Below are 72,089 nucleotides of genomic sequence, written 5' to 3'. Positions count from 1 at the left end.
ATCACGGACATACTGAAATGGTCCACCCACACAGAAAGTGTGGTGAAGGAGGCGCAACAGCGCCTCTTCAACCTCAGGAGGCTGAAGAAATGTGGCTTGTCACCGAAAACACTCACAAACTTTTACAGATGCACAATCGAGAACATCCTGTCGGGCTGTATCACCGCCTGGTACGGCAACTGCTCCGCCCACAATCGTAAGGCTCTCCAGAGGGTAGTGAGGTCTGCACAACACATCACCGGGCGCAAACTACCTGCTCTCCAGGACACCCACACCACCCAATGTCACAGGAAGGTCATAAAGATCATCAAGGACAATAACCACCCGAGCCACTGCCTGTTCACCCCTCTATCATCCAGAAGGCGAGGTCAGTACAGGTGCATCAAAGCTGGGACTGAGAGACTGAAAAACAGCTTATCTCAAGGCCATCAGACTGTTAAACAGCCATCACTAACATTGAGTGGCTCCTGCCAACATACTGACTCCAGCTCTAGCCACTTTAATAAATATAATATAATGTAACAATAATAAAAATGTGGATGTAATAAATGTATCACTAGTCACTTTAAACAATGTCACTTTATATAATGTTTACATACACTACTCATCTCATACAGTACTGTACTCTATACCACCTACTGCATCTAGCCTATGCCGCACGGCCATCGCTCATCCATATATTTATATGTACATATTCTTATTCATTCCTTTACACTTGTGTGTATACGGTAGTTGTTGTGAAATTGTTAGATTACTTGTTAGATATTACTGCACGGTCGGAACTAGAAGCACAAGCATTTAGCTACACTCGCATTAACATCTGCTAACCATCTGTATGTGACCAATAAAATTTGATTTGAATTTGATTTGGAGGTCCTGAAGAAGCATGTCCAGATAAAGTGTCCGGGGTGAAAAAGTTTAATGAAAAAAAGTAGAGCAGGAAAAAAACAAAGACGTTGGTAAATCTATTTAAGGTAAAAACCACAATGTTTGGAAGATAGCCAAGTAACAACAAACAGCACAACAGCACTGAGATAAGTCCGAAAGTTGAGGGCCAGCTCTGTTCTGCAGCAGCTCAGTTTGACCACTAGGGGGTGAAATGGTGCTGTGGTGGGGAAGAGGCTTCTGTGATACATGTATAGGTTGATTAGTTAGCAACAATACCGATGTGTGTGCAACTATGGGGCAAAACAGACAGGGTTGGCTTAGAATGTTGACAACATGTAATAAATATTTAGTGTCCAATGTTTGTTGAAAACATAAATACATTTGCACAATGAGCACTTGAATGTCTCTCAGATACATCATTACAGTTGTTGGTTAGCTAGCTAGTACATTTTTGCTATATTATCATAGACATGAAATCAGTCAAAACACCTCAAAACAAAAATGGTATCAAGAACAAGATAAAACTAGCCACTTACGACTCCCCACATGGCAGTTTCTTGTCAGTGGTGCCATCTGGCCATCCAGAATCACAACAGACTTCTGGCCCACTGAAGCTAACCCATCTATACGTGTGTGTGTGTGTGTGTGTGTGTGTGGGTGTGGGTGTGTGTGTGGGTGTGTGTGTGTGCATAAAAAAGAACAGTCACCAATAAAGTTTATAATGTATTATAAATACAGTCCACTGATTAAGTACAATACATCAAGATGTTTTCATTAAGTGTAAAAGAAGCCAAACACATCTGTGGCCCAGAAGCCTTGTCTGTAGACTATAAGAGGACTAAACAGGTGGAATTAATACATCTCCAAAGAAGTGGACCTCTGGGCTCTGAGTGGTGGTGTCACCAGAGTTTGATCTCCAACTTGGAACCAAACAGAGAAACAGATGTTGTCCTCCCGACAGAGAAGCCTGTACCCAGAACTTGTGCCCCGACCCCTTCCTTGCCTATATCAAAGCCGGTGGTAGCTGCTAGACCCAATGTGGCCTTCGTCGGCCCGGCGGTTGCAGAGACACTTTTGACCTCATATGTCTGCATCTTGGGCCCGTTCACCTCTATGCCGTCAACTGTGAACACAGAACAGAGAGACAGTCTTAAAAAGCTGAGAGAGTTATTGACCCATTCCCCATTTCCCAACCTCTATATTCCAGTATTCTAAATACAATTATTTTAGCTTGCTCCTGTCCAGTCCTGTGTGATTCATAAAACATACCTTCAGGCTGGTTTCTTGAAATCGTTCTGGTAACAGGGCTGTCAGTAGGGAGTGAGGAGAGTCACTGGGAAACAGCCAGTGTAAAAAAGAAACTGAAAGTTAAAAGTTTGCTGATTTGACACAGTTTACAATATTCAATCATGGCAAAAAATACATTTATCTATAGAGTTTTTCTGGTTTCAAATCAATTCAGTTGTGACCAGTCAACTATTTGCTGTGATATCATGACTTTGTCAGGGCCTGGAGAGATCATTGCCATGGACTATCAAAAGTTCATTAGTAAGAAGGAAGGAAGGAAGAGACCAAGGCGCAGCGTTCTTTGAGTTCCACATAATTTAATAACGAAGTGAAACTTTGAAAGGACAAAACAATAACGAATAACAACGACCGAACAGCTTCAATGTGCAAACTCCCTGCACACAAACAAAGAACAAGATCCCACACAGCAGGCGGGAAAAGGGCTGCCTAAGTATGATCTCCAATCAGAGACAACAATAGACAGCTGCCTCTGATTGGAAGCCACACTCGGCCAGAAACAAAGAAATAAAGAACATAGAATGCCCACCCAAATCACACCCTGACCAAACCAAAATAGAGACGTAAAAGGCTCTCTCAGGTCAGGGCGTGACAATAACAATAACATATGCTTCACCTCCATCTACTTTTTTCAAACACTTTGTTATATACAGTGGGGAGAACAAGTATTTGATACACTGCCGATTTTGCAGGTTTTCCTACTTACAAAGCATGTAGAGGTCTGTCATTTTTATCATAGGTACACTTCAACTGAAAAATCCAGAAAATCACATTGTATGATTTTTAAGTAATTAATTTGCATTTTATTGCATGACATAAGTATTTGATACATCAGAAAAGCAGAACTTAATATTTGGTACAGAAACCTTTGTTTGCAATTACAGAGATCATACGTTTCCTGTAGTTCTTGACCAGGTTTGCACACACTGCAGCAGGGATTTTGGCCCACTCCTCCATACAGACCTTCTCCAGATCCTTCAGGTTTCGGGGCTGTCGCTGGGCAATATGGACTTTCAGCTCCCTCCAAAGATTTTCTATTGGGTTCAGGTCTGGAGACTGGCTAGGCCACTCCAGGATCTTGAGATGCTTCTTACGGAGCCACTCCTTAGTTGCCCTGGCTGTGTGTTTCGGGTCGTTGTCATGCTGGAAGAGCCAGCCATGACCCATCTTCAATGCTCTTACTGAGGGAAGGAGGTTGTTGGCCAAGATCTCGCGATACATGGCCCCATCCATCCTCCCCTCAATATGGTGCAGTCGTCCTGTCCCCTTTGCAGAAAAGCATCCCCAAAGAATGATGTTTCCACCTCCATGCTTCACGGTTGGGATGGTGTTCTTGGGGTTGTACTCATCCTTCTTCTTCCTCCAAACACGGCGAGTGGAGTTTAGACCAAAAAGCTCTATTTTTGTCTCATCAGACCACATGACCTTCTCCCATTCCTCCTCTGGATCATCCAGATGGTCATTGGCAAACTTCAGACGGGCCTGGACATGCGCTGGCTTGAGCAGGGGGACCTTGCGTGCGCTGCAGGATTTTAATCCATGACGGCGTAGTGTGTTACTAATGGTTTTCTTTGAGACTGTGGTCCCAGCTCTCTTCAGGTCATTGACCAGGTCCTGCTGTGTAGTTCTGGGCTGATCCCTCACCTTCCTCATGATCATTGATGCCCCACGAGGTGAGATCTTGCATGGACTCCCAGACCGAGGGTGATTGACCGTCATCTTCAACTTCTTCCATTTTCTAATAATTGCGCCAACAGTTGTTGCCTTCTCACCAAGCTGCTTGCCTATTGTCCTGTAGCCCATCCCAGCCTTGTGCAGGTCTACAATTTTATCCCTGATGTCCTTACACAGCTCTCTGGTCTTGGCTATTGTGGAGAGGTTGGAGTCTGTTTGATTGAGTGTGTGGACAGGTGTCTTTTATACAGGTAACGAGTTCAAACAGGTGCAGTTAATACAGGTAATGAGTGGAGAACAGGAGGGCTTCTTAAAGAAAAAATAACAGGTCTGTGAGAGCCAGAATTCTTACTGGTTGGTAGGTGATCAAATACGTATGTCATGCAATAAAATGCTAATTAATTACTTAAAAATCATACAATGTGATTTTCTGGATTTTTGTTTTAGATTCCGTCTCTCACAGTTGAAGTGTACCTAAGATAAAAATGACAGACCTCTACATGCTTTGTAAGTAGGAAAACCTGCAAAATCAGCAGTGTATCAAATACTTGTTCTCCCCACTGTATATGTTATTAGTTATACATATTTTTTTTATTATTTATACATTTTTTATGATTGAATATGTTAAAACAATGACAAATAATGTTTTTTCAGACTCCAACGAGACATGCCCGGCAGAATCTGGAATGCTTGGTGATAAAAGTCTAGAGCCCCCGGTTTCCGCAATTCGTCAGAACAGCCCTCGTCAAAAAAGCCAAGGTATTTTAATTATGTATTGTTAATATATAGTATTATATCTGAAATATATTTGACTTTTTTTATCTAATATATTTTATTTTTAATAACCTATTTTGTATGTATTAGTTTCTTTCAGACTCCTCCCCGGCGTTCAACAGCACAGAAGACCATACACAACGAGAACACGCAGAGGATTTCGGCGCACCGGACATCCCCAATAAAACACTGAAACCGGATGATTTCAACGTTTTAAATTACATTTCAGAGGTAGACGACTTGATGTTATGCGAAGCGGCCAACCTTCTTGATTCATCCAATTCTTTTGTAGAAACACCCGAGCCTGAAATAGAACAAGCTAGGTTTCTCACAGCCTTTTCCAGGGCTCTAAAATCCAGAAAGGTTAGCCTCCACAAACGAATGGTGGCTTTACTCGAGTGGGCAATACAGTCAGGATCTATCCTTCTGGCATCGAACAATGCCACGTTTGTTAACTTCTTAGCGCTAGGGGTCAGAATTTTTATTTTCTTAAAATAACGTTCCCAAGGTAAACGGACATTTTCTCTGGCCCAGATCGTAGCGTATGCATATAATTTACAGATTAGGATAGAAAACACTCCAACGTTTCCAGAACTGTCAAAATATTGTCTGTGAGTATAACAAAGCGTATGCTGCAGACAAAAACCTGAGAAAATCTAACCCGGAAGTGATATATTTTTTTAATCTGTGTTTCCTGGACCGTCTTTCTTCCATTTAAAGGGATTCCTCCTTTCCAATGGCTTCCTCAGGCTGTGACCAGGCTTTAGACATAGTTTCAGGCTTTTATTTTGAAAAATGAGCGTGATTTTTCAAAAGTAGTCAGGTGTCCTCCGAATAGTTCCTGTGTGCGCGAGAGGAGCTCTCCATTTTCCTTTTCTCTCTTAATGAATAGGTTATGGTCCGGTTGAAATATTATCGATTATGTTTGTTAAAAACAAACTGAGGATTGATTATAAAAAACATTTGACATGTTTCTACGACCATTACGGATACTTTTTGGAATTTGTCGAACGGAACAAGGCTTTGGTTTTCTGAACATAACACGCAACCCAAATGGCATTTTTTTGTGATAAAAGTAAAGTGATCCCGCTAACGAGATTCCTAGCGCAGAGAAGTTAACTGACTTGCCTAGTTAAATAAAAGTTAAAATAAAAAATAAAAATTGGTCTGACTGAAACATGGCTCAAGTCTGATGAATTCATTGTGTTAAATGATGCCTCTTCTCCTGGTTACACTAGTGACCATATCCCCTACGCGTCCCGCAAAGGCGGAGGTGTTGACATTTACAACCGAACATTTTTATTAAAAAAATAAAGAACAGAGTTTTTGTCTTCTGAGCTTCAAGCCATGAAATCTATGCAGCCTACTCAATCACTTTTTATAGCTACCGTTTACAGGCCTCCTGGGCCATATACAGCATTCCTCACTGAGTTCCCTGAATTCCTATCGGACCTTGTAGTCATGGCAGATATTTAAATTTTTGGTGACTTCAATATTCACATGGAAACGTCCACAGACCCACTCCAAAAGGCTTTCGGCGCCATCATCGACTCAGTGGGTTTCGTCCAACAAGTCTCCGAGCATACGCATTGCCACAGTCATATCCTGGATCTAGTTTTGTCCGGTGGAATAAATATTGTGTATCTAAATGTTTTTCATTGTACCACCATTTTATTACATTTGCAATCGCAACAAATAATCTGTTCAAACCCCAAACAAGGATTATCAAAAATCATGCAATAAATTCTCAGACAACCCAGAGATTCCTAGATGCCTTTCTAGACTCCCTCCACCTACCCAAGGACGTTGCGCACAACTCACTGCTTTCCTGAAGACAAATAATGTATACGAAATGCTCCAGTCTGGTGTCAGACCAAGGCTCTACCCCCTAAAAAAAGGCTCTGCACCTGTCCTCATGCTCCTAGACCTTAGTGCTGCCTTTGACACCATCGATCACCACATTCTTTTGGAGCGATTGGAAACCCTAATTGGTCTACACGGACAAGTTCTTGCCTGTTTTAGATCTTATCTGCCGGAAAGATATCAGTTCATCTCTGTGGATGGTTTATCCTCTGACAAATCAATTGTAAGTTTCAGTGTTCCTCAAGGTTCCGTTTTAGGATCTCTATTGTTTTCACTATATATTCTACCTCTTGGTGATGTAATTCGGAAACACAATGTCAACTTTCACTGCTATGCGGAGGACACACAACTGTACATTTCGATGAAACATGGTGAAGCCCCAAAATGGCCTGTCATAGAAGCTTCTGTTTCAGACATAAGGAGGTGGATGGCGAAAGGTGTTTTACTTTTAAACTCGGACAAAACAGAGAGGCTAGTTCTAGGTCCCAAGAAACAAAGAGATCTGCTGTTTTATCTGACAATTAATCTTGATGGTTGTACAGTCCTCTCAAATAAGACTGTGAAGGACCTCGGCATTACTCTGGACCCTGATCTCTCTTTTGATGAACATATCAAGAATATTTCAAGAGGGGAGGCGCTAGTGCAAATGCGTTAGGAGTAGAAATGTTCCTTCAGATCTCCTCTCTGTGTATTTTGAAATCGTACATTTTGACTGTTTTATTTCCAGGCACTAACTAGCAGCGAAAAAGTGAAATATGGTGAAGAAAATCAACAGAACAGCGAACACAAAGTTGACAAAGGCCCAGGCCCAACAAGCATCAGCTAGTGCTATTTTGAGTACCGATGACGACAACTCTGCAGATACCCAGCAACAAGATTCTTCCACGGAAACCTGTCAACAAATGAAAGAGGCTGTAATTAAAACTATCAACGATCGAAACAGGCTCAAAACAAATTGTGAGTCTCTAAAGACAGCACAGGCCTAACTGAAGGGCCGCATGGACACAGCCGATGAGACCCTATCTGATCATGACACCCAGATCGGAGGCCTGGAATCCACCTGCGCAAAGCTTAAAAAGAAGAACGAGGTGCTCTAAGCCAAGGTTCTTGATTTAGAAGGTAGGAGTCACAGGCTGAACATCAAACTTGTGGGGATTTTGGAGGACGAAGAACAAGGGAAACCCACAGAGTTCGTGTCCAAGCTCATTCCCAAACTGCTGGGCGACGACAACTTCCCAAAGCCCCTCATCATTGACCATGCACATTGCTCTCTACAGGGGAAGCCCTCACCAGGTGCTATGGAATACAAAAGGCCAAAAGGTTCTCATCTTGCCCGACTAAACCATGGAGGTGATGGAACAATAGCGCGCATTCCGAGATGTGATACAGACCATGCGAGAAGGCGGAGGTAAATTAGAGCCTGCATTTTCCAGCCAGGCTACATGTTCGCCACAACGGCATGATAAGAGTCTTCCCCAAGCGTCAAGCAAGCTACGTAACAACTGCTTCAAAAACATTCTTCCAGATCCGATGCATCAGATTCCATCAGCCTGCCAAAACTTGATGATAGCGCCAAAAAAGAATTGAACTCAAATTTCACAACAGAAGAAATTAAATAAAAGCTTTCCCATCTGGAAACATTGTGAAGTTCTCGCTTCGCTCTTATTCAGGAGGTTCACTGATTCAACAGAAAATAACATTTTGCCGAAATCTTTGTATAAAGCCAATATTTGCCTTCTGTTAAAAAAAAGGCAGAGAGGTAACAGACCCTGCAAATTATAGACCAATAGCATTGCTTAATTTCGATTAAAAAAATGGCACCAAAGTGCTTGCTAATAGGTAGAACAAACATGTAACAACCATTATTCATCCAGATCAGACAGGCTTCATCCCCGGCAAGTTCTCTTTTTCTAATGTGTACAGGCTGCTTAACATTCTATATACAAATCATGGCAAAGGCTCCAAGGCGGCTATTATATCGTTAGATGCTCAGAAAGCGTTTGACCAAATGGAATGGTCATGCATGTTCGAAGCAGTCACTAGGTTTGGATTTGGCGATTTATTTATCATCTGGGTCAAAATGCTCTATTCCTGCCCAACCTCCTCTATTCTGACCAACAGCGACAAATCTAGTCCCTTTGAACTGCATAGATCTGTCCAGCAGGGCTGCCCACTCAGTCCTCTGCTCTTCGCTGTTGCCCTTGAACCCCTTGTGATACAAATAAGGGATGATCCTAATATCCAAGGTCTTAAAATAGGATACACAGAAAGCCGAATTTCGTAATACGCAGACAGTGTCCAGGGGGGAGGAGAGAGGAAGAGGAGAGAGAAGGGGGGAGGAGGAGTGGGGAGGAGGGGGGAGAAGAGAGGAGGTGGAGGAGAGAGGAGGAGGGGGAGGAGAGAGGAGGAGGGGGAGAAGAGAGAAGGAGGAGGAGAAGAGAGAAGGAGGAGGAGAGAGGAAGGAGAGAGGAGGAGAGAGCAGGAGGAGGATAACGTGAAGGAGAAGGAAAGGAAGAGTATTGCAGTACAGAAGGATGAATCTTTAACTCAGTGTGTTCTGAGCCTGGGGCTAACCCAGTTTCATTAGTGCATTGTGATCACAGCCTAGTTAGCAGGACCAAAACAAAACAGCAATAACAGTTGCAGAGTTGCAAAGAAAAAGCCATATCTCAGACTGGCCAATAAAAATAAAAGATTAAGATGGGCAAAAGAACACGAACACTGGACAGAGGAACTCTGCCTAGAAGGCCAGCATCCCAGAGTCGCCTCTTCACTGTTGACGTTGAAACTGGTGTTTTGCGGGTACTATTTAATGAAGCTGCCAGTTGAGGACTTGTGAGGCGTCTGTTTCTCAAACTAGACTCTAATGTACTTGTCCTCTTGCTCAGTTGTGCACCGGGGCCTCCCACTCCTCTTTCTATTCTGGTTAGAGACACTTTGCGCTGTTCTGTGAAGGGAGTAGTACACAGCGCTGTACGAGATCTTCAGTTTCTTGACAATTTCTTGCATGGAATAGCCTTCATTTCTCAGAACAAGAATAGACTGACGAGTTTCAGAAGAAAGTTCTTTGTTTCTGGCCATTCTGAGTCTGTAATCGAACCCACAAATGCTGATGCTCCAGATACTCAACTAGTCTAAAGAAGGCCAATTTTATTGCTTAATCAGGACAACACTTTTCAACTGTGCTAACATAATTGCAAAAGGGTTTTCTAATGATCAATTAGCCTTTTAAAAATTATAACCTTGGATTAGTTAACACTACGTGCCATTGGAACACAGGAGTGATGGTTGCTGATAATGGGCCTCTGTATGCCTATGTAGGTATTCCATTAAAAATCTGCCGTTTCCAGCTACAATAGTAATTTACAACATTAACAATGTATTTCTGATCAATTTTTTGTTATTTTAATGGACCAAAAATGTTATTTTCTTTCAAAAACAAGGACATTTTTAAGTGACCCCAAACTTTTGAACGGTAGTGTACATGTTTTTTTTTCTAAAAGTGTGGTGCTCAAAACCCCACCTGCCCTGAATGACGGGTTGCCACTTTCTATGATGGGACGCATTAACGCCATTAAAATGTTTTCTCTTCCCAGGTTCCTTTATCTTTGCCAGAATGTGTGTTTCTTACCTCATAATATTTGAAGACTTTGGACTCGACAATCTTGTCATTTGTCTGGGGTTACAAAAACCATCGTATTTGTAAAGCCCACTTGCAAAAGCCCAAGGAAAGTGCCGGTTTAGGCCTATCCATCTTTAAGCATTGTTACTGGGCTGCAAATGCCAAGACATTAACATACTTGTAACTGGGGTTCCCTGATAAGTTGGACGCTGTTGCCCCCCTGTGGCTAAAAATGGAAGTCAAGTTTGTAACAAATTCCCCTCTTCCAGCCTGGCTTTTCTCCAAAGCAGTGTGCCCAAACACACTGACAGGCAACAACTTTGTTTTGAGAAATTCTTTAAGACTTTTAAACCAGATTAAGCATGTTTATGAAGTGCCTGATACCTCTGTATACACCCCGATATGCTTGAATCATTATTTTTGTTCCATCTCCGTCTGATAAGGTGTTTGTTGAATGGCGGGAGAAGGGACTGGCCACAGTTGAAGACTTATACATAGAAAAGCAATTAGCATCATTCATCCAATTAAAGAATAAATTCAATCTTTCCCATTCACACTATTTACAAGTCAGGCACAATTTCAAAGGGACAATTCTAAATGTTGACACCGTCCTTGTACAACATTAATTGCATTATTTGCTACAGCGCCCTCCCAACTCAAAACACCTCATCTCACAGTTTGTCTTCTTTTTCTCCTACTACACAGAGGCCTCTACTAGTCATCTCAAGGAGACCTGGGGTAAAGGGTTAAATATTGAGATCTCAGATGATCTATGGGGAGAAGCCCTGTCAAGAAATCACTCCTGTTCCATCAATGCCAGATATCAATTGACACAATACAGTCTTGCATAGACTTCATTACACCAAAACCAAATGACATAGAATTTACCCCCAGGTCTCCCCACTGTGACAGGTGTAAAGCCTCAGAGGGTTCATTAAATCATCTGTTTTGGCTCTGCCCCCTACTTAATACTTTTTGGAGGAACATCTTTGATTGGTACTCAAAGGTATATGACAGGGCCATTGAACCTGATGCAGAACTTGCTCTCTTTGGCTGCTCAGAGTCTGTTCTAAGATCGTCCTATGAGGAACAACAGGCTCTGATGTTTGGAATGGTGGATGCAAAACAAATGATCCTCACAGAATGGAAGTCACCCACCCTCCCTTGCTTCAGTAGATGGCAAGCAGAAATGATTAACACCATTAACTTGGGAAATATTGTCCCCAGTCCACCTGATTTAATTTTATTCATCTTGTGTTATTATTTTATTTTATTATTCGTATTTTTAAACACTGCATCGTTGGGAAGGGCTCGTAAGCAAGCATTTCACGGTAAAGTCTACACGAGTTGTATTCGGCACATTTTTTTTTTTTAAATGTATTTGTTTTTATTTATTGAATTTGAAGGCACTATCCCCCATGGAGCATAGAGAGGGGTGACCAGTAGGCTAGAGTCAGAGGATCTAAGGTAGCGGGTGGGAGTGTAGATGTGTAGCGTGTCGGAGAAATAGGAGGGAGCAAAGCCATGCAGGGATGTGCAGGTGAGGAGAAGGTCTTTGAAGTTGATCCGACATTTCATTGGAAGCCAGTGGAGGTGGAGGAGTGTGGGTGTGATGTTTTCCCTGGGCTTGGTGTGGGTGAGACTGAGTTTTGGATATACTTAAGCTTGTTGACGGAGCTGGCAGGGAATCCATACAGGAGAGCATTACAATAGTCCATGCGTGAGGTACTGAAGGCATGTGTAAGGGTTTTAAACCGCTGAGTCTTTGAGAGAGTGGCGGAGTCTGCCGATGTTCTTGAGATGGAAGAAGGTAGATTTAGTGATGATTTTAATGTGGGCAAATAAAAGAGTGTGGAATTGAGGATGACCCCAGATTCACCTTCTAGTTAAATTTGTCTTTTGTTTCTGTTAGTCTTTAGTGACATGGATAGAAGTACAGTCTGCTGTCATTCTGATCTAAGAATATTACTCCTGCTTATTATGAAGAAAAAATACATCTGTTTAACTTTGTAAACTAAAGGTGTGTTTAGAATGATTTTTGTTGTATTAATGCTATTTAATCTCTCCTCAGACTAATATTATTCTGTTTGTCCTGTGGGTACCTTTGCCACTGTTCCACCCCTTGTGTATTGCGCTGTCATGGTGTATGACCTACACCTACACCACGGTCCTCCACATATGTCTGTATGTTGACTGCACTTCAGCCATGTGGGTTTGTAGCTCTTATAGTTTCCCATGGAGAACACTGTTTAATCCCTGGTAAGCCTCTGGCGAAAGTTCAGAAGGGTAGCCTTAAGGATAGATGTTTATATTTATTGAATGGTGTGAGTGGCAATTTTTACACTACCACTTTAATCAATGTAGCAGCCTTCAACATTGACATAATGAGCAAATAAAAAAATGCACAAGGCTTGGTTTCCTGGATATCGTGGAATGGCGAAACACAAAGGCCACAATAATTGCAACAAAACATGACTCCATTAATTTTTAGATCAGGCAGCAGGCTCAATCAATCGATGACGTCATTGGTTGAACTCTACCAGTGCGAAAATTCCAAAATACCGTTATGGTGCATAATTATGTCTGAAACACCTCTCATCACTCATAATTATGTAGAGAGACTGGAAAAACACCCCAAATAGTGTCTAGCGGTGAAGTTTCCCTTTAACAAAGTGAGCGGGTGCCTACCCAGGGTCCTATACACTCTCGCTGTATTAACAAGTCTCCCAAACAGGTACAGTTTTAAGCACCCGCCATCTCTCCACTCCTAATGCTGCGGCAGGGGGAGGTGTAATCCCTCTAAACAAAGACAAACCTACACAAGTATTAGGTAACTCTCTAGCCCCGTTTATACCTGGTTCTAACATGTGTCCTTTGTCTTGGATCTTGTACACATTCTGATTGTTCCCAAATTTTTAGACAGCTGTAGATGAATAAAAGACGCATTGTGATCAGATCTTACTGATCTCCTCCGGAGGTAGTCAGGGAGCCATTGTTTGAAGTGTAAACAGATCTGGATGGTCAAATCATTGACAGGTAGCACCATTGAATTGCATCAATAATTCATTTTAATTTGACAGAATATCTGTCAAACGATCTGCATAAAAGGGAGGCACCAGGAAATCTGGTCACAATGCAGACACAGTGGACGGATAAGAGACATTTTACTACCATGTGTAGATGCAACGGCTACAATGTGGGCACAATCAGAATTTGGATAAGATCAGGACAAAGGACGCATGTTTGCACCAGGTACAAACAAGGCTTCTATTGAGTCCACACTCAGGATAGAGTGAGACTTTTGGATAAAACCAAGATGACCCCTGTGTTCACTTTTTTATGTCATGCGACTTCCACTGCACCCATTTGTCACAAAGATGAGGAAAAGACATTAACAACACATTATAGGGCAACCAGCATGAATTGAATTAGGTCACAGGGTTTCCAGGAAAATACAAAGAAAAGTTCCCTCTTGCATTGTGAGAGTGATCCTGTTAATTTATGAAGTTAAATGCCTGTGAAATAAATGTTTGTTTGCAGTGAAAAACAATAGTTAAAATGTACAAATGTAGATATTAGATGTGTTTGCTTTTTAACTTTGCTAATGCAACCTACAAAACAGAAAAACTTTGAATGGATTCACTTTCAGTATTTTTATATATAGTAAATTCAGAGTTTGAATATCTGAATTTGGTGACAATTGTATGATGGCAAAAGACAACCATTGGATAACCAATGTTTATTATTATCCAAAACATTCATAATTGTTTAAAAAGTTAGCTCTCTGTACTTTTACACAAACAAGTAAGAGCCTTATAAATCTGGTGCATAATTCATTATATACCAAGTCTATATTTTCCCAGACCAGCAAATGAGCAAATCAGACCATAGAGGAATAAAATCCCCCAGAACTTCAGCTGTATCAAGCCTCACACAATTCCCAGAGCGCTGCCTTCAGAGGGAGTGACTCCCAGAATGCCTCAGCTTGTTTGTCTCATGGTTTAAGTGGTGCACACAGCGATGGAAAGATCATTAAATCACTGTTTTACCACTCAGCTTAATCCCCCCAACAAAGAGGAATATACAAAAAGGAGAGAATGGAGAAAGAGAAGTGGAGTGTGAGATTAACTAGAAACTTGATGGATGCAAACTGACATCTCAGTTTCCCAGCGTTGCTAAGGGGAGAGAGGAATCTTGATTCCATATCTCCCAGGCCGGAGAGTGGCTGGTGATCGGACGTTCCCTGTTACTCCTGCAGTGGCCAGCCGCTCTTATAGTGTCCGCTGCTGTGGCCATCTGCCGGATTACCCAGCAGGATATATTTTTATAGAGAGCATCCCATTGTTATCGCGCCTGCTAAGGTTTACATTAAGGTTGAACTCGGGTGCGCTTACAATAGCAGATGAAGTAAGCTCTGTCTTTCTAACAGCAGCCCTCCCCATCTTCTCACTGTTAGAGAGGCTGGTTCCGCCAGGTTTAAAAGGGCTGCTTTGCTGTGGCATGAAAGAGGATCTCATGCAATGCCACTGTCTATAGCTGTTTTGTTTTTATGCACCGACAATAAGTAATGCCCAGGATGAATAAAAACCCATTTGTATGTGCCAAGAGTAATTGTCTCATTCTATAGGCATCAAAAGGGCAACTTTTCTGTGTTACCATACAGGTGAACTCATTCCTGGGAAAATGTTTCTTTTCTCAGCATAGTAGGAGCGATGGCGTCCCCCTTTTTCCCTGTCCTAACGGGATTAGTCGTGCCAGTGCTCCCCCGGCTGTCACGGTACTGTCTACTTCCCATCTCTCTCCTGGGCCTCTAATGTGATTAACCCAGCCCCTGTGGTCTGCACGGTTCTGGAGGGTGGGGGGCACCTCCCTCCATGGCATATCCCTCCTCAGGCCTTACTCGCCATCATTGGCACCTTTGTAAGACGGGACGGGCTAGGGTGTACGAAAGTGAAAGGTAGCAGTGACTGAAAGAAAACTTTCTGAAAGTGTGTGAGATTCAGAATGAATGTTGGCATCTATTCAATCTGATACAGGGCCACATATACAGTAGATTATATTACATTTGTATCATGTAATCCTTACCCAGCTCTATCTGTTATTGTGATGACATATATTCTGTAGAAAATTTGAGTCCTCATTTAAAATGAATTTAGTCCACGCTTGGTCTACTACAGAATAAGGCCCAGAACTAAGAGATAGTCTTCTCCCAGATATCTATCAATCCATTTGTCAGTCATATACATTGTATAAGAGCTATGTTCAATCTTAGTAACAGCTTATAAATACCTGACAATGGAAATGCAAATAATTATACCATTGGATTTATTCAAACATCTCATCAACCACTGACAATCTGTTCAAACTATTTACATCCTGACATTTGTCGATGTCTTTCAAAAAGGGCAGTACTGAATATTAATCACAGACTTGAGTGGAGGTGATAATGATTGCTTCTAGTTCTGCCCATCATCTTGTCAAACCTCAACTTTACGTGGCTGCACCTGTTTAACACGTGTCAAACTCATTTTCGACTCGTCTGTCGCACTTCTTCCATCAGGGCATCTGTTCCTTAAAGAGAGCTGGGGCACGAGGTCTCCCAAACCACATGGCCTTTACCACTCCACTGAATAAAAAGCTTCTCCGATGAATACAAGCCTCCCCAAGGACAAAAGCAAATGGATCGTTCCACCAATTCGGTGCCTTTTGAGAAGTTAAAAAAACGTTTGATTTCACCTAATTTTAACGTTCTGTCATAAAGAGCACACATTCAACTTCCAATCTCAAGTTAAGTTAAATGGGGAAAAAAGACTAAAGTAAGTGCCTATTAAGTGCCAAATAAAGTAACAGGGTTGATCATAACAGGGTTGACGATTTCATCTTAAATCAGCCATAAATCCCCTCACGACAGGGGGAATAGAAGCTTGTTGTGTGCAACAGGGAGTGGCAATTAGACGTGACACAGAGGGACATGTGAAAATGCTGCATTTTGGCACTTTAGCAAGCCTTTATTCATATTTCAAATAAGATGTATTGAATTCTCCGTGTGGTCTATATTAAATGGCACTTTATTTAATATAACAGGCTTTTAAAATTCAATATTTGTGTACAATTTATACTTAAGATACTAAATGGATGCAAAAGGCACTCTTTTTATGGAATGACCCAAATACTTTCCATTTAGAGAAAATAGCCTTTGATGATGAAAGATATGGTTTCAGTATTTGCCTCATATCCTGGTTTGAATGTTACCTCGTTGGTGGACAGGAATTAGTTGTGTCAGTGGTCAATACTCAGAACCAATAGCGGTAGCAGTTGATTGTGGAGTACCACAAGGTAGCCTCCTAATCCCGTTGCTTCTCTGGTCAACCTTCTTTCACTGCAAAACATATCAAACCTGAAATCAAATTTCTGCTGATATCTCTAAAATGTCTACCCAATTTGTGAAGTCTACTAATGCGGTCCTACAACAGTATATCACAGACCATCTTTATGTGAATGCATTTCAAAGAAAATGTACAGTATATGCTTGTTGGTACCAGACAACATAATGATATGTAGACAGTGACTAACTTTGATAAATAAAAAATGTTGCGCATTTGACTGAGGACGTTGCTGTGTGGGCATTTTCAATCAAGACACTAGCTCGCGTACAACAGACACACATCTGTCAAGAAGCCTGTCACAAGTAAGGAGATATTCAGGTTTGTACCATCAGATATCTTACGGAATGTGGCACAAGTCCTTGTCCTGAGTGTTGCAGACCACCAGTCCACATTTTCAAACCTGTATTATAAAATGTTGTTCTGGCACTAAACTAATCTAGACCAACAGTAAACGCTTCGGACTAATCTAGAATTTGACAGTACTGTTACAGTAACACATTGCTACTGGATCTAGACTGTGGCATATGGATTGGTTTTTCTATTCATTCGTGTACTGAATTGATTTTTGAAGAGTAGTCTGGACAAAAAAAAACAAGTCCACCCCTTCGTAACAGAATGTTAATGCAGAAGAAGACAGCCCTGTCCGACCCCCCCTTCCCTCCCATGCTGTGTTTCACAGTATTTCACGAGAGTGCACAGCATTGGCCAGGCGACGGCACGGAGGATTAGGAGCCTTAATTAAGATTTTGTTACAACTCAGCGTGTGCTGTCTATATATGAGACAACGCAATGGGGACAGAGTGGGGTGGGGAGGTTCCTTAAACAGCTGCCTGTCCAAACCCCTGAGGAAGATCATCTGTGTTTCTACATCATGATGGAAACTTGGAGGGGTTTACGTTCAAATGCAGTCTGTTAACGTATGCAGTCTGTGAGTCTTGTTTATAGAGTTAAGGAGGGAGAGAGAACAAGAGAGAGCGGGAGAGAGGAAGAGTGTGTGTGTTTGTTTGTGTGTGTGTGTGTTTGTTTGTGTGTGTGTGTGTGTGTGTGTGTGTGAGGGTACGTGAGGCAAAGGCAACAGTGAGAGAAAACAATCCATATATTGTCTCTGTGAGATGCAGTGCTGTGTGGGAAGAAGGTAGCACTCCATGTATGGAGTTGGGGGTGTGTCCCAATCCCAAACTCCAACACAACACCATGTAATGGGAGCTAACACTTATAGTATTCATACGGGCTAATGAGTGTCTAAAAGCCTGTGACCGTGTTCTTAGAGGAATTTCATCGTGTGCGTAAGTGTGGGGGTGGGAGAAGACATACAGCTATGCTACCACAGTATACGCTGTATATTGGTATTGTATGAGATCTAGAGATAAAAAGCTTTCTGTTACTCATTTCAATGAGTTAAATTAGCTTTCAAAGCCATGGAATTGGTCCAGAACCACAGTATAACTTTGTACCTGTTGATACAGTAATACACATTTACATAAGGGAGACTGACTGGTTGCTATGCAAAACTGCTAAATAATTTATTGATTACATTTTTAATTAACATGATTTTTCAAAATTCACAGCAAATAACAATGCAGATCCCAAAATACTGTCTTCTCTGTTAAATGAGTGTTACACATTGTTACATACCAGAGTTATAATATGGAGATCAATCTGATATACCCACACACTTTCAATAAAATTAACAGTGTAATAATAATGCCGTTCTGGATTTACCTCCAGCATGTCCTTGCCATTATAACCCAATTTAGCCACTTGATGGCAGTCTTGAGTAGGCCTGATTCTATATCCTGATACTAGTAGCAGCATACCACCCTGCATCCCACTGCTGGCGTGCCTCTGAAGCTAAGCAGTGTTGGCCCTGGATGGGACACCAGATGCTGCTGGAAGTGGTGTTGGAGGGCCAGTAGGAGGCACTCTCTCATCTGGTGTAAAACAGGATGCCCCAGGGCAGTGATTGGGGACATTGCCCTATATAAGGTGTTGTTTTTGGATTGGAGGTTAAACAGGTGTCCTGACCTTCTGTGGTCACTAAAGATCCCATTGCACTTATTGTAAGAGTAACGGTGTTAACCCTGGTGTTCTGGCTAAATTCCCAACCTGGCCCTCATACCATCATGGCCATCTAGCTTCCAATTTGCTCATTCCTCTCTCCTGTAACTATTCCCCAGGTCATTGCTGGTAAAATAAGGTATAAATAAAAGTATATGTGGACACCCCTTCAAATTAGTGGATTTAGGTATTTAAGCCACACGGGTTGCTGACAGGTGTATAAAAATGAGCACACAGCCGTGCAATCTCCATAGACAAACATTGGCAGTAGAAAGGCCTTACTGAAGACCTCAGTGAGTTTCAATGTGGCACCGTCATAGAATGCCACCTTTCCAACAACTTAGTTCGTCAAATTTCTGCCCTGCTAGAGCTGCCCCAGTCAACTGTAAGTGCTGTTATTGTGAAGTGGAAACATCTAGGAGCAACAACGGCTCAGCGGCGAAGTGGTAGGCCACACAAGTTCAAAGACTTGTAAGACTTAACCGAATGGCGCCGAAGGAGATGGCTGCCGTTTTACTATCCCGTAACCAATTGTGCTTTTGTGTATGTTTTTTTTGCATTATTTATAACTTATTTTGTAAATAATGTTTCTGCAACCGTGTCTTATGACCAAAAAGAGCTTCTAGATATCAGGACAGCGATTACTCACCCCATACTGGTGGAATACTTTTTCGACAACGAGTAGGACGGGAAGGATTTACTTCAGATGGCCGACAAGGCCCTCATCTCCATCATTCACAGGAAAAAGAGACAGAGGTATCGAGGACGAAGATCCTGGGTGCCTTGTAAGGATCTGTCGCCGAGAGGGTAGTCTACCTTAACCATCGGTCCTATTAGCCAACGTACAATCAATCGATAATAAAATAGACGAACTACGATCACGTACATCCTACCAATGGAACATTAAAAACTGTAATGTCTTATGTTTCACTTAAACGTGGCTGAACGATGACATGAATAACATGCAGCTGGCAGTTTTAAGTTTTTCGGCAGGATAGAACAGAGGCCTCTGGTAAGACAAGGGTTGGCGGTCTATGTATATTTGTAAACAACAGCTGGTGCACGAAATTTAAGGAAGTCTCAAGGTTTTGTATCTCATGATAAGCTGTAGACCACACTATTTACCAAGAGAGTTTTCATCTGTATTTTTCGTAGCTGTCTATATACCAGCACAAACCAATGCTGGCACTAAGACCGCTCTCAATGAGCTGTATACGACCATAAGCAAACAGGAAAATGCTCATCCAGAGACGGCGCTCCTAGTGGCCCGGGGACTTTAATGCAGGGAAACTCAAAAATGTTTTACCTCATTTCTACTAGCATGTTAAATGTGCAACCAGAGGGAAAAAACTCTAGACCACCTTTACTCCACACACAGAGACGCGTACAAAGCTCTCCCTCGCCCTCCATTTGGCAAATCTGACCATAATTCTATCCTCCTGATTCCTGCTTACAAGCAAAAACTAAAGCAGGAAGCACCAGTGACTCGGTCAATAAGAAAGTGGTCAGATGATGCAGATGCTAAGCTACAGGACTGTTTAGCTAGCACAGACTGGAATATGTTCCAGGATTCTTCCGATGCCATTGAGGAGTACACCACATCAGTCACTGGCTTCATCAATAAGTGCATTGATGATGTCGTCCCCACAGTGACCGTACCTACATACCCCAACCAGAAGCCATGGATTACAGGCAACATTCACACTGAGCTAAAGGGTAAAGCTGCTGCTTTCAAGGAGCGGGACTCTAACCCAGAAGCTTATAAGAAATCCTGCTATGCCCTCCGACGAACCATCAAACAGGCAAAGTGTCAATACAGGACTAAGATTGAGTCGTACTACACCGGCTCCGAAGCTCGTCGGATGTTGCAGGGCCTGACTAAGTCTGTAATACCAACATGTTTCAAGCAGACCATCATAGTCCCTGTGCCCAAGAACACTAAGGTAACCTGGCAAAATGACTACTGACCCGTAGCACTCATGTCTGTAGCCATGAAGTGCTTTGAAAGGCTGATCAGGGCTCACATCAATACCATTATCCCAGAAACCCTAGACCCACTCCAATTTGCATACCGCCCCAACAGATCCACAGATGATGCAATCTCTATTGCACTCAACACTGCCCTTTCCCACCTGGACAAAAGGAACACCTATGTGAGAATGCTATTCATTGATTACAGCTCAGCGTTCAACACTATAGTGCCCTCAAAGCTCATCACTAAGCTAAGGACCCTGAGCCTAAACACCATCTGCAACTGGATCCTAGACTTCCTGACAAGCCGCCCCCAGGTGGTAAGGGTAGCTAACAACACATCCGCCACGCTGATCCTCAACACGGGGGCCCTCAGGGGTGCGTGCTCAGTCCCCTCCTGTACTCCCTGTTCACTCATGACTGGATGGCCAGGCACAACTCCAACACCATCATTAAGTTTGCCGATGACACAACAGTGGTAGGCCTGATCACCAACAACAATGAGATAGCCTATAGGGAGGAGGTCAGAAACCTGGCCGGGTGGTGCCAGGACAACAACCTGCCCCTCAATTTGATCAAGACAAAGGAGATGATTGTGGACTACAGGAAAAGGAGAACCGCATATGCCCCCATTCTCATCGACAGGGCTGCAGGGGAGCAGGTTGAGAGCTTCAAGTTCCTTGGTGTTCATATCACCAACAAACTATCATGGTCCAAACACACTAAGACAGTCGTGAAGAGGGCACGACAAAACCTATTCCCCTCAGGAGACTGAAAAGATTTGGCATGGGTCCTCAGATCCTCAAAACGTTCCACAGCTGCACCATCGAGAGCATCCTGACTGGTTGCATCACTACCTAGTATGGCAACTGCTCGGCCTCCGACCGCAAGGCACTACAGAGGGTAGTGCGTACGGCCCAGAACATCACTGGGGCCAAGCTTCATGCCAACCAGGACCTCTATAACAGGCGGTATCAGAGGAAGGCCCTAAAAATGTCAATGACTCCAGCCACCCTAGTAATGGACTGTTCTCTCTCCTACCACAAGGAAAGCAGTACCAGAGCGCCACGTCTAGGTCCAAAAGGCTTCTTAACAGCTTCTACCGCCAAGCCATAAGACTCCTGAACAGCTAATCAAAAGGCTACCCAGACCACTCTTTTACGCTGCTGCTACTCTCTGTTTATTATCTATGCATAGTCACTTTAACTCTACCTATATGTACATAGTACCTCAATTACATCAACTAACCGGTACCCCCTGGATATAGTCTCGTTGTTTAATTATTTGTTAGTTTTATTTTCAATTTTTTTACTTTTCTTAACTTCTAAAGCATTGTTGGTTAAAGGCTTGTATAAATAAACATTTCACTGTAAGGTCTACCTACACCAGTTGTATGTGGCGCATGTGACAAATACAATTTGATTTGAATGGGACCGCCGAGTGCTGAAGCCTGTAGCGTGTAAAAATCGTCTGTCCTCTGTTGCAACACTCTCTACCCAGTTCCAAACTGCCTCTGGAAACAATGTCAGCACAAGAACTGTTAGTCGGGAGCTTCATAAAATGGATTTCCATGACGAGAAGCCGCGCGCAAGCCTAAGATTACCATGCGCAATGCCAAGCGTCGGCTGGAGTGGTGTAAAGCTTGCCTCCATTGGACTCTGGAGCAGTGGAAACTCATTCTCTGGAGTAATGAATCACGTTTCACCATCTGGCAGTCCAACGGACGAATCTGGGTTTGGCAGATGCCAGGATGCATAGTGCCAACTGTAAAGTTTGGTGGAGGAGGAATAATGGTCTAGGGCTGTTTTTCATGGGTCGGGCTAGGCACCATAGTTCCCATAGCCCCAACGCTAACTCATAAAGTGACATTCTAGATCATTCTGTGCTTCCGACTTTGTGGCAACAGTCTGGGGAAGGCCCTTTCCTGTTTCAGCATGACAATGCCCCTGTGCACAATGCAAGGTCAATACAGAAATGTTGTCGAGATCGGTGTGGAAGAACTTGACTGGCCTGCACGGGGCCCTGACCTTTGGGATGAATTGGAACGCAGACTGCGAGCCAGACCTAATCGCCCAACATCAGTGTCCGACCTCACTAATGCTCTTGTGGCTGAATGGAAGAAACTCCCCACAGCAATGTTCCAACATCTAGTGCAAAGCCTTCCCAGAAGAGTGTAGGCTGTTATAGCAGCAAAGGGGGGGACCAACTCTATGTTAAGTCCCATGATTTTGTTATGAGATGGTTGACGAGCAGGTGTCCACATACTTTTGGTTATGTAGTGTATCGCCTTGATGTTTGTGTGACAGAACTACTAACCTGTTCATATTTTATGTAACAGTAACAATAAAATATAGAAAAGAGCAACAAACACCATTTTCAATGATAAACAGGCATTGGCAATGATGTAGGCTGATGTCCAGGATGTTGGTATGAGTCGTCGCAGCGAGTAAAATGATGTTGAAATCAGGCTCATTTTGGATTCTGAATGAAAGTTGAAAATACGTATATTAAGGATGTTCTGGACATTGAAAATATGTATTTTACAGATGTTGAAAATATGTATTTTATGGACGTTGACAATACAATTTTTGGGGGTAATTGTTTCTTTGCCCAAATTTCAACCGTACATTAACTCACTTTTACGTACTTGTCGATGAAGAAAGCATTATATCTATCACGTTTTAAGGGAAGATGCAGACGATGCAGAAGTAACAAGAGTTTATTACAACCACAGGGGCAGGCAAACAACAGGTCAAGGCAGGCAGGGGTCAGTAATCCAGCAAGGGTGTAAGGGTACAGAACGGCAGGCAGGCAGTCTCAGGGTCAGGGCAGGCAGGGGTCAAAACCGGGAAACAAAATGCTGGTAGGTTCTACGGACAAAACAAACTGGCAACAGAAACAGAGAACAGGTGGAAATACACAGGGGATAATGGGGAAGATGGGCGACACCTGGAGGAGGGTGGAGACAATACACAAAGACAGGTGAAACAGATCAGACGTGACAATATCACATTCAAAAAATGTAATTCCAATTAACCTTTTACTGCAGTGGGCCAAGCTCAGGGTCACACAGAGTGTTTCTTAGTAGTCTTAAACAAGTCTACTTTGACACAAAAGTATACACCTCAAACACATGGTTATGGGCAAATCATAAAGAAGACAGCTGTACCATGTCAGTTATAGAGTTGAAATGTGTTCAATTTTGAGTTTTGTCGCGGAAAATTGCAAGATTATATTATAATGCTTGTATTGCATTGTAATGGTTGTTTTATTCGACAGAATAGAGTATTTTGTTAACTATTGTTTGTGTGTTCCACTGAGGATGGGCCTCTATGAGATAGCACTGACAGAGGAGATTTACGATGTCTTTGGGTGATAAAACCTAAAGAGCATTCCAGAGAACATGAGCTAATGGTTCTGTTCTATGCCGTACCAGGGAGAGATGGTTCGCTTTTGGAGTAAGGGGGCCAGACACTGGTCTTTACAATGAAAACTGTTGACACAGCAGTAACTGTCTGCTATGTTTAATAGATATCTTTCATACAAATCTTAACATTTGTGAACTGTTCCTAAGATCTGTGGTTAGTCAGTGTAAGTTGAGAGGGGTGTATCTTGGCTATAAAAGATCTTTGTACTTTTCTGTTGGGACTTCTCAACAGTTCATTAGAAATAGTGAATTGTTGAAAGTCAAATGATATTGCAAAGCTTATTATTATTAAAGATGTAGTTTAAGTATAACTCTGAATGGTGTGTAGTTTGTAACTCTCCTCATTTGGTAAAACAGAAATATGCCACCACAGTTTGCATCCCAATATTACACAACCATTTGACATAGAAACACCAGATTTTCAGCAGGTTTTTAAAAATAATTGTTATTCATTTTGAAATTATGAAAAGTATTAATAACATTCCACCCATGAGGCCACTAGGTCATTTGATTGCAGGAAAGGGCTGCAATAGGAAAAGGGAGCCAACATCCGTCCCATGCACTTTCTGAGAACAGAAAAAAACAACAGAACACTTCAACTACAATAACATTCTCAGTAACGGTTACAGTAAGTCTGTAAGTCGCTCTGGACAAGTGTCTACTAAACGACCAAAATGTGAATGTAAAAATGAACACTTGCAAAGCATGCTGGATGTTATTCTAATAAGCAATGCAAGACCAAATTTGGTTGTTCCGGACAGGACCAAATCTGAACCAATCATAGACAACTACAGTATGTTTCACAAGTTTGGACAGCACAGTACAGATCAGCACAGTATAGTACAGTAGAGCGCAGTAGAGTGCAGTGCATTGCCATACAGTGCAGTACAATACAGTAGAGTACAGTACACTATAATACAGAATGTTATACTGTACACTAATGTGCTCTACTGTACTGTAATGAACTATACTCTACTTTTCTTTACTATACTTAACTGTACTGTACTCAGGGACTGCTCCAGAAATAATCAGTTGGAAGGGCATTTGATTTCCATGTTTATTTTTTTTTACGGGACATGCTTTCATGTGGACACATTTTTATGGGTTTGTGGGTTTTATAGTAAATAGGTAATTGGACTGTAAAATTGTATTACATTTTAATGTGTATCTGATGCTGTCTGGGCAAAAAGAGTGTGACATGCCATACTGTGGGCAGCAGGTAGCCTATTGGTTAAGAGCGTTGGGTCAATAACCAAAAGTTTGCAGGTTTGAATCCCTGAGCCAATTAGGTAAATACATCTGGCAATGTGCCCTTGAGCAAGGCATTTAACCCTAGTTGCTCTGGATAAAAGCATCTGCTAAAATGTAATACTATTTTTGGCCAGACAGCATCAGATACATGGGCTACACATACTGAGACAGAGGGGTGCTTTTTCTCTCGCTCTAATGCTTTATCTGAGATTGATTAGTATTTCTGTCGGCGTGTGTCTCGTTCAAATAAACTAACAATATTTAAATATTTTATTTGGATGGGCAAAGATGAACGGAAGGGAGGGCCAGGCCCCCTAAGGCCCACCCATAATCCTGGCCCTCCCTTCCGTTCATCTTTGCCCATCCAAATAAAATATTTAAATATTGTTAGTTTATTTGAACGAGACACACGCCGACAGAAATACTAATCAATCTCAGATAAAGCATTAGAGCGAGAGAAAAAGCACCCCTCTGTCTCAGTATGTGTAGCCCATGTATCTGATGCTGTCTGGCCAAAAATAGTATTACATTTTAGCAGATGCTTTTATCCAGAGCTGACTGTACTCTGCTCTACTCTACTGTGCTGTCCAAACTTCAACCAAACCTGAACCGACCATAGATGTCTAGATTTGGGCCAAGCAAGTCCGATTCAGGTGTCTGTGGGTATTTTTCTTATTTTACCTCTATTTAACCAGGTAGGCTAGTTGAGAACAAGTCCTCATTTGCAACTGCGACCTGGCCAAGATAAAGCAAAGCAGTTTGACACATACAACAACTCAGAGTTACAAATGGAATAAACAAACATACAATCAATAATACAGTAGAAAAATCTACATACAGCATGTGGAAAAGGGGTAGGATAAGAGAGGTAAGGCAATAAATAGGCCATGATGGTGAAGTAATTACAATATAGCAATTAAACACTGGAATGGTAGGATGTGCAGAAGATGAACGTGCATGTAGAGATACTGGGGTGCAAAGGAGCAAGATGAATAAATAGAGTACGGGGATGTGGTAGATTGGATGGGCTATTTACAGGTGAGCTATGCTCTGACAGCTGGTCCTTAAAGTTAGTGAGGGAGGTAAGAGTCTCCAGCTTCAGATATTTTTGCAGTTCGTTCCAGTCATTGGCAGCAGAGAACTGAAAGGAGAGGTGGCCAAAGGAAGAATTGGCTTTGGGGGTGACCAGTGACATATACCTGCTGGAGCGCGTGCTACGGTTAGGTGCTGCTATATACCTGCTGGAGCACGTGCTACGGGTAGGTGCTGCGACCAGTGAGCTGAGATAAGGCTGGGCTTTACCTAGCAGAGACTTGTAGATGACCTGGAGCCAGCAGGTTTGGCGACAAGTATGAAGCGAGGGCCTGCCAACGAGAGCATACAGGTCGCAGTGGTGGGTAGTATATGGGGCTTTGGTGACAAAACAGATGGCACTGTGATAGACTGCATCCAATTTGTTGAGTAGAGTGTTGGAGGCTATTTAGTAAATGACATCACCGAAGTCAAGGATCGGTAGGATGATCAGTTTTACGAGGGTATGTTTGGCAGCATGAGAGAAGGATGCTTTGTTGCGAAATAGGAAGCTGATTCTAGATTTAATTTTGGATTGGAGATGTTTAATGTGAGTCTGGAAGGAGAGTTTACAGTCTAACCAGACACCTAGGTATTTGTAGTTGTCCACATATTCTAAGTCAGAACCGTCCAGAGTAGTGATAATGGACGGGCGGGCAGGTGCGGGCAGCGATCGGTTGAAGAGCATGCATTTAGTTTTGCTTGCATTTAAGAGCCATTGGAGGCCACGGAAGGAGAGTTGTATGGCATTGAAGCTCGTCTGGAGGTTAGTTAACACAGTGTGCAAAGAAGGGCCAGAGGTATACAGAATGGTGTCGTCTGCGTAGAGGTGGATCAAAGAATCACCAGCAGCGAGAGCGACATCATTGATGTATACAGAGAAGAGAGTCGGCCCGAGAATGTAACCCTGTGGCACCCCTATAGAGACTGCCAGAGGTCCGGACAACAGGCCCTCCGATTTGACATACTGAACTCTATCGGAGAAGTAGTTGGTGAACCAAGCGAGGCAATCGTTTGAGAAACCAAGGCTGTTGATTCTGCCAATAAGAATGTTGTGATTGACAGAGTCGAAAGCCTTAGCCAGATCGATGAATACGGCTGCACAGTAATGTCTCTCATCGATGGCGGTTATGATATCGTTTAGGACCTTGAGCGTGGCTGAGGTGCACCCATGACCAGCTCTGAAAACATTCTGTTTGTTAACTTAGCTTTCAAAGACCTTAGAAAGGCAGTGTAGAATAGATATAGGTCTGTAGGAGTTTGGGTCTAGAGTGTCTCCCCCTTTGAAGAGGGGGATGACCGCAGCAGCTTTCCAATCTATGGGAATCTCAGACGATACGAAAGAGAGGTTGAACAGGCTAGTAATAGGGGTTGCAACAATTTTGGCAGATCATTTTAGAAAGAGAGGGTCCAGATTGTCTAGCCTGGCTGATTTGTAGAGGTCCAGATTTTGCAGCTCTTTCAGAACATCAGCTATCTGGATTTGGGTGAAGGAGAAGTGGGGGAGATTTGGGCGAGTTGCTGTGGGGAGCGCAGGGCTCTTGACCGGGGTAAGGGTAGCCAGGTGGAAAGCATGGCCAGCCGTAGAAAAATGCTTCTTGAAATGTTCAATTATTGTGGATTTATTGGTAGTGACAGTGTTTCCTAGCCTCAGTGCAGTGGGCAGCTGGGAGGAGGTGCTCTTATTCTCCATGGAATTTACCGTGTCCCAGAACTTTTTTGAGTTTGTACTACAGGATGCAAATTTCTGTTTGAAAAAGCTAGCCTTAGCTTTCCTAACTGCCTGTGTATATTGGTTCCTAACTTCCCTGAAAAGTTGCATATCACAGGGGCTAATGCAGAACGCCACAGGATGTTTTTGTGCTGGTCAAGGGCAGACAGGTCTGGAGTGAACCAAGAGTTATATATATTCCTGGTTCTACATTTTTTGAATGGAGCATGCTTATTTAAGATGGTGAGGAAGGCACTTTTAAAGAATAACCAGGCATCCTCTACTGATGGGATGAGGTCAATGTCATTCCAGGATACCCCGGCCAGGTTGATTAGAAAGGCCTGTTTGCTGAAGTGTTTTAGGGAGCGTTTGACAGTGATGAGGGGTGGTCGTTTGACCGCAGACCCATTACGGATGCAGGCAATGAGGCAGTGATCGCTGAGATCTTCTTTGAAAACAACAGAGGTGTATTTGGAGGGTGAGTTAGTTAGGATGATATCTAAGAGGGTGCCCGTGTTTTACGGATTTTGGGTTGTACCTGGTAGGTTCATTGATAATTTTTGTGAGATTGAGGGCATCAAGCTTAGATTGAAGGATGGCCGGGGTGTTAAGCATGTCCCAGTTTAGGTCACCTAGCAGCATGAGCTCAGAAGATAGATGGGGGGCAATCAATTCACATATGGTGTCCAGGGCACAGCTGGGGGCAGAGGGTGGTCTATAGCAAGCGGCAACGGTGAGAGACTTGTTTCTGGAAAGGGACATTTTTAGAAGTAGAAGCTCGAATTGTTTTGGTCCAGACCTGGATAGTAAGATACCCTGCAGAGTTCTATCTCTGCAGTAGATTGTAACACCGCCCCCTTTGGCAGTTCTATCTTGGCGGAAAATGTTATAGTTAGAAATTTCAGGGTTTTTCAGGTGGTTTTCCTAAGCCAGGATTCAGACAAGGCTAAGACATCCGGGTTGGCAGAATGTGCTAAAGCAGTGAATAAAGCAAACTTAGGGAGTAGGCTTCTAATGTTAACATGCATGAAACCAAGGCTTTACAGAAGTCAACAAATGAGAGCACCTGGGGAGTAGGAGTGGAGCTAGGCACTGCAGGTCCTGGATTAACCTCTACATCACCAGAGGAACAGAGGAGAAGTAGGATAAGGGTACGGCTAAAGGCTATAAGAACTGGCCGTCTGGAACGTTCGGAACGGAGAGTAAAGGGAGCAGGTTTCTGGGAACGATAGCATAGATTCAAGGCATAATGTACAGACAAAGGTATGGTAGGAAGAGAGTACATTGGAGGTAAACCTAGGCATTGAGTAATGATGAGAGAGATATAGTCTCTAGAGACGTTTAAACCAGGTGATGCCATTGCATATGTGGGAGGTGAAACAACATGAGCAGGGCTAGAGGCTCTACAGTGAAATAAGACAGTAATCACTAACTAGGACAGTAATGGACAAGGCATATTGATATTAGGGAGAGGCATGCGTAGCCAAGTGATCGTATGGGTCCAGAGAGTGGTTGGGCTGGCTGGGGACACGGCGATTCAGACAGTTAGGGCCGGGGCTAGCAAGCTAGCAGTTAGCAGGCCAGGGCTAGCAAGCTAGCATAAGGGCCTTAGAGGGACGTTGTGATGGGGGGGAAATCTGTTTTTGCCTCCTCGTGCGGTGACGTCGATAGACCAGTCGTGGAATTAGTAGGGTTCAAAGTAGCAGAGGGGTCCAAGTCCAATTGGCAAAATGGGTATAGTGGTCCAAGAAACTGGCCGATGGATGAGCTAACAGTCCAATATGCTCTAGATAGCTAGCAGGCCACGGTTAGCAGAATGGGCCTTCAGGGGACATCGCGGCTGAGGGGCCTGTTGGGATCCTCGGGCAGATTATTTCAGTTTTCCAGTCGTGAAGGATCGGCGGGGTTCCGTGCCCCGTACCAGCAGTAGAAGGGGTCCGGATATTGTAGCTGAGAAGTGGGCTTCAGGAGTAGCCCAGGAGCCCTAGCCGGGAGATGGGTCTAGCATGGGCTAGCTCCAGGCTAGTTGGTGCTTGCTCCGGGACGGAAACGTTAGCCAGGAGTAGTCAACCCGGGTTGTGGTTAGCTTGCTGCGATGATCCAGATGAAAGGTTCAGAGTTTGCGGTAGGAATCCGGGGCTATGGAGAGAAAAATAGGTCCGGTATGCTCTAGTTTGAAATAAGTTGTACGGACTGGCGAGAGCTTTCAGAGCTAAAAGTTAGCTGATGACCGCTAGCAGTGGTTAGCTGACTGATAGCTGATAGCTAGTTAGCTAGCTAGCTTCAGTTGAGGATTCCATGTTGAAATCAAGGCCGGTCTGGACCGGATAACGACATCTGTGGACTTGAAATCAAGGCCAGGGCGGGCGGACTGAACGTCTTTTCAACGTCCATGGACGTCGGTGTCAGAGGGTGCTCACTGGGGTGTCTCTAATCTTTTTTCTTTTTTTCACCTTTATTTAACCAGGTAGGCTAGTTGAGAACAAGTTCTCATTTGCAACTGCGACCTGGCCAAGATAAAGCATAGCAGTGTGACACAGACAACAACACAGAGTTACACATGGAGTAAACAATAAACAAGTCAATAACATAGTAGAAAAAAAAAGAAAAACAGAGAATCTATATACAATGTGTGCAAAAGGCATGAGGAGGTAGGCAATACATAGGCCATAGGAGCAAATAATTACAATTTAGCAGATTAACACTGGAGTGATAAATCATCAGATGATCATGTGCAAGTAGAGATACTGGTGTGCAAAAGAGCAGAAAAGTAAATAAATAAAAACAGTATGGGGATGAGGTAGGTAAATTGGGTGGGCTATATACCAATGGACTATGTACAGCTGCAGCGATCGGTTAGCTGCTCAGATAGCAGATGTTTAAAGTTGTTGAGGGAGATAAAAGTCTCCAACTTCAGAGATTTTTGCAATTCGTTCCAGTCGCAGGCAGCAGAGAACTGGAAGGAAAGGCGGCCAAATGAGGTTTTGGCTTTAGGGATGATCAGTGAGATACACCTGCTGGAGCGCGTGCTACGGGTGGATGTTGCCATCGTGACCAGTGAACTGAGATAAGGCGGCGGTTTACCTAGCATAGCCTTGTAGATGATGTTAGGATTTATGTTCATGCACTATAGGCTGTTAGCATATTGGTTGAAGGTGAATGTTGTTTTGTTGCACACACACACACAATACAGAGGGGGGTAGGTGTGTAAGGACTGACCACCACAGGCCATAAAAGCTGTGGACAGTCTGGAGAGGGGAGGGGTGCATCTCTCTAGACCAACCAGGAGTTTAGATTACTAGACAATACCATATTAGGAACTGTTTCAGTGTAGAATTGCGGGGGACACAGGATGGAGCTGCTCTACCCAACAACCAGATGTGGAGAAGGAAAACGCCAAGGGGCTTGGACAAGTTTGGGGGCCCACAAAGGAGGAGCAAGAGTATGAACCATGTGCACCTTGATTTCGCAGCTAGCTAGCTGCAAACCGTGTGACTATTGGCTTACGTCGATCCCGGAGCAAACTTAAATTATGCCGGAGCTAGCCAGCTGAGGAGTTCCATCAGCCATTCCTGGGCTACAGTCACCTATCCGGACCCGGGTTTTTTTTTTGTTGCTGCAGATACGGAGCCCCACCGGGCCTTCACGATTGACTGCCGACGTTATCTGCCCGAGGGAGTTATCCAACTGGCACCTCCGTCGCGACGTTACCTGAACGCTCACCTGGGGCCCGCTAATCGTTAGCTGTCTTATCGGCTGCTATCTTATTAAGTATTTCGGACAAAAAAAAAAAAAAAAAATTTTTTTTCTTGGGTCACTATATCTATTTTGCCAATTGGATTGATCCCCTCTACAAGACACGGAACCCCACTAATCTACCGACGGAAACGCACGAGGTGTCTAAAAATAGACCTCCATCCTATGCTATCTTGCTACCGATAGCCATCTACCCGGCCAGCTGTCTGGATCGCCGTGACCCAAACCAACCTCTACTCACTGGACCCTTATTGATCACTCGATTAAGCATGCCTCTCCTTAATGTAAATATGCCTTGTCCACTGCTGTTCTGGTTAGTGTTTATTGGCTTATTTCACTGTAGGGCCTCTAGCCCTGCTCACTATACCATATCCAACCTTTAATTTCCACCACCCACATATGCGATGACATCACCTGGTTTCAATGATGTTTCTAGAGACAATATCTCTCTCATCATCACTCAATACCTAGGTTTACCTCCACTGTATTCACATCCTACCATACCTTTGTCTGTACATTATTCCTTGAAGCTATTTTATCGCCCCCAGAAACGTCCTTTTACTCTCTGTTCTAGATGCTCTAGATGACCAATTCTCATAGCTTTTAGCCGTACCCTTATCCTACTCCTCCTCTGTTCCTCTGGTGATGTAGAGGTGAATCCAGGCCCTGCAGTACCTAGCTCCACTCCTATTCCCCAGGCGCTCTCTTTTGATGACTTCTGTAACCGTAATAGCCTTGGTTTCATGCATGTTAACATTAGAAGCCTCCTCCCTAAGTTTGTTTTGTTCACTGCTTTAGCTCACTCTGCCAACCCGGATGTTTTAGCCGTGTCTGAATCCTGGCTTAGAAAGACCACCAAAAATTCTGACATTTTCATCCCCAACTACAAGATTTTCAGACAAGATAGAATGGCCAAAGGGGGCGGTGTTGCAATCTACTGCAAAGATTGCCTGCAGAGTTCTGTTTTACTATCCAGGTCTGTTCCCAAACAATTTGAACTTCTACTTTTAAAAATCCACCTCTCTAAAAACAAGTCTCTCACCGTTGCCGCCTGCTATAGACCACCCTCTGCCCTCAGCTGTGCTCTGGACACCATATGTGAACTGATTGCCCCCCATCTATCTTCAGAGCTCGTGCTGCTAGGCGACCTAAATTGGAACATGCTTAACACCCCAGCCATCCTACAATCTAAGCTTGATGCCCTCAATCTCACACAAATTATCAATGAACCTACCAGGTACCACCCCAATTCCGTAAACACGGGCACCCTCATAGATATCATCCTAACCAACTTGCCCTCCAAATACACCTCTGCTGTTTTCAACCAAGATCTCAGCGATCACTGCCTCATTGCCTGCATCCGTAATGGGTCAGCGGTCAAACGACCTCCACTCATCACTATCAAACGCTCCCTGAAACACTTCAGCGAGCAGGCCTTTCTGATCGACCTGGCCGATGTATCCTGGAAGGATATTGATCTCATCCCGTCAGTAGAGGATGCCTGGATATTTTTTTTAAATGCCTTCCTCACCATCTTGAATAAGCATGCCCCATTCAAGAAATTTAGAACCAGGAACAGATATAGCCCTTGGTTCTCTCCTGACCTGACTGCCCTTAACCAACAGAAAAACATCCTATGGCGTTCTGCATTAGCATCGAACAGCCCCCGTGATATGCAACTTTTCAGGGAAGCTAGAAACCAATATACACAGGCAGTTAGAAAAGCCAAGGCTAGCTTTTTCAAGCAGAAATTTGCTTCCTGCAACACAAATTCAAAAAAGTTCTGGGACACTGTAAAGTCCATGGAGAATAAGAACACCTCCTCCCAGCTTCCAACTGCACTGAAGATAGGAAACACTGTCACCACCGACAAATCCACTATAATTGAGAATTTCAATAAGCATTTTTCTACGGCTGGCCATGCTTTCCATCTGGCTGCCCCTACCCCGGTCAACAGCACTGCCCTCCCCTCTGCTACTCGCCCAAGCCTTCCCCATTTCTCTTTCTCCCAAATACAGTCAGCTGATGTTCTGAAAGAGCTGCAAAATCTGGACCCTTACAAATCAGCCGGGCTAGATAATCTGGACCCTTTCTTTCTAAAACTATCTGCTGAAATTGTTGCCACCCCTATTACTAGCCTTTTCAACCTCTCTTTCGTGTCGTCTGAGATTCCCAAAGATTGGAAAGCAGCTGCGGTTATCCCCCTCTTCAAAGGGGGGGACACTCTTGACCCTAACAGCTACAGACCTATATCTATCCTACCCTGCCTTTCTAAGGTCTTCGAAAGCCAAGTCAACAAACAGATTACCGACCATTTCGAATCCCACCATACCTTCTCCACTATGCAATCTGGTTTCAGAGCTGGCCATGGGTGCACCTCAGCCACGCTCAAGGTCATAAACGATATCTTAACCGCCATCGATAGGAAACAATACTGTGCAGCCGTATTCATTGACCTGGCCAAGGCTTTTGACTCTGTCAATCACCACATCCTCATCGGCAGACTCGACAGCCTTGGTTTCTCTAATGATTGCCTCGCCTGGTTCACCAACTACTTCTCTGATCGAGTTCAGTGTGTCAAATCGGAGGGTCTGTTGTCCGGGCCTCTGGCAGTCTCTATGGGGGTGCCACAGGGTTCAATTCTTGGACCGACTCTCTTCTCTGTATACATCAATGATGTCGCTCTTGCTGCTGGTGATTCTCTGATCCATCTCTACGCAGACGACACTATTCTGTATACTTCTGGCCCTTCTTTTGACACTGTGTTAACAACCCTCCAGGCGAGCTTCAATGCCATACAACTCTCCTTCCGTGGCCTCCATTTGCTCTTAAATACAAGTAAAACTAAATGCATGCTCTTCAACCGATCGCTGCCTGCACCTGCCCGCCTGTCCAACATCACTACTCTGGACGGCTCTGACTTAGAATATGTGGACAACTACAAATACCTAGGTGTCTGGTTAGACTGTAAACTCTCCTTCCAGACTCACATCAAACATCTCCAATCCAAAGTTAAATCTAGAATTGGCTTCCTATTCCGCAACAAAGCATCCTTCTCTCATGCTGCCAAACATACCCTTGTAAAACTGACCATCCTACCAATCCTCGACTTCGGTGATGTCATTTACAAAATAGCCTCCAAAACCCTTTCAATAAATTGGATGCAGTCTATCACAGTGCCATCCGTTTTGTCACCAAAGCCCCATATACTACCCACCACTGCGACCTGTACACTCTCGTTGGCTGGCCCTCGCTTCATACTCGTCGTCAAACCCACTGGCTCCAGGTCATCTACAAGACCCTGCTAGGTAAAGTCCCCCCTTATCTCAGCTCGCTGGTCACCATAGCAGCACCTACCTGTAGCACGCGCTCCAGCAGGTATATCTCTCTGGTCACCCCCAAAACCAATTCTTCCTTTGGCCGCCTCTCCTTCCAGTTCTCTGCTGCCAATGACTGGAACGAACTACAAAAATCTCTGAAACTGGAAACACTTATCTCCCTCACTAGCTTTAAGCACCAGCTGTCAGAGCAGCTCATAGATTACTGCACCTGTACATAGCCCATCTATAATTTAGCCCAAACAACTACCTCTTTACCTACTGTATTTATTTATTTTGCTCCTTTGCACCCCATTATTTCTATCTCTACTTTTTTCTATCTCTACTATCTCTACTTTTTTTACTTGCTATATTGTATTTACTTCGCCACCATGGCCTTTTTATATATTTTTTTATTTATATATATATTTTGTTTGCCTTCACCTCCCTTATCTCACCTCACTTGCTCATATTGTATATAGACTTATTTTTCACTGTATTATTGACTGTATGTTTGTTTTACTCCATGTGTAACTATGTGTTGTTGTATGTGTCGAACTGCTTTGCTTTATCTTGGCCAGGTCGCAATTGTAAATGAGAACGTGTTCTCAATTTGCCTACCTGGTTAAATAAAGGTGAAATAAAATATATAAATAAATAAATAAAAAACCTCTACTATGATAGGCCAACTGGACAAGTTGAGAATAAACTTGTCATAGTATAAAACTACTATTTTGAGTACATTCCACAGTTCTCTTATCTACCCTGCGCGGAGATCCAGTGAACTCGTATATACGAAAATTGCATTTACCGTTTATCGTTTGAGTTTAATTAAAATACTTAAAATATATTCGGTGACTATGAATCACATTTTGTCCTGATGCCAGATTTGACCTGACGCAAATCTCTTTCACTATGAATCACATTTTGTCCTGATGCCAGATTTGAACTGACGCAAATCTCTTTCACTATGAATCACATTTTGTCCTGATGCCAGATTTGAACTGACACAAATCTCTTTCAATGACCTGGAGCCAGTGGGTCTGACGACGAACATGTAGCGAGGGCCAGCCGACTAGAGCATACAGGTCGCAGTGGTGGGTGGTGTAAGCTGCTTTAGTAACAAAACGGATGGCACTGTAATAAACTGCATCCAGTTTGCTGAGTAGAGTATTGGAAGCTATTTTGTAGATGACATCGCCGAAGTCGAGGATCGGTAGGATAGTTAGTTTTACTAGGGTAAGTTTGGCGGCGTGAGTGGAGGAGGCTTTGTTGCGAAATAGAAAGTCGACTCTAGATTTGATTTTGGATTGGAGATTTAGTCTACTTCCTACTCTTAGACCAATGATGTACACAAAACATAAAATATGTTTACATCCAGAAACAATATACATTTTTGTCTCAACAATTTGTTTTGCTTTTTTACTTGCGTTCAATACTGAGCAGCTCACTCCGCATAGGATTCCCGTCTCCACAGGCGCCGAGAATGCCGGAGTCAGAAACGGGGCACTCCGTCTGCCAAAACGAGTGCAATGGCGTTCTGGGTCAGCCTATTTTAAACGTCGAAAGAAAAATACCCAAATGTGTCGACAAAACACAGAAACAACGTGTTCGTTTCGACGTAGTATTACAATTTTTAACAAAAATATACACTTAACTGATGCGATTAGTGACTGGATTGGTATTTAGTTTTCTTAATTTTACAACCCCCCTCTTTAGTGCCAACATGGTAGCGGCGTAATGTCTTCTTCCTGTCAACTCCGCACGTGTGTGGGTCAACGCCACATTGTGGTCCTCGCTTTTTATTATTATAATGGAATTAAGTCAGCAAGTACCGCGCAAAAGTTTTATATGTTCATTCTCTGACTGTCATGCGTCGTACAACAAAGCATGGAAACTAGATGCTCATATTTGCAAGCACACGGGGCTGGTGAGTACAGTTTACTACTCAGCTAACCGCTAGCTAGCAACATTTTGAGACATGCCATGGACACCGGCAAGTGAATTTTGTATTCCCTGTATTTGGTCTGTAGTTAGGCGATTCCGCTGGGAAAATAGGTTATGATGTAATGCTGGGTAGTTAAAGCCTGAGTTCGTGCTTCAGCACAACTGCAGTCCCGCTACGTGGTTTGATAAAGCTGCTGGGGAAATTAAACCAGTATCAAACTGATAGACTGTGCTGTGAATGCAAGGACTGGTAGTCTCTGAGATCGACGTTGTGTTACGTTATACAGACTTCAATGACGATATAAAACAAACACCAGAGTAATACGTTTTTTTTTTAGCTCAGATGAGACAAGACTAAACCAAGCTTAGTACAAAACTAGCTGCCTATGTTTTCTTGTTCTTCAAGAATCAATGGGTATTAATTGTAATGGCAATTGAACAGAGGAAATATCCCACGTTGTGCATTTAATTCCACCACCACGCCATGATTTTTCCCCTCTACAAATGCTTCCATTTTTTTCTGTATTCTGCAGAAACCATTTGTGTGTGAACATGACGGCTGTGACAAGTCATTCTGCGACAAGTACCACCTAGCTCGGCACCAGTTGAGCCACAGTGGAGAGAGACCCTTTAGGTAGTATTTGTGTTATTTAGCCAACTAGTGCGGACATTCCAGACAAATTGTCTACAAGTGTTCTGTTTGTTGACAGATGTACAGTAGATGGATGCACAGAGGCCTTCACCACAAATTACAATTTGAAGAAACATGTTAATCGCAATCACAACCATGATAAGGAGAAACTGTATGAATATGTGGTGAGTTAATCTGACTACATTTATTGGCCTAAGTCAGCCAAGGTATAATGAAATGCAGTACTTGGCTAACAGGTGTGTAATTTGCATTGCTGCCATAATTGTTTTACTCTTCTGTGTTTACAGTGTAGCTTTGAGGGATGTGGGAAAGTGTTCAGGAAGAACAATCAGCTCAAGTCACATGAGTCCCAGCAGCACACCAAACTACCTCCCTTTCAGTGAGTAAATTAAGCTGTTTGTTATGCTAATGGTATTACCCCATGTTGTTGGTTGAAAGCAGATGTCCTGGAGCGAATGTAAATTAATTTTAAATATGAAAATTTGAGCCCTGTGAACTGAATATCCAGGAGATAGTAACCCAGTACAATACATGCCTAGCACTCCTAGCTTTGGTCTAGAGAACAACACTTCTTAGTGGTCAGTGCAAGCTTGTTATACTAATCTGCCTTTTCTCTTTCTCGCTCACTGGCTTTATAGCTGTACCTTTGAGGGCTGCGAGAAACGATTCACTTTTCCCAATAAACTACGGCTTCACGAGAAGGTGCACAGAGGTAAGATTTATCTCCTGATCCTGCAGCTGGATTGTCTGGGAGTGACACAGCCCTGTAACTGCTAAAATGTTGTTTTTCTCACAGGCTACCCCTGTGAAAAAGATGGCTGTTCTTTCATCGGAAAGACCTGGACTGAGTATACTAACCATAGGAAACACGTACACAGAGGTATGCTGTCTCGCACCTTACGATTGACACATTGCTTTCAGAATAGTATGTGTACAAAAACAATTACAATAATGTATGTCTCAAAGGTCAATGAAGGTCGCTGCAGGGTGATTGTTTGTGCCTCCAGCCCTTTTTCAGTGTAATGAATGCAACAAGGTGTTTCGCGACACCTGGTTCCTGAAGCAGCACCAGCGTGTCCACGCAGAGGAGCGCCAGGTGTTTATCTGTCCCAGGGAGGGGTGCCAGAGGTCCTTCACCACGCCATTCAACCTGCAAAGCCACATCGGCTCTTACCATGAGGAGCTACGGCCTTACACCTGCCCCCATGAAGGCTGTGGAAAGACCTTTGCCATGAAGGTATGGATACCTGACCAGAGTCTTGTTGTGTTGCTACCAGATTCACCTCACTCTTATTAGTCGAAATCAGCTTCTATATCTGAAGGTGCATTTGTATGAGAGAGTTGTCCTCAGAAATTTTCGTAACAGTCAAAATGTCAGTGATATATGGACCTATGTTCCCTCTAATAGAAAACTCTGTCTTTCGCAGCAAAGCTTACAACGCCACAATGTTGTCCACGATCCAGAAAGGAAGAAACAGGTTAGAATAGGCATGCCATGTATGCTTGAATACGTTCATTTTATTTTAACACTTGTAGTTAGTACTTAAACCTTACATTTTGTGCTGTTCCTCGCATCCTATGAAAATGGTTAATACATGTTATTGTTTATTGATTTGTAACTGTTAGTGTTTCAGCCCTGTATTAGCTAATGATCAATTTTTCATGTTTGCAGAAGAAACCCCGACCCAAGAGATCCCTGGTTTCCAGACTGAGTGGTTACAAGCCTAAGAATAACAGTCATCCAAAGCCCCATGCAGCTTTGCAATCAGAATCCATTGCAAGGGGTCAGTCAGAGCAAACGAACACTGTTGGATCAGAGCCTATTACAATGGTATCCCTTCTTCCGGACACAGTCGTTTTCAACTCTGGTTAAGAAATCAAACCGTGACCACCCGACCGGATTTTGCCATATGACAGTATTACTTTCGGTGCCAATTGGAGTAAAATTACTCGACAACCCCCCCCCCCCCCCCTCAAAAAAACATGATATTGCCCTCGCTAGTGTAGTTCACTGTGCGTAGATTTTGAATTTGTACTTGAACTCGTGAGTTTGCACGCACAACTGTTCAGTTTGATTGTATTAAGTGCTGTGAGGTCTGTGGGGAGAACTGTAGGTGATGTGTTGGGCATGGTGGGCTGTGAGGTCTGTGGGGAGAACTGTAGGTGATGTGTTGGGCATGGTGGGCTGTGAGGTCTGTGGGGAGAACTGTAGGTGATGTGTTGGGCATGGTGGGCTGTGAGGTCTGTGGGGAGAACTGTAGGTGATGTGTTGGGCATGGTGGGCTGTGAGGTCTGTGGGGAGAACTGTAGGTGATGTGTTGGGCATGGTGGGCTGTGAGGTCTGGGGAGAACTGTAGGTGTTGTGTTGGGCATGGTGGGCTGTGAGGTCTGTGGGGAGAACTGTAGGTGATGTGGTGGGCTGTGAGGTCTGGGGAGAACTGTAGGTGATGTGTTGGGCATGGTGGGCTGTGAGGTCTGTGGGGAGAACTGTAGGTGATGTGTTGGGCATGGTGGGCTGTGAGGTCTGTGGGGAGAACTGTAGGTGATGTGTTGGGCATGGTGGGCTGTGAGGTCTGTGGGGAGAACTGTAGGTGTTGTGTTGGGCATGGTGGGCTGTGAGGTCTGTGGGGAGAACTGTAGGTGATGTGGTGGGCTGTGAGGTCTGTGGGGAGAACTGTAGGTGATGTGTTGGGCATGGTGGGCTGTGAGGTCTGTGGGGAGAACTGTAGGTGATGTGTTGGGCATGGTGGGCTGGTATCAGGATGGTGCTGCGGCAACTGTTCATTTCTTTGACTTCCTTCGCAGGTGGACACAGGATGCACATGGCAGCTCTGCCATATTGGATGACTTTGGGTTTGGAAATAATTCCCATCGGCACCTCTGTTGCACTATCTGCTCCAGGGTTGTGTCCTGCTGTCAACACCATAAAAGTATGGAATGCGTTTGGGTCTTTGCGTGTCAAAAAAGATACATGTCAAATAAGATTTTAATTTGACACATCAAATAACTCAATTCTATTATTGAATGTTGTGTGCTGAATTTGCACGTGCAAGCCAAGCGCCGCCACTACTATCAGTAGCACTGTCAAAGCTGTACAAAAGAGTCTGCAAACAAGCACACGCCGGCCACGAACGATGCGTTTTCATATTGCACTGTAGAGCTTTACAGTGAAATTAGGTATCAGTCTACTCAATACCCAATATTTTTTCCCCAACGTCCTCAAGAGTTATCAGACTCCAAAACATCCATGCAGTATTGTTTTTCCTAGGGAATACTGTTCAATACACATAGTAGGTTGACAATAAGTATAGCTAAATTCAGTTGTCTCGCAATAAGAGCTACAATGCTAATGTTCTCTGGGTGTCACTGAGTAGACTGATACCCCATGCCATTGATCCACAATCCATAGGTAAGGCTGTACAGTGAAATAAGTATGCCCCCAATGCAATTCTAAAGTCTAATACATCCAGTGTGATTTCAACAGATTTGTCAAATTACCAAATTATTGTATTTTGTTTTTATATAACATTCCAACCTCGTGCATAATAATCTATTCAATTATGGCATAATTCTACAAGTTGTATTCATTTACGTCACTATCAATAACATACTTTAACTTTGAAGGCTAAGCGCGAAGTCCACTATTGTGGCTAGCTTCACAGATGTCTCGACCACCATTAACCAATAAGAACGGTTTTATAAATTAGGGTTATTTTAGATGATGACACCTAGCATGCTGAAAAATGTCGTTTTGCTATGTTTTTGGGGAAGAACATTGTTTGCGTCATCAGCTAGCTGGCTTTTTTTATGACCAGCACTGTAGGTGCGCGCGACAACTATCTTAGCATACGTATCGATGAACCGGTGACATGAAATACAAGGGTGAGTGTAATGGATGTGTAATAGCTACATACAAAATTAATGAACGTGTTAAATTATTATGTGACGTGCAGTCATGTTCAGGTCCTGATTGGTCAACAAGTTTATTTGACATGTCAATTAGTGTTATTTCACGTGTATCTTTTTTGACACGCGAAGACCCAAACAGCGTTCCATATAGAAATACAACATTAATATTTGGCTTATTCCGCATTTGCACATCTCAGGAAAGTCAACGTGGAGTCCTTGTACAGACAATAGGGCACACTCCTTTTTCTGTCCACAAGACTACATATTTATTTATGCATGTCTGAGCCTAGTTTGTTGCTAACGAGTCTTTGTTCTGCCAAAGGAAAGTTGTTGTACATATATAGAATTGAATGTATATTTTTGCAATAAAAAGAGACAAATTAAAGCCAACTAACTATTTTGCTGGTTTCAACTACAGAATAGTGAAGAGGTATCTGGTTTGTCCAGGTTGAAACATTTTGGTCTGAAATGGGAGGTTTACTGGTTGCAATACTAATGGTTACCTGTTCTCAAGTTCCAAGAGCTTGTTTGGGAGATGACGTACATGAAGATGGTAGTAGTCGTTATGCATATAATTCAATCATCTCTACAGCGTCTTTGAAACAACAGAATGGTGAATAGCATCTGTATACGATAAGTGTTTTAGATGATGTGCACCAGACAGGTAAACCAATCCCCGATAGATATCTTACCAGTGGCTGTACATGTTCCATACATCTTGTTCTGAGTGTGATTCTGACACGGTGCTTTTTATCCAGCCAATTCTGGACCTGCCGCAGTTTGTTTAGAAGATCATACTTACCAATGTCAGAGGAAAATGTGAGCTCCTTTACCTGCACAGGGCCTCGGTATGGGTAGTAGTTTTTGTTCTTATTTTAGATCCGAGGGGTATACTACAAAGCAGGTTCAATTAGTTAGCCAGCAAACTTCGATAAACAACCAGAAGTAACTGGATTTGTTGGGGTTCATTAAGAAAGCTAAACTCTATTTTCTTTTGGTTGTTGAGTCATAGGCCATGCCCATTTCAAGCTTACCTTTCCAAAAAATAAAGTTATTTCAGAACATAGCTGACTAACTCATTGAACCTGCTTTGTAGTATATACACCACTGTGTTTTATATCAAAATGTGGGTTGGACTTCGCTGTCCGTGAGACGAGAACATGCTCTCGTGTTTGTCTATAAAGCACTTCTGAATAACTACCTTCTTATTTATCATCACTCATCAATATTAGAATTATAATTCCTAAAACCAGGTCTCAATCATGGATTACACTTGAGGCCCATGCGATTTCCTCAGAGTTGGGTATGGCTGCCGTTTCCTGTTATGCTCCTTGCCTATGGAATAGCCTGCAGACTAAACTTAAACTTGAGACTTGTTGCCCATGCCCATTTTAAATATTTGTTGCCCATTTTAAATATTTATTGGAGGATTTTTATTTTTGTATCGCTTGTAACCGTTTCGGGTAATGCAAGTTCTTGTGCTGTTAGGGGAATAACCTATGTGTAAATGTAATAATCTGTTGCTGTATTTTTTTTTGTTATGTGATCGTTTTGTTTGTCTTAAGTAGTTTCTTAATCATTGTATCTAAACTGTATGTGTAAACATGTATGCGCAGGGCCCTGCTGTAAAAGAGACCTTGGTCTCCGTCTGTGTTCCTTGTTGAAATAAAGGTATAATAAAATAATTATAATATCCCTCTTATAGGAAAAAAGGCATTTAGAGAATTCAGATACAACCACTGTGTGCAAGGTAGAGATGTACACGTGTCTGGTGTAAAACAGTGGTTGTATATGCTAAATATGACACACCTGTCTTGGCTTTCTGTTTCTCACCGCGTTTGAGCTGCTCCTCGTGGATATGTTTGCCCGTCATTAGACGGGTGGATCTTTTGTTTTCGTTGAGGCACCAGTTTTAGCCCATTCTCGTCCATCAGTCCGAGGACATCAACTCGATGCATGGTAACCATGTTCTCTCCAGTCTCACTAATCACCTGCAGGTGGCGCTGGTGGATCTTCCGGCCAAGACTGCCAATGGCACGGGCTCGGGGATCCTGCTTCTTGTAAGGCACCTGCCCTTCTCCAGCTTCATCCACTGTGTTGGACAGTGGATACCATCCAAGACAACGGTGCAGTTACACATTTCCATTGTATGATAGGATCCCAGACCCAGAGGCTATTCTCCAGGAGCTGGGAGTACCACCACAGACCCCTCTAGGTGCATGGCAGAGATACCACCTCAGACAAGCACTAGACTAGGCATTATGGGCCTATTATGAGAGTGGTTTACAAACGTGAACAGGTTACTAGGCATATTGCCACAAGAAATAAGCTATGTTTACAAGCCAGAAAATGCATGGGAAGGTCCATCGACAACTCTCCTAGTTGACAAACATGGAAGTCTGGCTAGCTAACAACGTTTGACAGGGAGAATTAGCAGCCTGTACGAATACATAGAGAGAATGCACGAGACAATCAGCTTCCAGATCGAACAACAGGAACAAATACGTTGTTTTGTTTTTTAAAGTAGCTTTTATATTGTATATTATTTTAAATTCGTTTTCGCATTGCCTTACGAGAGGCATTCTTTTCCATACTGAATGAAAATGGGGTCCTGTCTCCTTAACGGTTTTTGGCGCAGCATGATGACATTGTCGCAGAATGAATGATGATCTTTCTGTATTCATTTTGTAGTTTTCTTTATTAGACGTCGTTGGAGTCACTTTCTTATTATGTTGATAGCTAAACTTGGGCTATAATTAATAATGGATAGGCCACTGGCACTGGGGTACTATAGACTAGGCTACAGCTGCTGTTTATATTAGCCTGATCATGGGCTAGACTAATAGTTATCAAATGGTTTTCTAAGCAAACCTTGTGATTCCACATCTAAGTTTGATTTTGAATAGGCCTAGTCATTTGAAGGCAATTGGTCTTTCAAACGAAAGAACAAATCTCATTGACATGGCATATATTTTAAATAAATTCCATTCATTTGGCAGACAATCGAAGATATAATGACATAAAGGAACTGAAATAAAAGCGGGGTCTTTAAAACAGACCAGTGCAAGCGTAGTGCGCGCACGGGTCAGCTTTCGCTCGCTCATCTGAACGTAACTCGGGTTGACACAGTTTGACCCGTCAATACCCTACTCTGCCAGTCTTTGTTTTGCACTTTCTTTCATAAGCACTACATTTTAGCCTTTATATTTAGCCAATTTGATGTTATATGCTCATGTTTATCAATACCCTACTATCTATTTTATATCCTTACTTTTTTTTCTCCATGTGTTATTGATTTATTTAATCATAGGAACTTGATATGTTCAGTGGGGCCTTTATTTAAAGAGTCCCTTTTATGTGTTTAATGTACTCTGCTAGAGATTAGTGAGGAAAAAAAGCCGACTGATAAACAAAGGTGCTTTTCTATAGCTCTCAGAGGAGAAGACTTTGAAAGGAGGAGGCGGTCATGTTTTTGTTTATATTGTTTTGGATGTTTGCAAACATTGTCAGCCTATTTGCTAAATTAGCCTATATTTTCTTTCTAGAATTCCACTGGGTAATGATCTGGATTGTAATTTCTGACACATACTTGAAGTCTGCAGTGATAGACTCATTGTCAACAAAGTTTTCGAGATGTTCAGTGGGCTCTGCGGTGTGGGGTTATCCCCTGCCCAGGCCTTGGTCTATAGAAATAGTAAATCGAGAGATTTTACAGTCAGATGAGCAGCAATAGATTAATTTGTTTAACGCTGCCTGGTACAAAGAGAGTCTAATCTTCGCTTTCTTCAATGGCTTTAACCTCAATGTCAGAGAGCGGAGCAACGTCTTGGAGACCCGTCTCTCGAAGGCGCACGCAGTGTCACCTGCCCAGCCACAGGTGCACCCCCTTCACTTAGGCTGCTTCTCAATGTTTTAGCTGCAGGAAATGCAAAAAAGCATAGGTCAGAGGTTGCAGGGGAGGCGGTTGCTATGTTATAGCCTGGTTTGAGGATAAGAAAGCGAGTGCTCGTTGGTGGGTCGTGAGAGAGGAGAATAGAGGCAGCGCTTGAGAAAGCTTTGGGGCTTCATTTGTTACAGAAAACACAAAAAAAGACTCAAAGTTAAAAAAGAGACCTCTGACATAGAGTGAAATGTCTCTGTCACTCAATGCTGTGTTTCTTATGTGTGTGGGGGTGGGGGGTGAGTGTGAGTGTGTAGCCTGTAGGGCAAGGGGTGTTGGAAATAAGCTACATTGCACTTTTTGTATAGTTATGAGTTCTTGTCTTGAAGGCATGTATCTGGAGGAAAAACAAAACTTAAACACTTCTCGGTTTGCATGCTCTGTTTCACAATGATAATTTGAGGCCTCAATCTCCAAAGTTGTATGTCCTTTCTACAAACCAAACCGTGCATTTGTATAGACCTCTAAGTCTGGTAACAGTGTGGAACTTATTAGGAGCCTATAAGCATTTTATGATGACGAACATAATAGGAGGCCAATTGCATATAGGCTGTTTGCAGTGCTGTGGTGTCTGGGCAGCTAAACAACATAATGATTGAGCTCAACCATTCAGCAAGCTGGGCAATGGTCAAAATGTAGAGAAACGTGGGGGTACTAACTGCCAATGTTAAAGAGAGGCCTATTTAAATATAATTCTTTAAAGGGGAATCTGAACAAAAAAAGTGCGTCGTTTGCGAGTAGCAGGTGGATGATTGTACACGGTTGACTGACTGGAAAGAAAGATGTGCTCCCCGAAAGAGCATTCATGGTGGAGAACGCGAGCTTCCTCATTTCCTAATTAGCGCACAAATTCTGGCACCCTGCGTTGCGGCGACACCCCAACAAAAAGGTAAGTTACCACAAGGGAACTTTTCTGTATCCTCTCAAAAGAGACTGTAACAATTCAACACAATGTTTCTTTTACATCTTTCTTTTGGTCTTCATCCCATTGGGCTTCTATGGGTGAGTCTGGTTTTCCCAAGGACAAACCTTCAACCATGTTTCTGCAAATATACAGAGATGCAGCCAGGCTGTGGTGCTGTCTAGCAACTGAATGAGTTGCTGATCAAATGAAACGTAGCATAACCCGCCCCCACCTCTCTCTTGCAATTTATGTCTCAATTAATTAATACATTGCAAAAACATTTGTAGGTCTCTATAGCTTAGGCTACAGTAAATGGTAATGATTGTTATATCCTTCTTGATTGGCATTTTTTATTCACTTTTCAATCGAATTATTCCCTTTGTCGACCTAATAATCCACCATTCAACGGATTAGTCTAGTTTTAGAACTAGACTATTCTCACTTGCGTCTATCAATTCCATAATCATTTATATTTTATTGTATGTTTAGTGATCAGAAGTTGAGAAGGTTTGAAGCCACATGAAACAGGTCAACAATGTCTTAATATTTATTTTTAACTATACATGTCAGTATAAAACCTATAGTCTATTATTACTGTCAAATTATTATTCTAAGTAATGATGTAGGCTAATGATTTAGAAAATAATTTATATTATGCCGTAGTCACTCTCTTGTTCTTCTGTGCTGCTATGCTACATGTAAACTATGTACTGTACCTGCAGGTACAGAACAAACACAACTAACTCATTTATTATTGATGTGTATACAGGGCTCATCTGAAAAAGAGACCGTGGTCTCAGCATGACTCCCTGTGAAAATAAAGTTAAAATAAAAATGTTAAATATATATATTGTATTGAAAGGAAACTCCAAAAAACAGTTCGTTTACATAGCTGTTATTAGGCTACGCTTGTAAGTACATTGTAACAATTATTGTTATGATGCATTGTTACATTGTACTTGTCAATAACCCTGATTAGACAGCCAACCCACTTGTAGTCTACTTCAAAAATAACAATGACAGTAGTAGGAATATTGTCTATTCTACATTTTGTCCAAATTCTGTTCTACTGTATGTACTGTTTATTTATACAGTTAGTTTAATTACACAAGAAACCTAGGATATATCAGAGATGGAATTTAAGTTCAGAAATGATTTACATTATTTGCGTGATGTTCAAACTTGGTACAAGTATTTTAATCCACTAGCCTGTCCTATGTATTCATGTAACACAATAAATTCACACAAACTGTCCTCATGTACTATATGATTTAACGTGTCTAAGGATTTACACCATACTCAACATGTTCACATGGTTATGCATTGTGATATACTTGAGCAATTTATTACAAATTAAACAGTCACTTCTTAATTAAGCAAATATAAATAAGCTTCAAACAATTGAGACAAGTTGTCTTGGGAAATGTCACAATTCATCATATACCTCAATGTTTTGTACAAAACTGACAAAACAAGTGTCCAGATGTGAATTTATGAGCCATAAAATGAACCAATTTCAGAAACTATTATTGTCACTTACCACAATAGTTATTTTGACTTTATAGTTACTCAAATGGTCCTTTTATTTAGCACCACCGCACCACAACAAAATGTAACAAGATATATGAATTTGCATTTGCATTACAGTTTATCAACTTTAAATATTCATACCACTAGATAGATGTTGAAATTTGTCTCAGCAAAACTCCTAGACTGTCAAAAACCTCCAGGGTGTTTTTTCAGAAAAAAAAAGATTATCCTGACATTGTCTATGTGCACTCTCACTTCGGTGTGTTTTCTGGGTGTTTTTAATTCAAATAAAATCAAGGCTAATGCTTCATTAGCAGTTATTTTTACATAATGATAATCATGATGTTAACGCAATTACCAGGCTCTCAGTGTACAGGGTGTGAAAGGTATAATTACCCTGTAGCATGCTGGGAAATAGTTGGAGGTGTCTTTGGGCAGGTGGTCCGGGAAAAGGGAGTCACGCACAGGGTATGCCGAGGCAGGCAATTACTGGATAAATTTCACTTTAATAAATGTTGAGCTACATTTGGAAATGCAGAAAACAGAGCTTGCTGCCTAATGGGTGCTGCACTGAATCCACTTGAACAAGGGAATGATCTGAAAGAGGGTTTGATTAACACAAGCTACATGATCCAGAGAGGGACAGACATAATGTTAGAGTGAGGGGGAGAACGCTACAGGGATAATGTGAACATTAGAGTAGGAGAGGGAGGGAGGGAGGGAGGGAGGGAGGGAGGGAAGGAAGGAGGGAGGGAAGGAGGGAGGGAGGGAGGGAGGGAGGGAGGGAAGGAGGGAGGGAGGGAGGGAAGGAAGGAGGGAGGGAGGGAAGGAGGGAGGGAAGGAGGGAGGGAGGGAAGGAAGGAGGGAGGGAAGGAGGGAGGGAGGGAAGGAGGAAGCGAGAGATATGAAGGTGAGCATAATGTTTTGTACCACCTGTTTTCACTCGTTTATAATCCCACACGCTCATATTTGACATAGACTTACATATCAATGACACACACATACAGAACCAGTCAAAAGTTTGAATGCACCTACTCATTCAAGGGTTTTTCTTTATTTTTACTATTTTCTACATTGGATAATAATAGTGAAGACATCAAACTAGGAAATAACACACATGGAATCATGTAGTAACGAAAAAAGTGTTGGAATGAGTAGGTGTGTCAACTTTTGACGGGTACTGTACATATACACATACACACGTATACACACACACAGGCGCACATGCGCGCACACACACACACACACACAAACACACAAATTAGCTAGTACATAGAAATTCCGATACAGCCACATAATTTACATTATGTACATTAAATATACAGTATAAGACAAAATTGTGTAAAACCCTTACATATATCAATGATCAACTATATTACACGTATATTCCACCCACAATACTTGTGCGTGTGTGTGTGTGCACGCACATATTATTATTGTGTATATAGAATTTCTCAACAAGCTCTCACAGTCTGATGTCAAAATTAAACGTTCATCCATCAAATTTTGAAATTGTTTTAAATGTCAAATTTAGAAGTGTTTATGGTTAGGTGTAGGCATTAACTCCCTATTCTTTAAGGTTGGGGTTAAGTTTAGGAATTAACTCCGACTGGTTAAGGTAAGGGTTAAGGTTTGGGATAGGATTAAAACAAAAATCTCAAAAACAACTTCCATTGCTGGATTCGAATTTGCTCGCCCATTCGCAATCCCTGCCACAACACCATAGCAAAGTCGAAACCTACTTGAAGGTAACAGCGCTCACTGTTGCCCCTAATGGCCAGTTTCCACGTCATCTCCCAACATCCTCAGACATGGATGGATGTCGAATACTGACTTGTATCACGGTCGACCTGGCTGGGATTTCTATAGGGATGTATGGTCTCTGAATATAAAATCTTATTATATATTATCTTATTGTAGGCCGTCATTGTAAATAAGAATTTGTTCTTAACTGACTTGCCTAGTTAAATAAAGGTTAAATACATTTTTAAAAGGATAACAATAATTTTTTCAATATTGTCCTTGCATACAAAGTAGTGTTTATACAAGTTGTATTTATTATTCCATAGTGTGTATACCATCTGTGACTGTGTGTATACCATGTGTAACTTTGTGTGTATACCATCTGTGACTGTGTATACCATGTGTAACTTTGTGTGTATACCATCTGTGACTGTGTATACCATGTGTGACTTTGTGTGTATACTATGTGTGACTTTGTGTGTATACCATGTGTGACTGTGTGTATACCATGTGTGACTTTGTGTGTATACCATGTGTAGCTTTGTGTGTATACCATGTGTGACTTTGTGTGTATACCATGTGTGACTTTGTGTGTATACCATGTGTAACTTTGTGTGTATACCATGTGTAACTTTGTGTGTATACCATGTGTGACTGTGTGTATACCATGTGTGACTTTGTGTGTATACCATGTGTAGCTTTGTGTGTATACCATGTGTAGCTTTGTGTGTATACCATGTGTGACTTTGTGTGTATACCATGTGTGACTGTGTGTATACCATGTGTGACTTTGTGTGTATACCATGTGTAGCTTTGTGTGTATACCATGTGTGACTTTGTGTGTATACCATGTGTGACTTTGTGTGTATACCATGTGTAACTTTGTGTGTATACCATGTGTAACTTTGTGTGTATACCATGTGTGACTGTGTGTATACCATGTGTGACTTTGTGTGTATACCATGTGTAGCTTTGTGTGTATACCATGTGTAGCTTTGTGTGTATACCATGTGTGACTTTGTGTGTATACCATGTGTAACTTTGTGTGTATACCATGTGTAACTTTGTGTGTATACCATGTGTAACTTTGTGTGTATACCATGTGTGACTGTGTGTATACCATGTGTGACTTTGTGTGTATACCATGTGTAGCTTTGTGTGTATACCATGTGTGACTTTGTGTGTATACCATGTGTGACTTTGTGTGTATACCATTTGTGACTTTGTGTGTATACCATGTGTAACTTTGTGTGTATACCATGTGTGACTTTGTGTGTATACCATGTGTGACTTTGTGTGTATACCATGTGTGACTTTGTGTGTATATGATAAGGGAGGAGCATTTTTTTTCATGAGCATGGCCTTATTTCTATTACAGCATGTTGGATGACTGTCATTCATATTCCATTCACCCTGTTCAATGTAACATCACTAGGTTTAGGCTACTACATGATACTCACATTTTCCATATACCCATCATGAGGTTGCTACAACCTAGCCTATAAATGAACGTTTACAATGCATGTGCACACAGGTCGAGAGAAAAATTTGAGATGACGGTGACACATGGACAGACAGTGACACATTCAATACCGCCTTGCACACTCTTGCCTGCATCTAGCTTATCTAGGGTGTAATCATTAATCCAACAATTGCAAACCAGAGCTTCTATTGGAAAAATACAGGTATTTTTATCCCCGTTTCGTTTGCTTCTGTTTAAGAAACGTTTTTCAACAGAATCGGCGGAATGAATACACCCCTGATCATGCATAAACACAGATCACTTTCATAGCAGCCACGTTGTATTCCTTCTCATCTCGATGCGCTCTCCTCCTCTCACCTTTCTCCTTTGTTTGTTGACTTCAATGAACAACACATCAGCTGTATGTGACCAGGCGAAAAAAAACTTTACAAGCCAAACCGTGTCGTAACCGCTACACACAGCCTACATCGTTGTCCCCATATTAGCTAAAGTAACGTCCTAGTCAACATAGCTAATAGAACTAATGCGTTAATAAACCCACTACAATCATGCAGTGTATATTCAGTAAGCAGTTACACCGGCAAGCCCCGGTGGCAATAAATTAATAAAACCAAAAGTTTACCTTGACTTGGAAGAGTTCCAGTGTTGTGTTGGATAGTCATAGCCACTTAGCTAACATACAGTAGCATCCCGCTGTTTGAGCTGGGTGTTTGAGTAACTAAACTAGACAGCTGCATTTGCTAGCTAAGTAAGTGAAACTGAAAGTCAAAAAAAATATTATCTCTCTCTCTCGCTCTCTCTCTCTGGACAACATGTCAGTTCATGCTGTAAGAGCTCTGATAGGTTGGAGGACATCCTCCGGAAGTTGTCATAATTACTGTGTAGGAGGAGGAGGACGGACGGAAGCAAGCTGTCCTCCGGCTACACCATGGTGCTACCCTACAGAATGCTGCTGAGGCTACTATAGACCTTCATTGCAAAACAGTGTTTTAATCAATTAGTTCGTAACGTGAATATATTTAGTATAGTTTTAACTAAAAAGGATAACTTTTCAATGTTTTAAAAAGTTTATTTTTATGAAATTCACTGAGGAGGATGGTACTCCCCTTCCTCCTCTGAGGAGCCTCCACTGGTGTATTACATGTGTGGCTTTGTGGGTATACCATGTGTGGCTTTGTGTGTATACCATGTGTGACATTGTGTGTATACCATGTGTTCTTACACGTGGGTAATGTAAAGCCTACAATGTATGGTGTGTGTGGATGGTGTGTGTGTTTGAGTGAGTAGTGTAAACGTGTAGTTTTGTGTGTGTAGGGTGCTCCTGGCTGTGAGCGGCCTGGTCTCCTCCACTCTGCTGGAGCTAAAAGCCCTGAAACGGGACGGTAATTGCCCAATTAGGCCCCTCGCTCTGTGGGCCGCAGAGCCCTACGTGCCTCCACGCGCTCACAGAGTCACATAATTGAGCTGAAAGCAAACGAACGGACGACAGACAAACAAGCTACTAGAAAATAATTACTTGGAGTGTTTCTTTTCAGTACCTGTACAGGGGATTTCATTATCGTCAATAGCCTCTAAAGCTGCTCGAAACGCTGGTAGTTGTCATTTTCATAGAGATTTGATAATGACATTAATTTGTCTTAATGGGTGGTTCTATTGTTATAAATAGTCAAATGAGCTGAAATTGTCTTGCCATGGCAGGCAGAGAGGACTTCACCGCGCTCCCGACAGACACGAGGAGATAATTTGGTGTGCTTGACAAATTTCCAATAATTTGTTATATGGAACATGAGTAATGCTAGTGCCATTAATGTTCAGTTTCCTTTAAATTCATTACTGACCCTTTTCCCTTTCATCTTTTACTGCCTCTGCCCATTTTCACACACACACACACACACACACACACACACACACACACACACACACACACACACACACACACACACACACACACACACACACACACACACACACACACACACACACACACACACACTGAAGACTTGTATACATTAGCACATACTTCTGAACAGTGAACACAAACATCAGATTGGTACATTTTATAGATTCATTTATTCACAGATTTAAATGGATAGTTTCCTCAGTTCATTTTCCGTCTACTTTCATCAGTTACAGCCATGCAGCTGAGATAGGATTGAACTACTAAGGCACCAGCAGTCTTGTAAAATAATGCAGATTTCAGTCCCAGTCAGGTTACCTCCCAAATTTTCTACAATCACCCCACTACTTATGGTAACATCATATCACTGAATCAAGGTAATTTGAGTTGTAAATATCTAAACGTTCAAACATTGACAACATCCCATTGTATTCTGTGCTTTAACCCTGTCTCTTAACTCATTCACAAAGTGACAAGCTCCTATAGTTTTGTGTCTTTTTGAAGTGACGAGTGAGAGTTTTAGAGTTGGTGATAGATCTCAGTCTACGTGATGAACAGTACCAAACAGCCATATGATGCAGAAGCATACATCTTCAATGAGCTATGAGCCTGGGGATGCCTGTTCCCCATTGGTACTATTGATAAACCCTAATATCAAATTCATATGTGAAATAACAATATATTTTATGATAGATATTCAAACATTTGCTCAATTGTGTGCTTTATTACATTGATTGATATATGCATTTTCTATTATCTTGGTGTCTGTGTGTGTCATTTGAGAGTGTATATAATATAATTTCTAAGTTATCTCAGAGAGAGTCCATAGAGGTTGGGCGCAGTGACTCAGGAGCTGATTGGTGATTCAGGGATGAAGCCATACTCCTGCTGGTGACTTATTGCGTAATGTTATCTAATAATAGTTTTTAAACAGCCCTCTTATAACCTTTCAACAAGCCTCGCAGCAGACCAGTAAATACACTATCATAGACATATGAGCTTCTAAGAATATCTCACTAGTAAGGGCATATAAGCCTGTCTCACTCCCTTGCCACTGAATAGCACAACACCACACTGAACAGCACAACACCAGACTGAACAGCGCAACACCACACTGAATAGCACAACACCACACTGAACAGCACAACACCAGACTGAACAGAACAACACCACACTGAACAGAACAACACCACTCTGAACAGCACAACACCAGACTGAACAGCACAGCACCAGACTGAACAGAACAACACCAGACTGAACAGAACAACACCACACTGAACAGCACAACACCAGACTGAACAGCACAGCACCAGACTGAACAGCACAGCACCAGACTGAACAGAACAACACCACACTGAACAGCACAACACCACACTGAACAGAACAACACCAGACTGAACAGCACAACACCAGACTGAACAGCACAACACCAGACTGAGCAGAACAACACTACACTAACCAGCACAACACCACACTGAACAGCACAACACCAGACTGAACAGCACAACATCAGACTGAACAGCACAACACCACACTGAACAGAACAACACCAGACTGAACAGCACAACACCAGACAGAACAGAACAACACCAGACTGAACAGCACAACACCAGACTGAACAGCACAACACCAGACAGAACAGCACAACACCAGACTGAACAGAACAACACCAGACTGAACAGCACAACACCACACTGAACAGCACAACACCAGACAGAACAGCACAACACCAGACAGAACAGAACAACACCACACTGAACAGCACAACACCAGACTGAACAGCACAACACCAGACTGAACAGCACAACACCACACTGAACAGAACAACACCACACTGAACAGAACAACACCACACTGAACAGCACAATACCAGACTGAACAGCACAACATCAGACTGAACAGCACAACACCCCTCTGAACAGCACAACACCACTCTGAACAGAACAACACCAGACTGAACAGAACAACACCACAATGAACAGCACAACACCACACTGAACAGCACAACACCACACTGAACAGCACAACACCAGACTGAACAGCACAACACCAGACAGAACAGAACAACACCACACTGAACAGAACAACACCACACTGAACAGAACAACACCACACTGAACAGCACAACACCAGACAGAACAGAACAACACCACACTGAACAGCACAACACCAGACTGAACAGCACAACACCAGACTGAACAGCACAACACCACACTGAACAGCACAACACCAGACTGAACAGCACAACACCAGACAGAACAGAACAACACCACACTGAACAGAACAACACCACACTGAACAGAACAACACCACACTGAACAGCACAACACCAGACTGAACAGCACAACACCAGACTGAACAGCACAACACCAGACTGAACAGCACAACACCAGACAGAACAGAACAACACCAGACTGAACAGAACAACACCACACTGAACAGAACAACACCACACTGAACAGCGCAACACCAGAAAATAGAGTTGTCAATGGAGTGTAAATGAGGGTCAATAGAGCAGGAGAGAGGAGAGAAACTTCTACTATGGATACAATACATTTTTTGTTGTGTTTTTTTTTTTTTTTTTTTTGTCTTAGTTTATGTGTGTGAATGTGGTGTGTTTCTATACATTTCTGTGCTGGCGTTGGTTTATGTGCATGCGTGTGTATTTGTGTGATGATGTGTGACACACTCCAGATGAAAAGTCTCAGAGCCTCTCAGATCCACACAACAGCCAATGAAGAATCAGTGACTTTTATTGGTGTAGAATAAAAGGATGGGATGAAAGAGTCAAAGCCTAAAAGAGAGAAAGAAGGGATTCAGAGGGAGGGGCAAAGGAGTGCAGGACAAGGGCTCTATCCATCACGGCCGTGGAGGAGAGGAGACGCATTCCACCTCTCAGAGCAGGAGGATACACTCACTCAAGCCACAATGGAGGGGGAGGCTGGGAGAGACTGGGAGGGGCGTCCATCAATACTCAACCTCACCCATGGACTCTCTGTCCACACAGTCTCAATTCAGCTCCCAGTCCAATTCACTGCCCTCTGTGGGCATGACAAATGTACATTTCTGATGCCAAAAGCATTCATACCCACAACTTAGCAAAAACAAAATCACGCTGCACTAGCTCATGGTTTACACTCTAGGTTGTTGGTTTCAGTGTCACTCATGTCTTCTCCAGGTTTTACATGTTTTTTATGTCTTCAGTCTGTTCCTGTGTTGGTGTCATTATTTTGGAGGTCTCTCTCTCTCTCTTTCTCTCTCTCTCGGCTCTCTCTCATTCTCTCTCTTTTTCTCTCTCTCCCTCTCTCTCTCTCTTTCTCTCGCTCTCTCTCTCTTTTTCTCTCTCTCTTGTTTTTCTCTCTCTCTCTCTTTCTGTCTGTCTGTCTCTCTTTCTCTCTCTCTTTTTTTCTCTCTCTCTCTATCTCTTGCTCTCTTTCTCTCTCTCTTTCTCCCCACCCCAGTCAGTCAAAGTAGGCAGTGAGGAGCAGAGGGTGATAGGATGGTTCGGAGGTGGGGGGGGGGGGGGGTAGTGGGGATTGGAGGGCGGAGGGAGCAGGTGATGGCTTTCTGGAGTGCACCCTTTCACATCTCTCTCTTTCTCTGTCTGAGCAGCGTGAAGAGGTGGGAGAGATGAGGGGCCTCCTCCTCACGCCCCCAGGGGCTGCACCTGCCAGGGGTGAGGGCAGTGAGTGTGAACTCTGACATTGTACCCTCCGGGCTTGCTCATTTGATGCCCATACACAGGTAATATACGTATACAAACGCACACTGTTACACACACATGTTGCGTCCCTATCATCCAAACAAGCACATATTTTGTGTACACTTCACACACACACATTTCACACACAACTCAGCATGCTTACTGATGTGAAATTACTAATTATCATTTGAATTGTTTGGAAATGTATACATTTTCAGAATTGTATTTAGTGTTAAGGAATTAGGACTTGTTGAGCTCTTGTTTGTTATCTAGCGCTGTTTTGTGATTTACTTTTAGTTCTGTTTTGGGTTGGTTACATTCTGTACAGATGACCTGTCTCGTGGCTGTGTATAGTTCTAAATGTAGTGCTGAGAAGTCCCGTACCTGAGAGTTCTGCTCCATAATGTAGGGTTTGGCCCTGTACTGGTTTGTGTCATCTTGGAGTGGTTCTGTTTGGGTATCTTCCAATTCATCTTATTTGTCTGTGGTCCATCATGGGAGTGGCATCCCAAAGAGTAGGTCTCATTTATTAAAGTAATCTATGCACAGGCTGTCATAACGGTTCTGGCAGCTCTTGTTATGTTTGACAAACTGGCAACAAATTAGTATTATTCAGTGTGCGGAGGTCCGTTTGGGTTCTGTCAGGACTCAGATCAGTGCGAAGGTCGGTGTCAGTGGACCCCTGGCCCGGGCTAGCTGAAAGCCAGTGTATTGGTTTCTATGGTAATGGAGGAGTAGTAACCCCCCACTCAGCAGCGTCCCGCCGCGTGTCGCCTCCTCAATAGAGCGCATCTGCAGAAAACTGGGGACCCTCTGAAATGGGCAGTGACCCGTCCCCAGCAGCCACAAAAAAAGCAACAAATTTTATACCCCAGAACCACAGAGTTGGGCTTTTTCTCAGCGCTTACGTCATAACTCAGAGACAAAAAGCTGGGACAGAGCCCTGCACTGTCAAATGCAGAGAGAGGGAGAGAGAGGACTGGAGGAGGGGGGGGGGGGGGGGGGGTGGTCACCCCGATCATTAGGGTGGGGGGAGAAGTCAGATGCAGGAATGAATGAGAGAAAAAAAATCAAACGAAAACTTAAACAAAAGCTGGCTCCAAAACACAATGACGGCCATAGAGATTTGGTAAGAAAAGGGGATATTGCTTTATGAAAATGAATCAGGGGGCTATTCTTACTCAGGTCCCCAAATGTCTTATTCATTACCCTGAAAGTGTTGATCTCGCCTTGGCAACAGCTCACTCATTACAGGACTGGGTACAGTTTTACATTTTCATCAGAATTTACACTGAATTGAGCAACTCAACCTTCACCACAGCATTTCCACACAACATATGTTCTGCTATAGCACCACTTCAGAAATAAAATTGCCAACAAAAAATATGCTCCTGCCTCTAAAATAGTACTGTTTTTACCATTATAGTGCAAAGTAACAATGCAATTCACTAAACACAGCTCATCTATTCTAAAACACTGCTCCAAAATACTTGGAAAAGTACTGAATTTAAAACAATGCTAACATTAATATTGCATTTTCTCCATCACAATATTTTCTCTTAAACTAATAAAAAATTATACTAACTGTTAAAAGGAGAATGATGGGAGAGAGGGAAAACTTCAGGGGGGTGGGAAATTAACAGGATATAAGAGATGATGGAGCCATCCAAGCAGCAATGCAATCCTGAGAGCTTAATTATACAATCCCATTATTGCAATTAAACCACTTTAGTTTGAGTAAGAAATGGAAATAAACAAGTCAATACAAATACAATAGTAATGTTGACAGTTTGCAGGCAGTGTGGCAGCTTCCCACCCTCCCCAACCCCCCTTCTATTCTCCTCCTCCCTCCCATGGCTCAGTCGTCAATCCCAGGGGGGATCCAATTAATTAAATTAAGCGAATACACAAGTACTGTGGGACTCTATCAAATAGGCTATGGTTTACTTGTTCAAGTATATCTGAAACTAGTTAGCTAGTTCACTAAGAATACATGTTTCTTCAAAATATTTAGAATTTCAACCTGTATCCTCAACTTCCAGCTTTCATCATAGGACAATGCTGTGTGATTGGAAATTGATTTCAGATAGCATCGCAATCTTTGAAAAGTGCTTGAAGTTTAACCAAATTTCTCCCTCCTTCCTATACGGTCTATTCTTCTTTTCAAGCACATCTCCCCACCCCTCCCTCCCGCTTTCTCCCGCTTTCTCTCCAAGAGCCAATGTAGCCAGCTCACAGAGAGACATGAGAGGAGCTGAAAGAGGGACGATGAGAGAGCGAGATGGCTACAATGAAGGAGGGGAAGAAAAGAATGAAGGGAGGGAACTAGGGAGGAACAGAAAAGTAAAACGATTAAAAGGAGGGAGGAGTAGCGAGAGACAGGCAGCACTCGTTTGGGTCATAACTCTGTGCACATGACTAGTTTCTGTGGGTTTCTTATGACTTTTTCTAAGGAGAGGGAAGGAAAGTGGTGGAGAAAGTGGTTTGCCATTCTTTCACATATTGTTGTTAGGGAGTGTTTGGGTGTGATAAAAGGACAGAAACAGAGAGCGGAACAAAGGGGGGGTACCTTGGCTGAAGGCACTGTCACTGACGTCCCCAACACTTTGAACAACTTGTCAATGGAGATGCTGAAGTGGCCGCATTCTAAGCATTCTGTCACACATTTGTGTACAAACCGTTGAAAGAGCTTGCTGACCTGCCCATCGCCCTTTATTGCAGTTCAAATGGCAAGGCGCATGCATTGTGTCTGGGAGTTCATTAAATTCATTGGTTTGACCTGTTATTTTAAAGCCGAAAAGTCTACTGAATCGGAAAAATCTGAGTCAGCCATACAAAATGGCCTGATGACCTCCATAGGGAAAAAGACCCCTTTGAGCAGCATGTCAAGGCTTTCATATGGGAATGAAAGCCAAAGGGGACGTTTTAAAACATATCTATACCATAACAAATGTATTCACATCAAACGGGTATTATGTACGCAGAGTGTCGTTATCAAACGTCCATTAGCTCTATACTTCAGTATAGTTTGATGGGCATTTCGTCAAAATGCCTTAAGGCCTAGTGCAGTCAAAAACTTGATTTTCCTGTGTTTTATACTGTATGCATTTCCACACTATGAGGTTGGAATAATACTGTGAACTCATGAAAATGATGATAATGCCCTTTTAGTGTAAGAGTTGTTTGAAAAGACCACCTGAAATTTCAGCCTGTTTTGGTGGGATGGAAATTTGGCCTGCTTGGTGAAATCACCAGGCCGTAAATGAGTAAATAGACCAATTAGCAAGAGCGTTCCAAACCTCTCTGCCAATAACAGTTAGTTTTCAGTTTTCCCCTCCCCACTCAGACCACTTCCAGACAGACCTAGCTAAATACTTGCTTGAGAAATTGCTCAAGTAACAAAAGTTTATTTCAAAAACAGGGGGCAGGCAAACGACAGGTCAAGGGCAGGCAGAGGTCAGTAATCCAGAGCAGAGTCCGAAAGGTACAGAACGGCAGGCAGGCTCAGGGTCAGGGCAGGCAGAGGTCAGTAATCCAGAGCAGAGTCCGAAAGGTACAGAACGGCAGGCAGGCTCAGGGTCAGGGCAGGCAGAGGTCAGTAATCCAGAGCAGAGTCCGAAAGGTACAGAACGGCAGGCAGGCTCAGGGTCAGGGCAGGCAGAGGTCAGTAATCCAGAGAAGAGTCCGAAAGGTACAGAACGGCAGGCAGGCTCAGGGTCAGGGCAGGCAGAGGTCAGTAATCCAGAGAAGAGTCCGAAAGGTACAGAACGGCAGGCAGGCTCAGGGTCAGGGCAGACAGAGGTCAGTAATCCAGAGAAGAGTCCGAAAGGTACAGAACGGCAGGCAGGCTCAGGGTCAGGGCAGACAGAGGTCAGTAAACCAGAGAAGAGTCCGAAAGGTACAGAACGGCAGGCAGGCTCAGGGTCAGGGCAGACAGAGGTTAGTAATCCAGAGAAGAGTCCGAAAGGTACAGAACGGCAGGCAGGCTCAGGGTCAGGGCAGACAGAGGTCAGTAAACCAGAGAAGAGTCCGAAAGGTACAGAACGGCAGGCAGGCTCAGGGTCAGGGCAGACAGAGGTCAGTAATCCAGAGAAGAGTCCGAAAGGTACAGAACGGCAGGCAGGCTCAGGGTCAGGGCAGACAGAGGTCAGTAATCCAGGACAGTGTCACAAGGTACGGAACGGCAGGCAGGCTCAGGGTCAGGGCAGGCAGAGGTCAATAATCCAGGACAGTGTCACAAGGTACGGAACGGCAGGCAGGCTCAGGGTCAGGGCAGACAGAGGTCAGTAATCCAGGGCAGTGTCACAAGGTACAGAACGGCAGGCAGGCTCAGGGTCAGGGCAGACAGAGGTCAGTAATCCAGGACAGTGTCACGAGGTACGGAACGGCAGGCAGGCTCAGGGTCAGGGCAGACAGAGGTCAGTAATCCAGGACAGTGTCACGAGGTACGGAACGGCAGGCAGGCTCAGGGTCAGGGCAGGCAGAGGTCAATAATCCAGGACAGTGTCACAAGGTACAGAACGGCAGGCAGGCTCAGGGTCAGGGCAGACAGAGGTCAGTAATCCAGGGTAGTGTCAAAAGGTACAGAACGGCAGGCAGGCTCAGGGTCAGGGCAGGCAGAGGTCAGTAATCCAGGGTAGTGTCACAAGATACAGAACGGCAGGCAGGCTCAGGGTCAGGGCAGACAGAGGTCAGTAATCCAGGACAGTGTCACAAAGTACAGAACGGCAGGCAGGCTCAGGGTCAGGGCAGGCAGAGGTCAGTAATCCAGGGCAGTGTCACAAGGTACAGAACGGCAGGCAGGCTCAGGGCAGACAGAGGTCAGTAATCCAGGGCAGTGTCACAAGGTACAGAACGGCAGGCAGGCTCAGGGTCAGGGCAGACAGAGGTCAGTAATCCAGGGCAGTGTCACAAGGTACAGAACGGCAGGCAGGCTCAGGGTCAGGGCAGACAGAGGTCAGTAATCCAGGACAGTGTCACGAGGTACGGAACGGCAGGCAGGCTCAGGGTCAGGGCAGACAGAGGTCAGTAATCCAGGGCAGTGTCACAAGGTACAGAACGGCAGGCAGGCTCAGGGCAGACAGAGGTCAGTAATCCAGGACAGTGTCACAAGGTACAGAACGGCAGGCAGGCTCAGGGTCAGGGCAGACAGAGGTCAGTAATCCAGGGCAGTGTCACAAGGTACAGAACGGCAGGCAGGCTCAGGGCAGGCAGAACGGTCAAAACAGGGACTAGAGCAAAAACAGGAGTACAGGAAAAATGCTGGTAGGCTTGACAAAACAAACTGGTAACAGATGTACAGAGAACACAGGTATAAATACACAGGGGATAATGGGGCAAATGGGCGACACCTGGAGGGGGGGGGGGGGGGAGAGACAAGCACAAGACAGGTGAAAGAGATCAGGGTGTGACAGTATTAAAAAGGGTCTGACCTCAGCAAGGACAAGATGCTGAATTTGTTCAATCTTCTGCGTACTTATTGGTTCCTACAGTGCACAAATTAGTTCTCTGCTATTTGACCATAGGAAAAACAGCTACTCTGTAGATACTGCAATACGGGTTTGATTTAATTGAGCACTGTTGACTATTGTTGAATACTATTATTCTCTTATATTGGTTTATGAATGCATGTAAAGCAATTTATTGATATATTCATTGATTGAGCATTATGAAATGGTATTGGGCTGTTATGATTAGTCATAATGATTTGACATGATTTTAAAAGTATTCAGTTCACCTGACTTTAGGGACATTAGCAAGTTTGGTAGGCTACTAACAACCATCAGCACCATTCATTTAGAGAGCACAGTTTTGGAGAAGCCCAGTTACTGTGACTCAACAGCCACATGGAATTTGACTATGGTAATGATTGTGACTGCAGATGTGGCGGTAATACGGTCACAATAACAGCCCTCTTCAGGTGACTTTCACTCTTGCTGTAGATTTACAACCCACCTCCTCACACTGCATCGTAAATATTTGATGATACTTCCCATACATCGCTAACTTATGGTAGGCACTAAACCCATACTTTACGTATTAATTTTTCACATTCCTTGGATGATTGCACTTTACTGTCAATCGCTCTGAATAATAGTGTCTGCTAAATGACCCAAATATAAATGTAAATGCAAGAAAATGTGTTTATCTATGTTCAAGTTCATCTTGATAACTCGTATTGCTACCAAATGGAGCAAGACACACACACACACACACACACAGACACACACACACACACACGCACACTTAAGGATTCATTAGTCCCCATGGTGTGCTGTACATATTGCACTACTCAGCTGGTAGTTGGGTTAGCAGTGTTGTCTGTTGGACTGGTGGCTCTGCTGAGCATATGAATGATAATCAGGCCTTTGTGTGCCTACCCATAGTGGTGCAGCAGGACCTGCAGTCTGTGCAGTCGCCTCAGGGGAAGATTAGGAGGGGCAGCCGGTCCTCTGTGTCACATCGACAGTCACAGCGCCCGTCCGGCTCGGCCAAACCCCACTGGGACCCTAAATCCTGTTACACTGTCAGCTAAGACCATCCCTCCTACTAGAGATGTGTGGCTGTAAAATGTGTGTACATATTAAGTACGGGGGCGGAGTGTCTCAAAACGATGAATAATTCATACTAGAATAAAAGGAGATATTGACTACATCCCCATGAACAGAGTGCCCTCTTTATTTTATCAAATGGGAGATCATTAGACTCACACACAAACCCATGAAAATATCATTTTCTGGTGGCACAACGAGTGCTGGCCAATATCATCATCATCATCATGCATTAACAATATTCAGCTGGTATCATGATTATTGTTTATTGGAATATTTGATTAATGGTTTGGCTATTTTCAGTTGTTGCTTTTTCAGTTGTAGGGTTTGTGACATCACACTATTGGATACTTATTAGTGGATTAGATTAAATGTTTATCAGATTCTTATTCTATTTGTGGTTTGACTTGAGTGAGTAATCTATTTGTTGTTGTACTTGTAGATGTTCACTGCTTTTGTTTCTAGTTTCACAATATATGTCATTGATTCATCTTATATGAATGTTAGGCTGCAGCCTACTTTATGAAATGAGGACTTCATAACAGTGTCTAGAGTATCTATGAGTATGCTGTTTCGCACAGACAGGGAGCTGCAGAGTAGCTGTTTGATTTGTTTCAGTAACAAAGTCATTATACTGGATGAGATTTCTTGCACTTCTGGCCTGCGCCTCCAGAGGGCCATGTTTTCTGAGGTCAAAGCTATTTGTCGGTCTCCAGTTGGGATTACAAATGAGGATGAGCCTCCCTAAATAGCGACCCCCAGCACCCCTATATTCCTACCCACGGGATGACAGCTATGACCGTTATTTTGAAAACGATTTCCTTTGATAATATATTTAAGCAATGAGCCGACTCTAAACGCCAACCAGCCAAGCAAATGTCACTGTTCTAATAGTGACCAGATAATTCAATGTAACCCTCCACCTGTTGAAACAGCACCAATTCCAGACCAATTTTATTGTGCCTTGTGAGATCATACCCCAACAAACTCTGAGCCTCTAATGTTTTACATTTTTGTTGCGAAAATAAGGAAATGCATTTAATGAATTAATTGTTACATTAATACAACATTATTAACCCATTTTGTAATTCAAATTTAGAATACAGCATATAATTGAAAGGGGATGTGGTGGGTCAAGGGACTGGAGCGAGATTGGCCTATTAGTTAATGGAAGACGCCTGGCATACGGCGTCCAAGAGAATGAAAGGCCTAATCCCACTCTGTTGCAGATAACAGGCTCTTGTCCGCATGAATCTGTACCTACAGCTTGTTTAAGGGTTTAATTGCTCCTAATTTGTGCGGTAAATACCTGCTATTATGGCGCGGCAAAGTTGCGACCAAATTATACCCTTAATGTAAGTCGAGTGGTATTTTCCGCGGAGCAGAGTCCCTGGTCATTTTACAGGAGATAAAACAAATAGGTTTGTATGCTGCATATGGGCGGGCTTGCTTCTAGACTGAAAAGCCATTATGTGAGCAGCTCGGTTCTGAACTGAAAAGCATGAGCGGTGAGCAGACAGGTAATTGTCACGCTTGTCAACGACCACCAGAGACACCAACATTTTACTCTGCAACGTCGCAGCCAGAAAGGTGTCCAGTGTGCTATGTGGTCATGCACACATGAGAAGTTGTGGATTTTTTTGCACCTTGCGAAATTAACAGACTCTAATATTAAGATTTAATTTATACACAGCCCATTGCAACATATTTCCTTAGCCTAAGAGTTAGTATTGTCATTCGTGAGAAAGATTCCTTGCCCATGGGAATTAGAAAGTTCTAGACATCCTGCCGTAGCGCACTTGTTGCAGAAAGCACACTAGCAACCTGGGTAGAATGCATGCATGTAAAATATAAGATTTTAGGTATAATAAATTTGGAAACTCCAGTCATAGCCCAAACTGGTGACAAAACCTTATAGGCCTATTCATGTTATGGTTTTATCCAGTTGCTATCTGATATATGTGTCACGATCGTCTTGACGTGGAAGAGAGGACCAAAACGCAGCGTGTGAAAAATACATTATTTTTAATTATAACAACGAAACAAAAACAACAAACTGACAATCGTGAAGCTATTTAAACAAATCGTGCTGACACTAAACACTACACAATGACATAGACAATTACCCACAACAGCCCAATGTTGTATGGCTGCCTTAAATATGGCTCCCAATCAGAGACAAATGAATGACAGCTGTCTCTGATTGAGAACCATTCAGGCAACCATAGACATACCTAGAAACCTACACTCAACACTAACCCATGCACTCTAACAAAACCCCCTAGACACTACAACCACCACAAGACAAAAACACAAACATCCCCCCTGTCACACCCTGACCTAACCAAAATATTACAGAAAATAAAGATAACTAAGGCCAGGGCGTGACAATATGTTTATAAGCATTATAACCAATTACCCATCTTATTTTCTCTCTCTTCCTCTGAGAAAGCACTGTTTGAATTTTGAAAGAATATTTACATTTGCGTCGTCTAAGTTTCTAATGTGAATAAAATAGGGAAGCTTTTAAGGGACAATTCAAAAACAAAAAATAAAAGAAACGCAATACGGCTGGGAGGAATATAAACGACATTTCACTGTTTACTCAAACATTAATGGTTCCCATCCCTTTGAAGGTGTCGTTTAGAAGACCTAAAGTGAAAGAAAATGTTTTCCTATTACTTAATTCAATCAGAGCGAGGCGGGGGCTTTCACGCGCACGCATTTGGCCTCTCTGTGACAGAGTCGCCTTTGTGTGCGTCTATCCGCCGCTGTCACACACTTTAATTCGAGTCTCTTTCTCTTGCATTGAAAACACTCCACAATGACATTCAATAAGGGCCGGCGAGTGAAAACCTGGTTATTTTTATATATTCTTTCCCGGACTCGGCGGGGGCCCGGGCACAGGAATTAATCACTGGTTTGAACCGCATTGCCTTCAGGCTGTGACTTGTCCTTTCTGTGTCTAGAAATGATACATTGGCCTCAAAATGGACAAGTACATTCACACGTTTTAAATTAAACACTTATTTGTTTGCAGATAATCCTACCTTTAGCAGCAATCAATAATATATATATATATATATATATATATATATATTCACTTGTATAGACATAAAGGTCCTAATATGTCCTATAGGGCTATATGTCATGTGTTCACAAATATTACGACATACTTGCAAGTTCAACATAGCGATGCCAATTAAGGAAGGTCCTCTCCAGCATAAATTAGAACAAAATGCAAACGTTTTATTGTATTTCGAGACTACGAGGCTATTGTGTGTCCTGCATCTTTTGTGTGGCATGCATATGTGCTTGGATTCCAGAAAATATTAACTTACAGCTTATTTAACGTAAACATTACAGAGCAAATACCACTCAACTCCCCAACTGTTACTCATGATTGATCAAGTTAAACGCATTCTCTGTTATGTTATGCGGAAAGTGTAGGCTTAGTTGGATAAGTGCTGATGGTGTTCCATAAATGAGTAGATTTTCTAAAAACAGACAGACCAGTAGAAATGGCTACCCCAGTACATTGGCTAAATGTTTATTTCTCAAATTATAGATATTAAAACGTAGTATAATAAATAAGAGCGAAGCTAACATGTAGAAGGGGTAGTGCCGCCTCTTGCGGCGTGGGTGGGGCTGACAAGAATAGACCACATTATGCAGTTCATTTAGTTAACAAGTGAAATAATGGGGAAGCGTGCAGTGTGAATGCCAAGAGAAAAGGCACAAAACCCTATTGAGAGCTCTTAGACGCTCACGGCGCAACCGTCACATGGCCGGACCGGGACTACAACTATTTAAAGAGCGTCAGTGTCCTTTCAGCACCACTCCGCTGTCCACCCGCCAAGCAAGCAGTTCAGAACGAAATAACGCGCTGACTGAAAAAGTTTACCAAGTACTGAGCAGCAAGTTTGCAGAGATGCCGAGGTCCTTTCTTGTGGATTCCTTGATTTTGAGGGAGGCAAATGATAAAGGGAGGGAAAACAATCCACCTTTATTTCCTTACGCTATGCACCCGTCTCACCCACTCCATGGGCTGTCCGCAGGCTCTTGCCACTCACGGAAGGCTGGCTTGCTATGCTTCTGTCCGCTATGCGTATCCCAGCTCCACCCGTCCCCACCGACCTTGCCACTCCTCAAGGCATCCTTCCCTACCTTCGGCTCCCAGTACTGCCATTCTGCACTATCGAGGCACCACACGTCCTCCACCGGCGTCAACCTCAACCACGGTCCGGGGATATATCAAGCAACCTATTCGGTTCCAGACCCACGACAGTTCCACTGCATCTCCATCGGTGAGTAAACGTATTGAATACACAAATGATACTTTTACACAGAATGAGCTTCATCAGCTGAATGAACATTTATTCCGGTGTTTTATTTAGCATTTTGGATAACTTAATTAAATGTGTATATTTCTTTGCTTTTACAGAAAACAACAACAGCCAACTTCAGAGCAGCAAGCGCATGCGCACAGCCTTTACCAGCACGCAACTTTTGGAGTTGGAGAGAGAGTTCACTTCCAACATGTACCTCTCCAGACTTCGACGCATTGAGATCGCCACATATCTAAACCTGTCAGAGAAGCAGGTCAAGATCTGGTTCCAGAACCGCAGAGTCAAACACAAGAAGGAGGGGAAGAGCGGCGCGCACAGATCCGGCTCCCACAGTTGCAAGTGCTCGTCCCTGTCATCTGCACGGTGCTCGGAGGAGGAAGAGGACATGCCCATGTCTCCTTCCTCATCAGGGAAAGATGATGATGGAGACCTGTCCGTCTCTCCCTGAACTTCCCCTGTTCTTCCCCGATCCTCAACAGAGACAATTGGTCCTCATAGCACCTGTGGAATTCTGAATGCAGCCAAAAAGTCGACTGTTCTTATCGTGTTCAGTCACCTGTACATAGGAAGAGAATAAAATATATAAACAGGGAATTTCTCTGGAATGTTGTATAATTGTATACATGTTGTTCGTTTTATATGTAGTTTTTTTCTGATAACGGTCCATTCGTTGTTGCCAATGGATTATATTACAGCTAGACAGGTCGATATTGGTTTTATGATATACCCAAATGAATAGCAACATTTGTTAGTATTATTTTTGTAAATCAATAGCTGTATTTTGTATAATGGTGAATACTGGCTAGCTTTAAGCACATTATTTGGATGGAAATGTGATGGAGAATTTTTTTCTCTCACAATGTCACATCACTAATAGCCTATCAAACTGTTATTATATCTTCAGTGTATTTGAAAATATTTATTTATTTAAAAATGTGAATACTTAAATAAAGAATATTTCTTAGTGATATACTCATGACTCTGTGTAAAATTATTTACACTTGCGCACCACTGGGAGCGCAAACACAGGCACTGGGAGCGCAAACACAGGCACTGGGAGCGCAAACACAGACACTGGGAGCGCAAACACAGACACTGGGAGCGCAAACACAGACACTAGGAGCACAAACACAGACACTGGGAGCACAAACACAGACACTGGGAACGCAAACACAGACACTAGGAGCACAAACACAGACACTGGGAGCGCAAACACAGGCACTGGGAGCGCAAACACAGACACTGGGAGCGCAAACACAGACACTGGGAGCACAAACACAGGCACTGGGAGCGCAAACACAGGCACTGGGAGCGCAAACACAGACACTGGGAGCGCAAACACAGACACTGGGAGCACAAACACAGGCACTGGGAGCGCAAACACAGACACTAGGAGCGCAAACACAGACACTGGATTCGCACAGACAGAGCCGTTGCGCACTGACTTCATTCGTACTATCAACGGCACAGCACCGTGTGGAAACGTTAACAGGATATTAACTTAAGACATCATTAATAAAATACAATGAAAACGACTCACCGTGGATATGTTAAGTTCAAAATATGTTACCAACTACTTTATGCAGAGTTGGATATGGCATTTGGGTCAGTTTACTGGTGATACTGTGCAACCTTCAGAATGCGTGTTGTGTTTGTGATGTCCATTCCACATTTATTTGTGTGTGCATGTTCACATAGCCTATACATCAAGTCTATACATTATCCTATACATTCATTTATGAATCCAAAGGAGATGGTATATATCAGATATCTCATGTGCATCATTTACGCGCACGGTCTGTTTACTTTCAAGAGTGGACAGAAGAGAAAAAGCGGACAGCTGAAACGTTTTTCTGTCCAGGGAAAATCTAGGCACTTTTCCGTAGGTAGTACTGAGTATTACGCACAAAGACACTTGGTAATGCATGCTTTTCCTTGCCACATGAAAATGGTGCAGCTCTAAATTTTAGATGCCCGTTTGAAGTCAGTTATTGTGCTAAAGTGCTTCAAAAGAACGGTTCCCCTCTCTCAAGAAAAGTGTTTCAAAAGAAAGGTTCCCCTCTCTCAAGACAAGTGCTATGGGGACGGTAATCTCTGTCAAGAAGTCTTAACAGCCAGACATTCATGCTTTCCCTGGGGAGAGCTCTCAAAGCCCGCGTTAGCATGCAGGGGCCCTCGGAGCTCCACATTGCGGCTCTCGCTCTTGTCATATCAGAAATCCGCTTCATCCCAATGTCCTGATCCGTCTCGTGCCAGGGAGTTAATAACCACTACGGGGTGTATTAACGAGTGAATGAAAGTGAGCAAATGAATACATTCATCACTGTGTCGGCTATTTAAATAAACAGACAAAAACAAAGGCTCATATGCTATCCATATCATTCCTGTTGATCTGTAATTCTGTTGGTAACGTCGTTGATCTCCAAGGTTGTTTTTATTTCTGAACTCAATTCTGAAGACAACTACAGGCTATATCTATGCCTATGTGTTAGGCTACATTCTTCATTCTAGAAATACATTCAAATGTACTTCAATGTAATGTCTTTTAATTGGAATGATTAGACCATTTTCAAATATAGCTAGCCTATACTCCACGTTGCTGCTCAAATTAAGGGACAAACAACCCAAAGCATAGGTTGTTTTGGAAAGGCCCTTCAATTAGTAGCCTATCTGTCAAAAAGCAATCATGATGGAAAAAAACACTTAATATAGAGAGAACGCATATCAAGTATGAACACATTTCTCAAAGGTTCGTAGTTTGGGAGTCTATTGGGTGACAACGGGACCAAGACTGTAAATAAGCCTGCCATGTAGCCTACTCGCGCTACATGCTCTCCTTGTTCATTACTGGCTTCTCAAAACTATATTACATTTATTAAAATAGGATTTAAATGCTATTTACTTATCTGCAAACGTATCATCAGCCCTCGGTGACAACAAAGACTCTTCTAGGACTGCACATTTACTACATTATTCACGTTATTGTGCCTTTGGGCGAGAAGTTGCACTTGTAAACTTTGATTTAATTGTTCACTTAAACATTTTAACAAAACTCCAATATTTGCATTTGTTAAGATATGGGATTAGACCATTTTGTTAATTGCACCATAGAGACCCATTTTGCTCACTGCGTCCTCTGTAAAGCGCCCTTTATCCATTCAATAGCCCGGGGGTATGCGCCCTGGGGGACTTTATAAGCCCGGTGCTCCAAATGCTACATTTATTTATTCTTAATTTTGTGCTGATCAATTCATTGAAGCAAAAAGGCTACAGTGTCTTTTTAAGAGAAGAAAAGCGAATTGTTGACGTGACATTGACGGGGCTGCTGAGAGCGCTACCCGACGCTCGAGGGCCGCTTGAGTCAACAGGCGCCCATCTAGCAGACTTTCCCTTGTCTTTATTCCAACAAATTTTTCATTTACGGCTTTTCTTAGACATGTCTCTTATCTATCAGATTAAAAGAGCAGCTTGTAACAAATCAGTCTGCCCGATTTACAAGAGCATTATGCGCGGAGTCGCGGACAAAGGGAGCAAGCCGTCAGTACCTGAGTCTGGTAGACGGTGCGGCGCTGCAGCTGATTCGATGGTTTGAAAATGCGCACGAAACAAAATACTTGAATCCTGAAAAAGAGCCTTTGTACGTTTCTTTAGAAATCAAGCAATTCTACATGACAAAGGACAATTAATAAGCCGTCTTTTCACGACCAGCAGCTGGTTTCCACGTCAAGGAAAGTTGGAAAAAATTCAGACTGAATGCGCGCAAAAGCCCTTTGCGCGCAGACAGCTACCCAAGGTGACCCATTTGGCACAGTTAAAATAACCAAGCCGAAGCAAAAGCGAGGGAACTGTCAAAAACATTTAAGCTGGGATATCTTGAAATTGCAAATCCCTTTATGTGGAGGGACGCTGCCGATGTGGGTTAGTCTTACAATGGAAGTGGTTAAGTTGGAGAGGCTTTGGAAACGGACACGTGGCTTCTCAATGAGCGCTCCTTTGGACTCGCGTGGCTCGCAGCGGCACTACACATTCAGATCAAGTTTAAACATTATATTTAATAAAATAAACATATAAATACTATGAAACATAATTTTCCTAACACATTTGAAGATATTATATATATTTTTATCTTAAACAAAACATGTTATTTACATGGAATCGTAAAGGGAAACCATAGACACATTGTCTTCTTTTTATCCTCAGCCTTGTAGACAATTGTTGTGAATAACTGGATCTATGCTGCATCTTTACCACTTCCTTTCTAAAAAGGAGCTACATATTTTCTTGCCTTTTACACCAACAAAATATTTAGTGAATCATTTGTTGTTTTCTCCTCAAGCAATGGAGCCCTTATTTGAACAACGGTGCAGTTGGATATGAGAAAGCAAACCATGTGAAAAAAATCTTAGC

The 72,089-nt window shown here is 42.9% G+C and overlaps 2 protein-coding genes across 4 annotated transcripts; both read left to right on the top strand.

Moving 5' to 3' along the window:
* The first annotated feature begins 36,128 nt into the window (after positions 1-36,128).
* On the top strand, positions 36,129-43,267 carry LOC129863382 (transcription factor IIIA-like). Of its 3 annotated transcripts, none has more exons than XM_055935333.1 (10): positions 36,129-36,313; positions 37,555-37,655; positions 37,732-37,837; positions 37,961-38,053; positions 38,304-38,385; positions 38,470-38,553; positions 38,681-38,910; positions 39,101-39,151; positions 39,346-39,457; positions 40,479-43,267. In XM_055935333.1, exons 1-10 carry the CDS (start codon positions 36,266-36,268, stop codon positions 40,661-40,663), a joined length of 1,092 nt encoding a protein of 363 aa, XP_055791308.1. In that variant the 5' UTR covers positions 36,129-36,265; the 3' UTR covers positions 40,664-43,267. The 3 variants fall into 3 exon arrangements, with proteins under 3 accessions (XP_055791308.1, XP_055791306.1, XP_055791307.1); XM_055935331.1 differs by lacking the exon at positions 36,129-36,313 and adding an exon at positions 36,649-37,004; XM_055935332.1 differs by lacking the exon at positions 36,129-36,313 and adding an exon at positions 36,652-37,004 and having other exon boundaries at positions 37,961-38,052; positions 38,312-38,385.
* Positions 43,268-67,102: 23,835 nt separating this feature from the next.
* LOC129863198 (GS homeobox 1-like) lies at positions 67,103-68,654 on the top strand. Its single transcript, XM_055935119.1, has 2 exons — positions 67,103-67,640; positions 67,778-68,654. Exons 1-2 carry the CDS (start codon positions 67,118-67,120, stop codon positions 68,128-68,130), a joined length of 876 nt encoding a protein of 291 aa, XP_055791094.1. The 5' UTR covers positions 67,103-67,117; the 3' UTR covers positions 68,131-68,654.
* Positions 68,655-72,089: the final 3,435 nt, after the last annotated feature.

Source organism: Salvelinus fontinalis, chromosome 10 (genome assembly GCF_029448725.1).
Source record: "Salvelinus fontinalis isolate EN_2023a chromosome 10, ASM2944872v1, whole genome shotgun sequence".
Classification (NCBI taxonomy): Eukaryota; Metazoa; Chordata; class Actinopteri; order Salmoniformes; family Salmonidae; genus Salvelinus; species Salvelinus fontinalis.
Note: the sequence above shows the minus strand (reverse complement) of the source record. Positions and strands in the feature narration are given on the sequence as shown.

Excerpts from the sequence above, each read along its gene's own strand:
- LOC129863382 (XM_055935331.1), top strand. The coding sequence starts at position 36,888 with ATGGAATTAAGTCAGCAAGTACCGCGCAAAAGTTTTATATGTTCATTC. Across the intron at positions 37,005-37,554 it reads TTTGCAAGCACACGGGGCTG|AAACCATTTGTGTGTGAACA; the intron begins GTGAGTACAGTT and ends TGTATTCTGCAG. Across the intron at positions 38,386-38,469 it reads TCACGAGAAGGTGCACAGAG|GCTACCCCTGTGAAAAAGAT; the intron begins GTAAGATTTATC and ends TTTTTCTCACAG.
- LOC129863198 (XM_055935119.1), top strand. The coding sequence starts at position 67,118 with ATGGCCGGACCGGGACTACAACTATTTAAAGAGCGTCAGTGTCCTTTC. Across the intron at positions 67,641-67,777 it reads GTTCCACTGCATCTCCATCG|AAAACAACAACAGCCAACTT; the intron begins GTGAGTAAACGT and ends TTGCTTTTACAG.